At 36.6% G+C, this 72,089-nt stretch overlaps 2 protein-coding genes and 3 long non-coding RNA genes across 5 annotated transcripts; 2 read left to right on the top strand and 3 right to left on the bottom strand.

The window, feature by feature from the left end:
- Window positions 1–1,314: 1,314 nt before the first annotated feature.
- Window positions 1,315–2,882, bottom strand: LOC113327786. The gene is made up of 3 exons (XR_003349213.1): window positions 2,750–2,882; window positions 1,742–1,847; window positions 1,315–1,628 (listed from the first exon to the last, which is right to left on the bottom strand). It is a non-coding gene; the product is annotated as an uncharacterized LOC113327786 (long non-coding RNA).
- Window positions 2,883–26,499: 23,617 nt separating this feature from the next.
- Window positions 26,500–28,082, bottom strand: LOC113327770 (wall-associated receptor kinase 1-like). The gene is made up of 3 exons (XM_026574903.1): window positions 27,162–28,082; window positions 26,988–27,065; window positions 26,500–26,903 (listed from the first exon to the last, which is right to left on the bottom strand). The coding sequence occupies exons 1-3, from the start codon at window positions 28,027–28,029 to the stop codon at window positions 26,836–26,838; spliced, it is 1,014 nt and encodes a 337-aa protein (XP_026430688.1). The 5' UTR covers window positions 28,030–28,082; the 3' UTR covers window positions 26,500–26,835.
- A 9,719-nt stretch (window positions 28,083–37,801) lies between these two features.
- Window positions 37,802–40,724, top strand: LOC113328387 (wall-associated receptor kinase 2-like). The gene is made up of 3 exons (XM_026575504.1): window positions 37,802–38,713; window positions 38,814–38,996; window positions 39,199–40,724. Exons 1-3 carry the CDS (start codon window positions 37,813–37,815, stop codon window positions 40,488–40,490), a joined length of 2,376 nt encoding a protein of 791 aa, XP_026431289.1. The 5' UTR covers window positions 37,802–37,812; the 3' UTR covers window positions 40,491–40,724.
- Window positions 40,725–44,075: 3,351 nt separating this feature from the next.
- LOC113327838 lies at window positions 44,076–45,685 on the top strand. The gene is made up of 3 exons (XR_003349245.1): window positions 44,076–44,357; window positions 44,467–44,515; window positions 45,129–45,685. It is a non-coding gene; the product is annotated as an uncharacterized LOC113327838 (long non-coding RNA).
- Window positions 45,686–46,243: 558 nt separating this feature from the next.
- On the bottom strand, window positions 46,244–47,889 carry LOC113327647. Its single transcript, XR_003349116.1, has 3 exons — window positions 47,454–47,889; window positions 46,858–47,375; window positions 46,244–46,776 (listed from the first exon to the last, which is right to left on the bottom strand). It is a non-coding gene; the product is annotated as an uncharacterized LOC113327647 (long non-coding RNA).
- Between the last annotated feature and the right edge of the window lie 24,200 nt (window positions 47,890–72,089).

The raw sequence follows: 72,089 nt of genomic DNA, 5'->3' as shown, positions 1-72,089 counted from the left end.
ATCATACAAGCATCATACTCGCATCATAAAAGCATTGCACAAGCATTTCATGGCATACACATTTCATAACATAATCATCACATAAGCATTAGATTCTCAGAGTTATTCAGAATTTCGCAGAATTATTCAGAATTTCGCAGAATGGTTCAAAATTTCGTCAAATGTGTCAGAATTTCGCAGAATGTGATTATTCCGAACGATATGACTATTTCGCTCAATTATTTCACACAATTATAAGCAACTTGAAGAGATTATACTATCGCATGAGCACAACACATGAGACAGAGGCAAGATAAGAATGAGGAAACAATTCGCACATTCAACATTTTCTCAAAGATTGTACCCTCATAGATAAAGAACAGAGGCAACTATGGATTACCAAGAAAACATTTTATGTTCTTTATCTTCTCGGAGAGAATCACCAAAAATGGAGTAATAATTTCGCATGATAGAGGCAATACTTATTATTCTCATTCAAGGACGGATACTTCTTATTTTTTGAGAATTGAATATTTCTTATACTTCATCGAGGATACTTCATGCTTCTTATACTTCTTCAAGGATACTTCATACTTCACATACTTCAAGAGATGATACTTCTTATTTACTTCGCAACGTTCCAGAACTTCACAAAAGAATAGAAGCAAGTACGTACTTTTCAAGTCCAGTATTCTTTCGCTCGTTCCTTCATCAATAAAGATTAAAGACTACTCCAACAACTTCAACAAGACGGATTTTTCCTTAAAGATTGCTCTTCAAGCAATATTCAAGAAAAAAGAGGCAAGATGTAGGATCCAAATATCGCACAATAATAAGATCTCGCGAGAATGTAGGGAAGCTTGCGAGAGAACGTAGCATGTGTGCAAATTAAGATCCAACGTGAGCCTGGGAGAACATCGCACAGTGATTCCGAAATTAGGGGAAATGTTAGCTGTATCCCACCACATATGAGCTGTCATCCACTATGTAAATATCTATATAAAGAGAAAGGTAGGAGAGAGAAAAGGAACGGGTATTATTATCTTCTTATTCTTCCCCAAAAACCAGAGAGAGAGAGAGCTCCAAATACTCATTAATGGAGTCTCAAAGTAATTCATATGTAATTCAATGATCATAGTGAAACCTAACCCCGTGGATGTAGATCAAATTGATCGAACCACGTAAATCTTGTGTCTTATTTTCTATTTTCATTATCTTTATCTTTATTTTCATATCAAATAAGTTTAGATCTAGAAATCATAGTCATGATAATACAAGGGGTGTGTTGTAGGATTTCCTGCAACTACAATTGTTCTTCTTTGGTACAATTACCACTGGTATAGACGCATGCGCGATGCGCCTGCCTATTCGTTCCAGAGCATATCATTCAATAATTTTTCAATTACATATACTAATTTTACACACCCAAAAGAGTGTAATCACATATCATAGTAAGCAAAACGATATCAGTAATTCTGCCTTACAACAACCGGTGGCCGCTTCTTGGTTGCTGATTCTAAGGCTAAGTAAAACACTATCAGCAACGAACACTTATAACAACTCATGGCCGCTTCTTGCTCTATGATTCTAGGGCTGCGACGGGTGAAAAAAAGACTTCCTTGCCTTCCATCGCTACAAAGAGGTATATCCTGGATCAAAAAACATAAAAGAGAACTTCTATAACCGGTGCTTTGCATGCTAATTCTAATGATTCAAAAACGAATAGTGGAGAATTTGTTGGCCTATCAACTTCGCAAATCACCTTAATAATATCTTGCCACAACTGCTAAAGCATTAGACCCTGTTTTGTATGCACGGCTTAATGGAAACCACCATCAGTAGCTAATTTTTGTACCTCTCCGATGCACCTGCACGAAAAGGAGAACGTACTTGGTTCACACCTGATATGAGGTCTAATTGAAATACACGACAAATTTATTAGGTGATTTAAGAGCATTTGTAGAACCATGGTATTTTCAGTTAGACATGGCCAGAAATCAAGAACGAAGTTCGGCTTGGAACACCTTTGTTATGACAGATAACAACCTGACGTGTACTGCACATCTCAACTTCGGTATTACACAGCCATTAATTGAGGTATAGAGAGACATACCAACCTCTAATAGTTTGATTTCTCAACTTTACCTTTCTTAAATAAAAAACATCAGTAGCTTAAGAGTTTTGGTTGGAACCAAATTGAAGTGGTGTTCCGGCAATTTTGGGCTAGGAAGATACCGTACTCGCCTAACCTTAGATTATTTCGATGTTGGCTAAACAAACAAAAAGTTGTGAGATAATTCGAAAAGTATGATGCAGAGGTCTAATAGAATCACATTCTTCACTTTTTTCCTATAGCGCTCTTACAGTAAACATACACAAAATCGTCAATCCGTAGTCACTATTAGTAATGCATATGATGCATGGTGTATGTTATAGATTCATGTTATAACCCCACCCACGAATCGCACCCTCTTTTGTACAAACGTATGAGAATAAGTTGAAAGTCAAATTTGAACATGTCTTTTCTCCCAGGAAAATCAACAAACAACTGAACTTCACAAAATTTTAAAACAAAATTCACAAATTTAATGGGTACTTTGAAAGTGAACACAGGTATAAAACATGCATTTTCCGAAATTATAAGATAAAGAATCAAAAAAAATGGCAACTGCAATTGGGAAACAAAACTCAAAATATAGGTCAACTAAGAGTAGAAAATTGGTAAAAAATATTCATGAATTTGAATGAATTAGATTTGGGCTTGACGAACCTTGATAGATGAAGACAAAAATTCGAGGATAGAATGAATCAGATTGTAATCTGCCTCGTAGCCGTTGTTGTACTGCAGCTGTTTTCACGGTTGGGGCGTGTTCAAAGAGTAGAGAGCACCGCAGAGAAGACGAAGATGAAAAGAAGCGGTTTAGTAAAATGCAAAGATTAGCGAGGATAGTTTAGTAAAAAAGGGGTCCCCGGTCGAAAAGTCTCCATTTTCTTTATTATAGTAAGATATTCGCGATCCAATCTGGATATTTCACGGGCTTTATGATGCCTGCCTTCATCATCTTCTGAAGTTCCTTGTCAATTTGCTCATGATAGGTCCTCGCTATCTTCCTTATCCGTTGTCTTACTGGCTTGATTGATGGGTCTAGTTTCAACCGATGACACACAACACGCGGATCAATGCCTGGCATTTCCTCCATGCTCCACGCAAATATGTCACCATATTTTGTTAATAGTTCCACCAACCTCCTCACTTCTTCCTCCTCCATCTTCGTCCCAATTTTTATGATTTTTGGTTCGTCTTCCGTTCCTAGATTTACATCTTTCGTCGGTTCGACTGCGGCGAAATTCAAGGTTGGATCTCCCAACGGGGTTGGTTCTTTTATGGGCTTCGCGGGTTCTCCCTCCTTTTCTGATACCTCGCTAGGTATTGCCCACCCTTCTTTATCCTTTGCGAGGTATACCCGTAATTCGCCATCCTTCTTCAGCTCCAGTACCTTCCTCTTTTGTTCCTTCTTCCTTTTTACTTTACTCTCGTAAATATCAACATCTTTTTCGTTGCAGTTCTCGGCTTCTCCGCTGCTTCCTCGTATTTCGCCGATTCCACTTGGCATTGGGAACCGTATCATTTGGTGATAAGTGGACGCAACTCCTTTTACTCCATGCACCCATGGTCTACCTATAAGAGCGTTATATGGAGATTCCACATCTACCACACATAGAGTAACCTTCGTTTCCAACTCCCCTGCCAATATTTTCATGCATATCTCGCCTTTTGGCCTTGTCACCACTCCGTTGAATCCATACAGCGTATACGCAGAAGGTAACAAATCAGAATCCTCATACCCCAGAGCTCTGAAGGTATGATAAAAGAGGACGTCTACTGAGCTACCCATGTCTATCAAGACTTTGTCCACCGCCCAAGTCATCTCCTTATTTTGCTGACCCCCTTCCTGGGATGCAATCCTGGCCACAACTAGGCTAACGACTAGTGAATTCATATGCTGAATTTCTCCTTCTGGCATGTCCTTCGCCGAAAAGGATATTTTCCTCTTTTTCCATCCTTCTAGTGATTCTTCCTTCGGGGAATTCATTATATCATTACCTTCGCAATCCACCCTATACACTCTTGAGAGTACGTTATCTTAAAAATCTTGGAAACTTCCCCTAGAATGTGCTATGAAATTACAGCCTAATCGTCTCCTTTCTCGGCTTAGCTTCGCCTGCTTGTTGTGACAAGTAATCATCGATGCCTCCTTTTGGTCAATGTGGTGCGCGAGTTTCCCTTGTCCGATAAGCCGGTGTATGATCTTCCTAGCACTTCTGCAGTTGTTGGTATGGTACCCGTGAAAACGATGATATCTGCAAAATTCATGACTCCTGCTTCCCGGGACTGGTTCTCTCCCCAGATTCGGTGGTGCTGGTATCTCTTCGGTCAATATCACCTCCTCCGATACCTTCTCCAAAGTTATGTTAAGTTCTGGAAGTTTTAACTCCGTCCAGGCCATCGACTTTTGTCCGATCTGCCATTTGTTTTTCAGCATATGCCTCTCTCCCCCATCTCCTCGTGGATCTTTTCGCCCGGATCCTCCCTTTTCCTCGTCGCATTTTTGTGAACTTCCCACCTGCATCTTTAAGCTTCGTAGCTCGCATAATATCTCATGATCTATGGTTCTCCTTCTTATTTCATCAATGTCCGCTTCTGTTTTGACGCGTCTGCTTTCTTCCTCAGGTTTCCTCTCTTCCTCATACCTTGGCTCCCGATTTTCCCCTCTCGTCTCATCTAACAGCCTCCTTAATTCTCTTTCTCTATGGTACCCTTCTAACAACTCCATCTCCCCTTGTTCATATATCTTTTGATTTCGTTCGTACCTGATATGCCTTTGACATGACGCTGTGATTTCCACTGCTTCATTGTTTCCTTTCCCAATGACCTCATCAGTCATTTCTCATTCACGTTCCTCATGCATCATCTGGTCATCTTCCTCCTGATTAGGGGTTTGACCTAGTTCTTCCGATACCTCATCCTCCTCGTCATCGTTTTATTCCACCTTTTCCCGGTTCATTTCCTTCTCCATGATAGTCCCGACTTTCACAATCCGACCAGGTTTCTCCACAGTCCCAGCTTTCACTTTAAATCTGCGTTTCCCTTGTATCATGGTCCTTCGTCTTTCTTCCTTTACCAATATATCGTTCTTCACCTCCTGATCCCGAGCCTCCAATCGTTTACTCCTTCTAAACACCATTTGTGATTTCGTTTGCCTCACCTTTCTCTTCATCGTTTACCTCGTTCCCAAATCCGTCCTTTTATCCACCTCTTTGCTAGTATTTCAGCTTAATCCTCAGATCTCGGACCAACCTTCTCAGATCTCTGGTTTCCGCCTCTTTGGTGCAACCACAGGTTCAATCCCTGTTTCTAGCGCCAAAATGTGATTACTGGAAATCCAGCAACACACCCAAATGTAGAATAAGCAAGCTCTAAAACATAATAAACACTAGAACTTAAATTTATTTATTAATCTCAAGCAAAATACAAGTTACACTCGTGGGTTACTAGGAAACCCTAATCCCTTCCCCAAGTCTATGAATTACAAGGAAACCCTAACTCTTTCTTTCTTGTCCTAGATCTTTTCCTCTCCAAAAATCTCTCCCTTTACATTGTTCAAAGGTCTCTATTTATAGGCCTAAGCAACCTTAGTGGCATGTAGCTCATATCATCTCGCCGAGGTTACTTTATGCTTCGCCTGGAGCATATTCCATAAAGTTTTCCCCCACCTTTCGCTGACTTCACGTGGTCTTGTCGAGACACCTGTCCTTTTTCTTTCCCGATAATTTATCTACTTCGTGAGGGTAGCTTTTCTTCCAATCCAAGTCTCGTTATTTCGTGGTTACTTCGTAATGGACATCTGATTCTTCTCGCGCTCTACTCCCCCTTTTGGCGAGTTACCTCGTCTCAAACTTTACTTCGCTATCGTGCGGATAAGGATAATTCTGACTTGATTTGACAAGTCCCTGACGACGAATCTCGGGGCTTGAAGTAAGATCTTTTTACCAGATTCCCGCGCCTTCCTATGACCACGTGTTGGCTTATTCTTTGGTAACTACAGTTCAAGAAAAATTTATTTTCATTTAAAGATTTTTTTCATCATTGGAAAGTGGATACCGTCATACTAAATTAAATTATGGATTTATCAATGCACCGGTGCATTTGTCATGCAGCTGATCGATAACAACATTTCTTGCATGCCGCTTAATTACGAAACATGTACATGTAGAGGAGGACTATCAAATCTAGGAAGGCACGGCCAAGTTGACGATCAACCCGATTGGCGGTAGTCGACGTTGCAGACGTTTGGTGCCAGCGAAATAATTACCAACGACCTTTCTGCATGCATATTTTGCCTATAATTTGTACCAGTAAAACAGGAAGTGTCGACCATTGAGATCACAAAGTAGCTCTATGTAGAATTATAAGCAAGTGTGCCGAATCTTGGTAGCCAAATTATGGTGTGTCCAGCTTCTTCGCACGGGGCTTTGCTCCGTCCCATGACAATGCATTTTTGATTTGGTGTGTGCAGCTTCTTCGCACCGCCCCATGACGATGTATTTTTGATTTAGTGTGGCAGGGAAAATATATTAAATAGGTGGAAAATATGTGTATACTTTATTTTATTTTTTTCTTTTAACTTGGCATGTGAGGGACTAAAACAACTATATGAACATAAGGATGCCTCAAAATTGGATGCCATAAAACATGAGTGTTTAGAAATGTACCGTAGCTTAGAAACAGTGAGCACATAAAATCCGTTTTCAGCTTGAACCCGTTATGGGTTTCATGACTATCATCCGCGGGTCAAAAAATAAGTGAACATTAACCTCATGAAGAGGTGAGTAATATTTCACACAAACCTTAAGGCAAGTGCCACTTGGTGGCTAGGAAAAGTAGATGACCTAATCCATCTCGCAAAGATCCACCAGATATCTTACAAAAATCACTTTTTGACCAACACATATATCAGTTAATTTAGAAGATGTAGATTAAAGTAAAACTTTAGTTCTATCTTGCATGCATCATAGACTTTGAGCAGAAGTGATGCCACCTCCTTTCTTAACCCAACAGTTTCCGGCAGCAAAATTAAATTCTACTTCTCTTTGCAAAAATGCACACCTGACTGTATCTTCTTCTTAACACAGAAGGCACATTGCAAATCACGAAGGGGAACATCCTTCAGGTGTGATCAAGATATTTGAGACGATAGTTCTTTTTGCAATTCAACATGAAAAATAATTCTGCTTTATGCTAACCGCAAAAATAACATTTGCAGACCAACCGAAAATAGAAAGAGAAGCTAAATGGACCCTTCAAATAAACTGAAGTTATAGTCAAAACATCAAGTCGTGCTTCTAGACAAACTGAAGTTGTACAAACAATTCAAGTCTTGCAATGTGCCTTCCGTGTTAAGTAGTAACACTTAATATGAACGAAATAATTGCAAAGAAGCCTGATTTACCGGAAAAGGTTGAAAAAAAATATATATAAGTAATAACTTAACAGGAACGAAATAATTGAAGAAAACAACTACTGATTTACCGGAAGAGATTGAGACACAAAATATAAGACTTTAAAATTACTTTAAAATTAATTGGTTAAGGCAACGGATATGGAACCCCAGATCTTGCTTTAAGATACCATGCAAATTGGAATTCCCGATATACGAAATTCCAATAATATGATTTCCTCTTGTACCTCTGCATAAAACAACTTGTTTTTGTTGTTTTTATGACCTCAAGCGAGATAATTCAAAGACCGGAAAAAGAAAACCAACCTTGCAAAGCTGTCCTAGGGTTAGGCCAAAACCATCTTCGGACGAACCGTTGGATACTATAGGAAAAAAGAAAGACGTACAAAGCAATTGTATATAAAAGGGATGAATGCACCTTGAGTCTTGAGACATCAGAGATGACACCAAGAAAATCACCAAATACACACACATAAGCGATGAAAAAAAAAGAAAAAAAAAGGATGGATTCTAAGTTTAGGGTTCGTACCGAGAGCCAAGAGAGAACACACTGGCTTAATCAGGGAAACAACTGATTTTAAGATAACATACATCTTGGTGTTAAGATTGGGAAACATATTATTAATGGAATCATAGATATATATCAGGAAACCCAAGGAACGGATGGCCGGATATATCTCTAGCAAAAGAGCGAAAGTAAAGATAACGTTTGTCGGTATTTTTGGTTCATTGCCTGAGGGAACGAAGTTTTGGTGCCATCACGGTTCATGAAACTATAAAATTGGTCGCGGTAGAATTTGGTTTCCCTTTTTTAATATTTTTTCTCTTGTTTTTAAACTAATCATACATTGCCAAGTGTCCTCACCAAAACGCTCATTTCACAAAACTCAAAAAGGCCTATTTCGACTAATAGGAAGCGAGGGTTTCCTCACCGTTCAACGCGGGAGGTTTATTTGTCCAGGCCTTTAAGTCTTTAGATTAGATGTTTCTGAGGGCACCTAAACCATAAAATAATTGTTCTCAACCACCTTTTTTCGTATGAGGACTGAAACTTGACTAGCGGTCTTTTTGTTTGGACCTTTCTGTTTGGGCCTTTTATTTGAGCGGGGAGTCCTTAGAAAATTCATAAAAAATGATAGCTAAATTAAGAACCCCGTTTTAGGGAATACCTGAAAATTTCATGGTACAAATTAATTATCATGGGTGATTTTATAAGGGGTATTTATTGGGTACTTCAATTACCTATATACCCTTGAACCTAAAATCTAAAAATCAAAATATGTTTCTATCCAAAACATCTCTTCTTCTTCCTCCAGCCGAACCATCACCCTCTTCTCTTAAATTTTTTTCCGTCTCCGTAATTAATTGTCGGCTCGTGAAAATTCGATTGTCGATTAAATTGAAATATACAATGGATCATATAAAGAAAAAAACAGAAGACAGGCTTTCTAAATCCTCTTCTAATCCATCAATTGAAGAAGAAAGACCAATTGAAGATAAAGGTGTAAAAATTGTAATTATTGAACCAAAAATTGAATTGGAAATTCAACCGTTTGAAGCTCCCACTCCTGAAATGAGGTTAAGAAGGTATTTTCTACAAACCCAATCGCTTATTTGTTGCTTTTCAACTATTGAATGGGTTAAATTGCTAAAAATTTAAGGTTTTTCAAGATTACAGTAGCAGGTTCGGCTGATAATTTAGTTGAGTTTTGAGCCGAGCTGTTCTTGAAATTTCACCCTGAAAGTGTATATCAACCTTGAACAGATAGGAGGTTGTATTGTCGTTCGGCCTATTCGATGATTTTAATTTTGATGCAAACTTGGTTCGTCTAGTTTACTATTCATTTAGGAAATTTAATGACAAAGTTCGACACATATACTAATTGATGAGCAAGCCGAACCTAGCATTTTTGAAGATTCGGCTATTAGGATATTCACCGCAAAAGCCGAACAATTAAAAAATTTGTTTACCAACAAATCTCGGAAATAGGTGTTAAGGAACAAACAGAAAGTCGTCCTGAAGAATATCCAAGTGAGTCGGTCATATGAAGACTGAAACTTCACAGCATTACTGGCGTATAACTCGTTTTCTTTGTTAGCTATTATTATGTTGTTTAAGCTTATCTTTGTAACGAATCTGTAACAAGATGAGTGTATCTCATTCATATAAATAATACTTCTATCTCCGCATGTTGAGTATGGAAGATATTCAATCAAAAACCATGTTCTAACTTGGTATCAGCTTTTGATCCAAGCCACCTTCCGCAAATCAAAAACAAAACACAACAAAAAAAATCTGATCCATCAAAAATGGCAGATACTGCAAACACCCTCCGACAAGTACAAATTCACCATCTAGTAACCTTGAAGCATACAGAGACAAATCATCTGCTCTGGAAGGCTCAATTTAAACCTATCCTGAAAGGTCGTGATCTCACAGGCTTTATAGATGGAACAAAACAGAAACCAGCAAGAACACTTCCAGATAGTGAAGAAATAAATCCAACTTTCACTGCATACGAATCTCAGGATTCATTGATAGTTGGATGGTTGAATTCAACCCTAACACCTGAAGTATTGAGCACGGTAGCAAGGCTTGACACATCTAAAGAAATCTGGGACAAGTTGGAGTCTGAATATGCACCCAAAACCTTGGTTCATCAGATGAACCTAAAGAAGCAGCTTCATAGCCTAACCAAAGGTAATAAGACCCTGAAATCTTATTTGACTGATGTTAAATCTTTGTTTGCTCAATTAGCAGAATTGGGATACACAGTATCAGCTGATGAACCGAAGCAAGCCATCTGCAATGGCTTAAATCAAAGCTATGATCCGATTGTAACTGCACTCACAATTGTTGAAGGAATGGATATCGACACCTTCTACTCTCATCTTCTAACTTTTGAAATGAGGCAAGAGCACCAGCTAAATTTTCCGCAACAACCAGTAGCCAATGTGGCCATGTCTATTACTGCAGCATCTGGAAGTAGGCCTGATCAACAGAGGTTTAATGGTCAGGGTTCTCAGTACCAGCAAAACACCAACCAGCAATACAGGAGAAACAACAACAATTCTTACCAGCGCAACAATCAACAACAATCTCAGAGTGAGAATAGTGGAGCACCTAAGTGCCAGATTTGCAAGAAGCGAAATCACCAAGTAGATAGATGTTGGTTTGGTTATGAGAAACCTAATAACAATCAGCAGCGCCAACCAGCAGCCTACATATCTCTACCAGGTGGACAACCTGACAATCAATGGGTTACAGATACCGGAGCCACACATCATTTGACAACAGATATGAGGAATTTAACCATTCCTCATGAGTACGATGGCACTGAACAAGTGCAAGTGGGTAATGGTAATGCATTGAACATTGCTCATATTGGTAATAGTTCTTTTACAAAAAATTCAAGATAATTTTGCTTAAATAATGTATACCATGTACATGAGATTAAGTTTAATTTGCTGTTAGTGTCTCAATTCTATAAAGACAATGCAGTATTCTTCGAATTTCACAATTATTTCTTTTTTGTGAAGGACAAGGACACGGGGCTGTCACTGCTGATAGGACTTGAAAATAATGGATTGTACGTTATTGATGGAGTTGATGTCCTAGTCATCTAAAAAGCCACAGGCCCATGTTGGTTCTAGTTTACCACTTTGGCACCAACAATTAGGCCATCCCATGTTGCGTACAGTTTCTAGAATTTGTCATCATTTTCCCCTTCCTGTTGCAAATAAAAACTTTGATTATTGTCACTCTTGCCACATCAGTAAGAGCAAGAAGTTGTCTTTCTCTCTTAGTACTACTGTTTATGACAAGACACTAAGCTTGGTTGTATCTGATATTTGGGTCTCACCACATTTATCAAGATCTGGTTTTCGTTGTTACCTTTTGATAATGGATGTCTTTTCGCATTATACTTGGGTTTTTCCGCTTGTTCAATGGTCAGATACTCTGAAAACTTTCATTTTATTTCACAAACAAGTTGAGAATATAACAGATCATAAAATCAAAGTTTTTAAGTCAGATAATGCCTTAGAATATAAGAAGTTCACATGTTATCTCAATGAAACAAGGATACAACATAGATTTTCTTGTCCACACACATCACCTCAAAATGGCCTGACAGAACGTAGAATTCGTCATGCAACCGAGTCTGGTTTAGCCTTATTGTTTCATGCTAACATGCCACGCTCTTTTTGGGCCGATGCTTTTACTAAAGCCTGTTACTTGATAAACATGCTTCACAAATCCAACACAGATTCAAAAACACCGCTTGAGCTTCTTTTTCAGAAATCTCCAAATTACGTTTTTTTACGAGTTTTTGGCTGCCTAGCTTATCCATGTCTTAGGCCATATAATGCAAATAAGCTTGAACCTAGATCTCTTCCCTGTGTCTTCATAGGGTACAGTAGTGCACACAAGGGATATATGTGTTTGCACCAAGAAACAAATAGGTTATATATTTCGCGTCATGTACGGTTTGAAGAGACATCATTCCCATTCCAGTCTTCTCGGAAGCTACAGTCTCCTACGTCTTGTTCAGGTAATGTACCATCGAGTACAAGTATTTTATCTTCGTCTCCGTTTCTACGCTGTAACTCACAATTACATCAGGACCATGCTCAACTGTCTTCTCCAGCACAGAGTCAAAGAGAAGAGATAACATCACCCATAGTGCAAACTACTCCAACTTCTCCAAAACTTAGTGCATCTCCTGTACCAATGTTAGTAGCACCGGAAATTGATATAGATATTGTGTCAGCTTCTTCTAGCACTACAACAGCATCAGAAGGTCATGCAACTGAGCAACCAGTACATGCACAACCAGTGGTTCATTCTATGAGGACTCGTGCAAAATCTGGCATTACAAAACGCATCCAAAAGTTGTGTTTAACTGCCATAAATCATCCACTAGCAGAGGAAGATTTCATGGAACCAACTTGCTTCTCGATGGCCAGTAAAAATCCTAAATGGAGAAGATCTATGGATGTGAAGATTAACGCACTCATTCGAAATGGTACTTACTCCTTGGTGTCGTATGAGGAAGAAATGAATGTCGTCGGTTCAAAGTGGGTCTACCGTGTCAATCAGAATCCAGATGGCAGCATCAAGGAATTCAAATCGCGCTTGGTTGCCAAGGGTTTCAACCAGCAAGAAGGTGTGGATTATGGTGAGACATTTAGTCATGTGATAAAACCGTGCATTATTCGTCTTGTGTTATCTATTGCAGTCATGAACAATTGGCCATTAAAGCATTTAGATGTTTAAAATGCATTCTTGCATGGAAACTTGGAGGAGGATGTGTACATGAAGCAACATGCAGGATATGTTTATCCCAACTATACAAATCATGTCTGCAAGCTGCATAAATCGTTGTATGGTCTCAAGCAGGCTCCGCGTGCTTGGTTTTCGAGGTTAAGTACTTACCTGTTTAAGCTTGGCTTCATTGGTTCTATAGCTGATAGCTCTTTGTTTATCCTAAAACCCAAAGATTCTATTACATATGTCCTAGTATATGTTGATGACATTATTGTCACCGGATCTGATTCTGTAATGATACAACAGCTAATTACATCTCTCGGTGCTGAGTTTGCTTTAAAGGATATGGGTGATTTGTCATTATTTTTGGGTGTTGAAGTTCTCCGGCAAGGAAAGGAACTAGTGCTTACACAACGTAAGTATGTGACGGATCTATTGAAGCGTACAAAAATGGATGGGGTGAATACAGTATGCACTCCAATAGCTGCTAATGAAAAGATAAAGAAAGAAGCACGAAAATATTTAAAGATCCATCTTTGTATCGTAGTGTTGTTGGTGCTTTACAATACCTGCATTTAACTCGACCGGACATTTCTATTGCTGTCAATAAAGTCTGCCGGTATATGCATGACCCATATATAGAGCATTGGGAACTTTTCAAAAGGATAATCAGATATCTTAAGACCACTGTGGATTATGGTCTTCATCTTAGGAGTTCTCAAGATTTCTCTCTACAAGCATATTCGGATGCTGACTGGGCTGGCAGTCTTGATGATCGTTGTTCAACGAGTGGTTACTGTATTTATTTCGGTGGGAATCTGATATCTTGGAGTGCCAGGAAATAGAAGACGGTGTCAAAATCAAGTATAGAAGTAGAATATCGGGGTGTCGCAATTACAACTTCTGAGTTGATGTGGATTCAGTCGTTACTACAAGAACTAGGTATAACCATATCTATACGAGTACTGTAATGTGATAATCTAGGGGAAACATATCTTACGGCTAATCCGGTTTTTCATGCTCGGATGAAGCATATAGAAATCGACTATCACTTTGTACGTGAAAGGGTTGCTAACAAGAAGTTGCAGGTTCGTTTCATCAGCTCCAGAGACCAATTAGCTGACGTATTTACCAAGGGCTTATCTGCACCAAGATTCCAGTTTCAAAGATCCAAGTTGCACCTTCGAAAACTCACGTACAACTTGAGGGGAGGTATTAAGTAACAAACAGAAAGTCGTCCTGAAGAATAGCCAAGTGAGTCAGTCAGATGAAGACTGAAACTTCACAACTTTACTGGCGTATTACTCGTTTTCTTTGTTAGCTATTATTATGTTGTTTAAGCTTATCTTTGTAACGAATCTGTAACAAGATGAGTGTATCTCATTCATATAAATAATACTTCTATCTCCGCATGTTGAGTGTGGAAGATATTCAAACAAAAATCTTGTTCTAACTATAGGTTTGGCTTGTTATGAAATTTTCAAATAAGCCGAACTAATAACAAAATACAAGTTCGGCCGAAAACTTCCAACATTCCAGTGAGCCGAACTGTTCATCGTTTGTAATGAACTAGGTGGGTTCGACTGATAATTATAAGTCGAAGCTATACCTGGATTGCCGAACCAGCGATCTCAAAAGTATTTTTTTCGATGATTTCAACCTACAAACATGAAATTAAACATAAAATAGATGTATACTTGTGCATTAAAAGCATCGGGTTCCTCATAGATGTTTGAATCAAAATACAAGTTTTTCCTGAATTCCCCTTCTTCTTCTCTAAGAAAAAACCTAACTTTTGTTTTCTTCCCCAAAAATTATCATCAACACAAACTTTATAACTTAGTTATCTTAATCACTAATTATTTACATTAAACACTGATCAAATTATTAAGAGCTAATCATATTATTAACACTAATGCAAAAAGGATAAATTTGCCATTGTTTAAAATATTTGGTTAAGTGGCTTTTGGATCTACTATTTACAATCCATCTTTGGCAGTGAAATTTTCCCATAACCCCTAAAATATGGTTCTAAATTTACAAGTTCTGCACCTTGCCAGGAATTCAATTCTAAACACACGTTACTGCCTTGCTTCCATTGTTAGGGAAAGCGAGTCTGATCTCCGACCTATGTGGAAATGTTGTTCATTAGTCTATTGAAATATATGAATTTAACTTACTTTGAAAATTCATGTGTAATATTGATAGGGTTATCCAGGACTAATTAACTGCAGAAGCCTACATGAACCTAATGACAACTGCAAGATGAAACTTAGCTTGTATAAAGACTACTCTCTTTATTGATGTTTAGAAAATCTCTCAGAACTAAACACAAGCTCTAATCTTGCTCATATGATCAACCACAACTTTGGTGAGCATATATATATAGAACTATGAATTCCTTTTCCTAGTCCTATTACCTCATTACATGTCTTTCCTTTTCTTAGAACTAGATGACTTCTAATTCCCTTAGGATTACATCAATTTCCTAATCTTGTCCTAACCAGCTTGTTAGTGACTTCTACGTTGAAGTTTAACCAACATTCTCCCCGTTAATCTTCAACCTTACCCGTGACATATCTTGTACTCCAATCAGTTGTCTCATTTCTTCAAACTTGATCCGAGCCAATGCCTTTGTCAATATATCTGCTTTCTGCTCAGTTCCTGGTATGTGTTCAACGTTGATGATCTCCTTCTCGATACATTCCCTTATAAAATGATATCTTTTGTGAATATGTTTCGTCTTCCCATGAAACACTGGATTTTTAGTGAGTGCAATTGCAGACTTATTATCAATCTTGATGAGAACTTTTTCAGGTTCTCTTCCTTTGATTTCACCCAACAGTTCTTGAATCCATATTGATTGTTTAGCTGCTTCTGTTGCGGCCATGAACTCAGCTTCGCATGATGACAGAGCTATTGTGTCTTGCTTCTGTGAACACCATGTAATAGGTGCTTCTCCTAGATAAAATATATGACCAGTTGTACCTTTTCCATCATCTTGGTCAATATTATGACTGCTGTCACTATACCCAACAATTCCTTTTGATCCTCCTCGACCATACTTCAATCCACAGCTGATTGTTCCTCTTAGATATCTCAATATCTTCTTTACTACATCACCATGAGACTTGCATGGACTCTACATATAACGGCTAGCTACTCCCACAGAGAAAGCCAAATCTGGTCTTTTGTGTAATAAGTATCTTAGGCATCCAACATTTCTTCTATGACTCGTTGGATCAATCTCAGCTTCTTCTTGTGCCTTTGAAACTTTAAGTCCAAACTGCATTGGTATCTTAGTTGGATTACAAGTTTCAAGTCCTGCTTCTTTCAGAATTCTCATTGCATAAGCTTCTTGTTTAATCTGAATCCCATCTACTCCTTGATGGACTTCTATGCCAAAGTAATAAGTGAGTTTTCCGAGGTCTGACATCTCTAACTTTGATCACATTTCTCTCTTGAACTCATTGATCACCTTAAGGGAGTTTCCAGTCAAAAAAAGATCATCTACATAGACTGCAATCACAAGAAGCGTTCCCTTTTCATCTCTTCTGTATAATGATGTTTCTTTAGAGCACTTAACAAATCTGATTTCTCTTAAGATTTGATCTAACTTTGTATTCCAGGCTCGAGGAGCTTGTCTTAGACCATAGAGATCTTTTGACAACTTGTAAACTCTATGTTCTTGTCCCTTTACTTCGAAACCTTCTGGTTGTTCAACATACACATCTTCACTTAGTTCGCCATGCAAGAATGCCGTCTTTACGTCCAAATGATGTATTTCCCAAGAGTTTGATGCAGCTTCTGCTATTAAGAGACGAATTATCTCTAGTCTAGCAACTGGTGCGAAAGCTTCATCAAAGTCTATGCCTGATTCTTGAACGTATCCCTTAGCTACAAGCCTTACCTTATATTTTTTAATAGTTCCATCAGCATTTCTTTTAACCTTGAAGATCCACTTGAGGCCAATCACTTTTACCACACCTGGCTTATCAACTAGAAACCAAGTCTTGTTTCTGTTGATTGAAATAATTTCTTCTCTACATGCTTGTGTCCATTTAGTCGAGACCTTTGCTTCCTGAAAATTCCTTGGTTCATCATTAACAGAAAGTAGTATAATCTCACATTCTTCTGCAGCTTGAAGAACATAATCCTCCAGATACTGTGGATTTTGTATCTGTCTTGTTGATTTTCGCAGTGGAATGGGTTGAGTTATTTCATCGATCTCCTCTTCTTCTTCTTCTTATTCTTCGTAATTCTCAATGTTTTCATTATTCTCTTCTTCTTCTTGATTAACATCATTATTTCCATTGGTAGTGATGATTATGGGTCCTTCGCCTTCATCAATTACTTGACCCAATCTCATGTGAAACATTCCTGGATCCCTACTTGGTCCATCATTAGTTTCTTTCCAGTTCCAGTTTGCTTTTTCATCGAATACCACATCTCGACTCACTATTACTCTTTTCGTTGTTGGATTGAATAATCTATAAGCATTGGATCCAAGCTCAATTCCTAGATGCACAAGAGTCTGATATCGATCATCCAGTTTCTTAAGAGTTGCAGAATCAACTTTTGCGTATGCTTTGCAACCAAACACTCTTAGATGATCTATATTTGGTTTCTTCTTTCGAAAACTTTCATATGGAGTCATGTCTTTCAGAGCTTTCCCAACTAAACATGATTCACAGATCCTTGATTCATCGTTTATCTGTGGTAGCCCTCGAACCATCTTGTTCTGAGACATAGTTTTTAAGGTTCTGAAATTTATGTGTCCTAACCTTGCGTGCCACTTCCATGTATGATCTTCCAGTCTTATATTCAGACACATTAGCCTTCCAATCATGAGACTTATCTTGTAGAGTCTATTCTGTGAGCGTGAGACTCTAACTAAAAGTCTTCCACTTGGGTCATGAACTGTTAGATAATCTTGTCGCATTCTAACATCACATCCAACTTCTGTAGCTTGTCCTAAACTTAGAATGTTTCTTTGTAAGTTTGGGATGAAGTAGATGTTTGTGACAAGCTTCTGTTCTCCGGTCTTGCTCTGAAATAGAATTGATCCTTTCCCTTCAATTTCTACAGAAGATCCATCCCCAAACTTCACTTGTCCTTTGATTTTCTCATTGAGTTCAGAAAAGTAGTGTGTCTTACCAGTCATGTGATTGCTGGCTCCATTATCTAAATACCAGATTCCTTCTTCTCCATACTTTGATTCGTAGTTCTTTGGTATTAGTTTCCCTTCGTTTAAGAATACAACTTCGTGCATGAAAAGAGTTGTATCTTCTTCCCTTGTTTCATTCTTGTTTGCTTCTTCCATCTTTTGTATTCTTTCAGGGCATACAGAGGAGAAGTGTCCTGGTTTATCACATCTGTAACAAATAATGTTTGATCTATCCTTCTTTTCTTTCCCTTGGTTTTGATCATTCTGACTTGTTGTTCTATCTTGTGAGTTAAACCTTCCTCCCCTTCCTTAACCTCTGTTTACTCTACCAATTCTTCCACGACCTCTTCCTCTTGTCGCAGAGTTTTGTTGGTAAGAGTCCGTGTACAAGAGTTTTCCTTGAGTTTCTCCATTGTTTTCTTCATCAAGGATTCTCTCTTCATATTCTTTCAATCTTCCAATTATATCTTCATAGCTAGTCTTCTTTAAATCTAAGACTTGTTCGAGAGAGGCTATGATATGAATATACTTGGATCTTTCTAAACTATTGAGAAACTTCTTGATAAGCTTGTTCTCTTCAATAGTTTGTCCAAGTGATGCAGCTTTTGAGACATTAAGGTTTGCAGACGGGCTTCTTTAACTCGATCAGCTCCGAGATTACGTGCCTTTATTGCATCCCAAATTTTCTTTGAAGTTTCCTGTTCACCAACTTGTAGAACAAGACATTCTGGTATTGCTTGAAAGAGTAATCCAATGGCAACATTGTTTTTGTCTGGGTCCAATGTACCAGGATCAATTGTTTCCCACACCTTGTAGATTTTCATCAGTATCTTCATTCTCATGGCCCATACTGTGTAGTTTGTGGCGTTGAGGATTGGAACTTGTATTGATGGTGGAGTGAACTGTTTTGCACCCACAATGGTGGTTTCGTTTTCCATGGCTCAGAAACAAGCTATGATACCAATTAATGGCAACTGCAAGATGAAACTTAGCTTGTATAAAGACTACTCTCTTTATTGATGTTTAGAAAATCTCTCAAAACTAAACCCAAGCTCTAATCTTGCTCATATGATCAACCACAACTTTGGTGAGCATATATATATAGAACTATGAATTCCTTTTCCTAGTCCTATTACCTTATTACATGTCTTTCCTTTTCTTAGAACTAGATGACTTCTAATTCCCTTAGGATTACATCAATTTCCTAATCTTGTCCTAACCAGCTTGTTAGTGACTTCTATGTTGAAGTTTAACCAACAAAACCAATCATGCTGGGACAAATCACAAGCGAACGATATTATTGACTACTTTTCCTCCCAAGTCCTAAGTCGCGCAAATAAGATAAAATGAGACAATTGCGAGAGGAATTTATATATGCATAGAAATGAAGGAAGGCAAGCTTAATCACTTTCACTCGATAAGTCCTTAAGAATTTATAAGTCTTTTACAAGAAGTTAGGATTATTTTGGATTTGGAAAGTTACATTGTTTTTGGATCTTCGGAATTTCCAATTTTTTATACTCATATTTTTAAGATCCATAGACCAGTTTGTAGCCTAGTTAGTAATTCGGGATTCGGCAAACGTACGGAACGGCAAACGTACGAGTATTATACGGTTTTGCAAAATTCAGATTCGGTCCAAAATTCGGTCAATGGGACGTGATTCGTCAGTAATTCGGAACGGCATACGTACGTGTATGATTCGATTTATAAATGTGAGTTCGGCTCTGAAAATTCGGTATCTATATATAACAAATAATTTGTATTTATAAGGTCATAGACCAATTTTTATGCATATGTGTGAGTTATTTAAAGAAAAAATAAACTTAATATGATGATATTAATAATATATACAACATTAGTTATCCAAGAGGACGTCGTATGGTGGTTTAGATGCTTGGTTAGTGAGTTTGAGATCTCTCTCACCTTCACCTTCAAATCTCTTCAGTCGTTTTTGTTTCATAAAAATCACAACACGTCTAATATTCGGTCGTGTATGCTCAGGAGGCAGTAAAGCCCAAAAAATGGAGTCTTTGAAAAGTAAAAGCTAAAGAATTTATGGCGAATTAAACGGACGTATCATTCGGGATACGTAAAATTCGTGAACGGTTCGCGAATAATTCGGAAATGTCACATAATACGCGACTTGGGTTCGGAGTTGCAAACGTACGCGAATAAGACGGTAAAATTCGTGATACGGAAAAATTCGCGAATGATTCGCGAATCATTCGCGAACTTACTAACTAGGGTTTGTAGTATTGCTTGAACGTTGCGTGTGCAACACTTAGGTTTTCTCTTTTCTCCGGAGAGAGAACGTTGCGTGTGCAACACTTGTTCAGAGACTACATTTCGTCTTCCGAACTAGTTGTCAGAATGAGACAAATCTACTGAGAAGTTTATGGACTGAAATTAATCGAGACAACTCCCAAAAATAAAAAAATGATAGACAAAACCTCCAGGTCCAGATAAGGGACCATCTTTAAGTAGTCTAATATAATACGAAAACTTTGGAATGTTCTGGACGTGGAGAAGCCACAAACACCCGGTGCTGTCGTCTCAGTTTAGACTATATAGTCTTGCAAATAAGTTGATATTATTTTGGATTTTATTAAGACAACTTCTTTTTATTATAGCTAGCTATCTGTCTCTTCTTATCATTTACATGCCTCCACTTGAGCTCCTACTGAAGATTGTTAATCTAGCAATGTTTCTATGAGAACCCCTCATGATCCTTTAATAAAACCTACCAATATGGGATAGAATTTAATTCTGCTAAATCAAAAAGTCATCCAAACCATAAGGGTTCACAACATATGAGATCGAATATCAAGGTTAGAAAACCGAAATCAAACATCCCATACACATACATATCAATAATATAAAGCATTCAAGCACAGGCTATGTAAATCAAAAACTATCACAAGGAAAATTATAAATCAAATAATTTTACTCAAAATAAACCTAATACAATGATTGAAAGAAATCAAAAATTGATGTCTATTTTTCTCTTTCTCAGTTCTTGTGAATATTGCTTTCAAAAACTGGATTCAAATTCTTCTGAACACTTTCCTTTTCAGTAGTAGATTTGTTCATCTCAAACAGTTGAGAATGAAGATTAGATAGTACTTCTTTTGAATCCTTTATCATCAACTCATGATTATCTAATATTTTTCACTTAAGGAACAGTCATGAACAACCTGCCCAGATTTATGCTTCTTCACAGTCAGAATTTTGGGCAACAAGTGAGGATGCATTCTTCAACACAATCAGTTTGTGTTGAGGTGAGATTTACTCTCACCATAGGAAACAAAGACATCATTTGGATGACTTATAAACACAATAGAGTGTGTTCCCTTCCGTTCTTTCTTTCTCTTCTCATTGCAAGAGTTTGCAATTTCCTTTTAAGATGTAATAGACTTATCAGCCTTCAAAATCTTTATCCCCTTAAGAAGAGCTTTGATAAATTTATTTTGATGGAGGTTTCCACGAGAGATTGCAGTGTGGTTATTTCCTCTACATGAAAAACATTTTGTCTTATTATCAGAAGAACTAGTTTCTGATTCTTTTGGTTTTTCACCCAATTTTTCTTGTTCAGATTTTATCATACAGGTTTTATCTGATAGGAACTTCAAAAGGTTTTCAAGTACCAGGCTTAACCTTTCATTTTTCTTAATTCCCAACTCAAGTTTTTCTAGGAGTTGATTAGACTTACTGGATTCATCACAGTTAGAGTTGGCAAGAAGTGCATTGCAATTAGATATTTATTCATTGGATTCTTCCTTTTTTATGGCGAATCGATATTGTATCAGGAACACGTTTATCAATAGATAAAATTTCCTTAATTCATTGCGCTAGAAGCATAATAGTTGAGTCAAGCTCTTTTTAACGGGTGCCTTAACCTCTTGGCGATGTTTCCCAGTTTGATTCTTTAACGGAATTTCTCTATCAAAGATCTTTAACTTTCCTACAAGACAGCTTCGAGAAAGTATAGAAAGATCATTTCCTTCTATTATGACATGTTTCTTAGACTCGTATCTGTATGGTAACGATCTGAGAGATTTGCATAATATTCCTTTTCAAGTATGTCCTTTCCAAGGAAAAAAATTAACAATCTCAGAAAGTTTAGAGTTAAACTCCTCGAAAGTATCGTTATCATCCATACTGAGATGTTCACATTCAGATGAAAGAGAAAGAATTCTTTCTTCTTTTTCAGATTCATCTCCCTCGAATACAGTTTCAAGAATATCCCGTGCTTATTTAAGAGTTCTACAAGTTAGTACATGATGTAGAAGATTATGACTAACTGCGTGTATGATGGCATTCAAACCATCAGAATTCTGCTTTGCAAGAACTCTTTCTTCAAGAGTATAAGACGCTAAGTGTTTAAAATCTCACTCCGAATAATCCATCGGACGTTAGTATCCGTATTTTATTAATAACCACGTATTAAAATCTCAGGATTGAAGAAAAGCTTCCATAGCCGATTTCCATAATGGATAGTTTGTCCCATTAAATCTTGGTGGTACGTTAACTGAATCAGTCATTAGATTCATTCTTATAGTGTGGATCGTACCAAACAAATATTGTTAGATCTTTTCGTGTTTGTCTGCTCTGATACCAATTGAAAAGACAAGGGTACCCAAATATACCTCAATCTAAAACTTTTCATACCTATAAGTCCTTTCTCCGAAAGTGACTCTCTATGGACTGAGTCGAGACAATACAACTAACTGATTCACACTTCGTGTGATCGTCTATGGATACGAGATCGAGACAATATAATAACGAAGTATGTTTACTTGACAAAAAGGTTCGGACTTAACCAAACACAATAGGATTACTTATCAAGTAAATAGGAATTAATGTTTGTATAATTTACTTTAAATTATAATAACAACAATTATAATTGCGGAAAATAAAAGTAAATGACACAACAAAGTTTTGTTAACGAGAAAACCGCAAATGCAGAAAAACCTCAGCACCTTGTCCAGAATTGAATACTCTCAGGATTAAAACGCTATACAAAATAAACCAACTTCGTATAGTTGAGACCAAGCAACTAAACCTATATTTCACCTAGTTCCGTCTGTATTCCCACGCCTCCAACTTATGAATAAGTCACGTACTTGGAACAATTCCTTTTGTTCGTATTCCAAACAGTAATGGAACAAAAAATCCGTGTGGTAGCAACTCTCTTCAACCAAGTAATATGAATTCGACAAAGGCTCTTTTGTTTATCTCGATAAATTCATTCGTCAGGTCCGTAGATCTATCTTATTCTCAACTACCGAAGTAATTTTTTATTGCAATCAATACTTTTAATCACACATAATTGTATTGATGCCGATCTACACTACTAATCAATCTGATCACAAGGATAAACCGATTATAGTTGGATCCTCTTTACCGAAACAATCATTGTGGATACCAAAGATTATGAACCCAAATCAGAAATCTTCAAAGTCTTCTCTTCTTCAAATCTTCTTTGATCTTCAATAAACACCTGCACACAATCAACTTGAATCTCTTGTGATCAATCACGGACAGAACGAAGTCTGTTAACAATGGATTATCACAAAACGTCTTTAGATCTACAAACAGTCTAATCCTGTCGAAACTTCGATCTATTTTGAGTGAAGCTTATATCATAAGAGAAGATTCTTAAGCATAAACAAACTAGGTGCAATCAAAGTTCAACCACCGTTAGTCAACCAAATCAATCGAAAACAAAAGATAAACTGCAATTATCTAGTTTCCTACCAACGGTACTAATAGAGCTTCTCAATCCTAAAGACGACTTTAAACTGAGAGGCCGTAATAGATTCCTCCTAATTAGGTTACTCTCTTCTCCGAATAGGCGACTCCACCAGTAGTAGCACAACAGAGGTAGTTATTGATGTACGAAGGATTGGTTTGCTCGAAATGCAAGGAATTTCCAAAACCGAAAATATTCTCAAGATATGCATTAAAACCCGTATTCGGTTTCCATAATTCCTGGAAATGCTTTGTTCAAAATATTGATCAAAAATCTCATGGAAAATCTCGAACTAGTAAATGCACATTACTAATTTTTCATTTTACAGAAATAAAATTAGAAACCGTAAATAAAAGATTCTTAACTTATATTTTACCCGATCCGGGATTTTCTTCCTTTAGCTATTAAGGAATAACTTTGAGCAATTAACGATTAGCGTTTACTGCACATGTTCAAAGTATGTCGACATCCTTACTTTGTAACTCCTCTTTCATACTTACAACCTTGAAACCGATTTGCCACACTTCCAAACAAGTTTATAGTTGGTTCATCAGACTTTCAAGAACTATGTGATTGATCAAGAACACTCAATCACAAATCATGGGTTTAACGGTTCTACCAAAACAAGTTTCGGTTCTACCTTCATGTGAGTATTGTGCATAGTCACACTAGCTTTCCAAAATTCGGTTGTACTAGGATCGGCTCCCCACATATATATGGTATCGAACTTGTACTTGCTGCACATGTCCATAGGATCGGTTCCCCTTTGCCTAAAAACGTGTTGCACAAGTCCATAGGATCGGTTTCCATTTCTTCTATAAACTTGTTGCACCTCATACAAGGATCGATTCCCATTTGTGATATGTTGCACCACTTATTAGAATCGGTTCCCTTTATCCAAAGTTGGTCATACACAAATCACAAAATCGATCATACCATCTCAGGTGATTACTTAAGATCAGTTTCACTAATAAAAGTCATACAAATACAAAATTCAGGCCTTTATGAATAGTTTTACCAAGAACATAAACAAGTCATGAGCGGTTATACTAATCATACATATTGGTTGTTCAAAAGATATGCAATGAATAACAATACCAATAATGCCTGGCGATTTCCTTTTCAATTCACAAAACAAGTTCATGAATTTACATCCTTAAAATACATGTAAACCATTGTTTCCTAGGATGAAATCTTCACCTTATACCCATATAATCACAATAAAATTCAAACGATTATGTCGATGTCTTATCTACACAGTTTAATGGTTAAGCAATAAACCTCGTATTGTATTCCTTAATACCATGTCTATCTAGAGTTCAATCATGTTTTGCAGTTTTGTTTTCAATATGCACGACTTGAAAGATACTTCAGGGAATGAAACAGTTCAAGTCAAATATCACTAACCTCAAGTGGAAGGATGATGTTGTCGTAGTAGCTCCTTGGTTCTTCACTTCTCCAAGTCTTCACAATACTTGTAATGTCTCATATCCTAATACTTTCAAGCTAACCTATACGAAGTTGACTCTAGTACATAATCAAGTGACTCTTTAAATGTGTTTTGATTCACTAAAATAAAACAACCAAACTTGACATACCAACGCTTGGTTAGTTCAACCGAGCTATGCTTTAACAACATATATACATGGTATCCAATGAATTGATTGCAAAAGCTCCTACGGAAAAAGATAGTTAGGTAGATGATTCCAACGAACTGATTGCAGAAGATCCAGAAGATGACATTGAATTAGCATTGTCATTGATCACAAGACAATTTCAGGATCTCTTAAATAAAATAAATAAGAAACTCATAAAATATAATCATTGCACTTCTCGCCCTCGTGATCATGTTCCGGTCAAGAACTGAAAAGATCAAAAAGAAGATGATGAATATCAACCACGGTGCTTCAAGTGTAACGGTTTTGGTTATTTGGCTTAAAACTGTCATAATCTACGGAAATACACTGGAAGTAAGGCACTAGCTGTAACTCTTGATGAGATGTTAGATTCATACAACTCTGAAGAACAGGAAACCACTAATATTGCACTAGTTGTTGATTTTATTCCATCTTGTTCCATTAAAGATTTAACCATTTTGAAAATGGATACATCTTAAGATGTTGAAAATCCTATTAATATACAAGGGAAAATAAATAATGAAAATCCTATTAATATACAAGGGAAAATAAATAAAGTGCACGACCAATGAAAATCCTATTAATATACAAGGGAAAATAAATAAAGTGCACGACCGTCTGAATCCAAGAATTGCTAAAAATTCTTTATGCAATTCAAAGAATCATCAATCTCCAAGAATTCCGGTATATCAAGGCAACAAGAGAAGATCTAAGTATCACACTTCACTAGATCAAAAATATTCTGCATATTTTAAGACCTACAATGGGAGAAAATTTCATGCTAATGCCACTTAGTCGGTATTATGTTGCATCCTCACCTTTATGTGCCTATTGTTTATGAGAAAAAAAAATAATCAAGGCACTTGCATAGATAATGGGAATAAAATCTAATAATTGAAAAAGTATCTTAGAATACATTCTTACTTGTAAGAATATCATGTCTTTGGTAATATGGTGTTTTTGAAATATTTTTCGAAGTTTATAAAAGATTCCTCTCATTTTCTGGTCATAGGTTAGGATGATAGTCATGATCGGATATCTTATCTTGTAAAGGTGCTTGATTTAAAAGAATTCTTTGAGAATAAGTCTACACCACCCTCGATCAGCATGATTATCAAGTGTGTATAACACATGAAGCAGACAAAGATTGAATATTTTTCACCCCTGATTGCGGTACCCTGTCGGGACAACAACGTCTCCATACTCGTGGAAACGATCAAAAGTGGTATTGGATCAAGTAACTTGAAGCAAAGTTATACCATATGTTACCCACTTCATAAAACTCGAAAATAACAAAAACAGACATCCAGTAAAGTCCGAAAAAAAAAAGTTTTAAACCCAAATAAATAGTGTATCAACACGTACACAGATGCTACTGACACTTAACACCAACATCACTTTACATTACAGAATACAGGCTACAACCAGGGGCAATGGAAGCCAACGTGCAGTTCCGCATTTGGGTAATTATGGCCTTTTCTTGTCCCCTGGCCTTTTCATTCATTTATTTAGTTTTTCAAATATCCCCCCAGTGTGAAACTGGTCACTAGTAGAAGAGATAAGCTTAGGTAGGTACCTGCATGATACATATGTAAAGTTAACTTAGAAGAATCATCCCCATCCGCATTCATAGTTTTTTCTTAATCAACTAACTACTTACCAGCAATAATCTTTCCAACTTTACTCCGAGGAGGAGGACTGCAACCCAAGATGGAATTATCATTGCATTTAGAGATTTCTACCACAGAGAAAAATTAATGTCAGTTGTGATTATTTCAGGTTAAATCTGACAAGTAATTAAAACATAAATGGCGAAAGTACTAAAACAGATTACCTTGGCAATGACCACCAGTGCTAATGTTAAGATAAGGGTTTCCTGCAAAGCCAGGTTTACAATCACAGAGATAACCTGGAGCAATATTATTTCCTGGTTTACAGACAGTATTAGGCCCACAGGCATAGCTCGTTGCGTTTCTTGAAGCTGCGTCGCATGTCTCAACACCAATAGTCCAATCAGCAACCACCGGAACACTTCCACTACCATTATTTTTGAAATCTTGAAGATATGATGAAGAAAACCTAAACGAACTTTTATCAATTATAAAACCATAAATGCATGGATTAAAACTCAAATACGGATTCACCTTAGAGGACTGTCTTTCAATTGTCACATTATATTTCTTCACTCCAGCTGAGATGGAAGTCTCACAACAACCAATACCGCAAGACCCATTAGTGGCAGCTTCCTTTACAGTACAGTCTGAACACCCCTTACCAATATATGGATCACCATTTATGCGTGCCCAGGTGTCACAACCGATGGATATCAATTTGTTTTTCGTAGTAGACAATGTGAAAATACCCAAACCGAAGATGATTGTAGACACATCTTCATAGGAACAAGTTCTGGCTATACCGCTTTCGAATGTCATCTGACCGTCGAGCACGGATATACTTGTGACATTTAAGACGCCTTGATATCGTGGCAAATTGTCTTGGCATTCTATTATGAACTCTTTACTTCTGAAACAACCCACACCGATACCGAATGGGTAGGGTATGCTGACCTTCCCACACCGATCTCGGCAACCAGGTATTGCTATTACTTCGGAAGCGGTGCTTGGAATTTCCGCAAATGCTAATTCCAGCCATAGTAACAAGACGAAACACTGAAACTTGAGCAGAACAGGTAATAAAGCCATAAATGATAAGTTTGGTTTTTTATTCTCTTATTTTTCTTTTTGATCGAAAGGAAAGATATGCTAATTAATTTGCCGGTTCTTTAAACAGCTTAGTCTTATTTATACCCATGCGTATACGCGTTATTAACTTTGTTTTGTTATTTACCAGCACCACAAACTTCCCGATCACTCTTATCTTTAACATTTTAACTGTTTCTTTCTTTTATGCTAGAAACATTTTGCTAGCCTTCCACTACATCATACAAGATTGGAATTTGATCACGGTTCTTCACACGTCCACTAATATGTAGCTTTTCTTGAATCAATTGGAAGTGTTGGACCTAATTAACTTTGAGTATCGGCATTTGATGGTGGGGTCGGAGACTAAATAACTGCAGAAGCTTACGTTGTCCTATCTCCATGTGACTATTCACATGTCAGAGTTGGTACTAGCTACTTTTCCGCCCGACTTCCAAAACTCCAAGTCATTGGAGCAAGATAAAACCAGTCATTTTCAAGAAGAATATATATGGATAGAAACGAAGGGAGAAAAGTCAAGTATAGCAAATCTTCTACAACTCCAAGTTGTAGGATTTTGGATTTCACTTGTCCGCCAAGATATGCTCAAAATTTGTTTTAGGACTAGCAAATAATAAATTTACGGTTATTTGATAAACATAATTATGTGTTTAATTTATCTTAATTTTATATGTTGGTGTTTATTTTTGTGTTTATTATGGTGTTTTACGTGTGTGGGTATCTTGGGAAAATAAGCAATTTTGGAGAAATCGGCTCGTAAATTACTAAAGGTACCCATGAATGTGTTAAAGACATCCCAACTTTGGATAATGACACTCTCAAGAAAAGTGTTAAAAACGCCCAGGAAAATTCGCTAAAGGCAGCAAAGAGATTTTCTAAGAGGCGCTCCTATTACTAAGGAGTACCCAATTACTATCGGCACCCCAAGGGTTAACCTTTTCTTTTCGAGCTTTTGAAAATCAAAATTTGGCGGGAAAATTGATTTTGAAAGAAACCAATTAGGGTTTGCGTTTTGGATGTGTTTAAATGATATTTAAGCTCTAATATTGATTGGGGTTGTTAATTAAGGAAAAATAGGGCTTGTATGGGTGTTATATTCGATTAACTTGGGCTGTATTGTTCTGAAATTTGACGGGAAAATGGGTTGTTAGTGGCAGAAACTAGGGTTCGATGATTGAAGGTGTTATAATGAGATTAAAATGTTGAAATCAATTATGTTTGCTCCAGCGGGCTAAACAAAGATGTTATCATTTTTAAATTCGAAATAGTTTGGAAGGTTAGTCGGATTTAAAGAAAATATAAGACACGGGTTTTTCGCCTTCTTTCACGAGTTTCATTATGGTCGGCATGAGTCTTCACCGAGTTGAACTGCTTATGGAACGTGAACTCATTGTGTTGGAGTGTGTAGCTGCGAGAATAACACGTGAAAAACTTAAAAAAGGAAATAATTCCTGTAAAAATGGAAAAAAAATATATTTGAAGTTAATGAGGATTTCTTGTTGTAATAACCGAGATTTCATGGTCTAGATATATAAAAATGTTGTTGGGGAGCAAGAGAGGGGGAACAGAGAGTTTGTAGAAGAAATGGAGAGCTCAGGATCGAAATAATCGAAATTGCAGGAAGTTGTCCAGCTGCTGCTCAACCGAGAACACGAAGAACAATCTTGTCAGAAGTCGCAGAAGTTATCGCAGTTTAACCAGACACGTCTTGTATCGTTATCTACTCAGTTTCGGAAGACCGTCGGCAACTTAATCCTGTAGTGGTTGTTATCTTTATTCCAGAGTTGTTTTGGTCGCTAAATACATTTAGCGACTAAAATCTTTGTAAGCATATTTATATTTTTTTTGAATACAATGATCAAGCAATTTATCTCCAATTTTCGATTCATGACTAGCTAAGGTTTTTTTTTAGAGTTTTAGATGAAGCTATTTTCGACGAGTAAATTTTAGTAATTATTTTCTTTGGCATAAATACTCCATTTTTGTACTTTTAATTTGTCTAAAAATTTTCTCCTCTTTTTATGCTTCATAATAATTATTTTAGGTAGTTTTTAGATGCATTCTTTTATAAGCGGAGGAAAATTAAGCCTTAGAATAGCAAAGAGAGTCATAATAAGAGCTTTTAATGTCATATCTTCCAAATCATTATATTGGCTTCGAAATTGTTTTGAGTAAAGTAGGAGTACTTTGTCAAATAAATTGTTATTGAGTTTGAAAATATTGGAAGTAGTGGAATCGAAAATCCTAGATTCATTTCCCCTTGGTAAACAAAAATCAAAGTTTATTAGTTTTTCTTTTATTTTTCTTGAACCAAACCTTTAAAAATAGTCTCAGAATTGAATCTTTACTTCCACATTGTTAAAACTGCATCATTCACCTCCCTAAGAATTGTATACCTCTATATCCATTTTATGTGAAACAAGTTAATAAAAGTTGAGAACTTTGAGCGGAACTGCCAATCTAATCTTTGAACCGAAAAAATTTCTATTTGTTAACTTTAGAAATTTTCCTTCCGTAAACGCAGTGGGAGATATCAGGACAAGAACGTTTAAGGACAAGAACTAGAAGTTACCGCCATGCTACACATGGTATTATAGTAAGTTTTTCACGTATCATGTTTTTAGATGCTTAACCAAGACGACCAAGTTACTTACTATTAATTTTTTTATGTAATGTATTGTAGCGCCCTAAAAGCTAGCAGCTTCCTAATCCAAGAAATCAACTGCATAATGAGGCACTAAGGATCTAAATCCTTTACTTAAACAATCAATTTAAAAATCAGTTATAAAATATAACCCCAAACCATCCCATACACTCTAATATAAAATAAAATCTTTCAGGTGATATGAATACAATAATGTGGTGTTTACATAAGGGAAAAAAAATTAAAAAAACATATATAAAGATAAGTACAACGTCTCAAAATTCGGTAACTGTGAGGACCCTCGAGCACATCAACGGCTCAACGCTTTTTGACTAGTCTAGCGACGACTAAGCTGCTAATGACTCGATTAATGAGATAAAGACGTCAATTAATAGAACGAAACTAGTACCACTAGATAGATATCAAAAAGTTGTGTGATATGGACTACTCGAATGTATCATTCGGATACCAAACAAAGATAAACACAATATCATTTAGGTCGGGTGCCTCTAGCAATCTTGGTCGGCCTTATCCCAATCGAGAAGATAAACTCGATATTTTCCTTTCTTCTTCTTTCATATTCTTATTTCTTCTTCTCTTCTTTCTTTCTTTTTCTTGTTCTTCGCCTTTGGCGACTTTGAGAAAGGTTTTCGAGGTGAGATTTTAATAAAAAATGTTAAGAATACCAAATATATCGATCCCAAAGACTCTCAACAGAGTCAGTCGCCTGACTTAGTTATTAGACAAAGTCTTTAGCCTATGTTTACGACATGATAAGTCTTTTAAGTTTTCTAAACTCTGAAACAAATATGTAACAATCTTTGAATATCTTTGAGTATAAATAAATCATCAATCTCCACTTTTGAAGCGTGGAAGATATTCTACCCCAATTATCATTTTCTAAGTTGGTATCATCTTTCGATCCAACCCGCTCTTCCATTCAAAACCAAAAACAAAACCAACAATGTCAACCAATACAAATAACCTCCGCAATATTCAGATTCATCATCTGGTTTCATTAAAACTTACAGAAACAAATCACTCTCTTTGGAAGACATAATTTAATCCAATCCTCAAAGGATATGGTCTTACAGGTCATAGATGGAACCCAAGAAAAACCATCTAGAACTCTCCCTGAATCAGATGCTATTAATCCACTATTCTTTGATTATGAAGATCAAGACTCTCTCATTGTAGGGTGGTTGAATTCAACTTTAACCCCTGAAGTTCTCTGTCAAGTGAGAGGCTTGGATACTGCCAAACAAGTTTAGGACAAACTCGAGAGTTATTTCGAACGAAAGACAAGGACTCATCAAATGAATCTTAAGAAAGAGCTCCACAACATGAGCAAAGGTAACAAATCTCATATGCCGAAACATTTTTGGTCCGATGTTTTTACAACTGCTTGTTATTTAATCAATAGGTTACCAAAATCATCATCTGTAACCGAAACACCCTTAGAACTACTGTTCCACAAAAAGCCAGATTATTCATTTTTACGAGTTTTTGGATGTTTGGGTTTTCCATGTCTTTGTCAATACAACTCCACAAAACTGGAACCTAGGTCCCCCTACCTTGTGTTTTTATCGGCTGTATCAATGCACATAAAGGATATGTGCTCTTACATAGGGAAACAAACCACATATTTACATATCTCGCCATGTTCGGTTCGAAGAGAGCTCATTTCCTTTTCAGTCTCTCAAGAAGAAAAGACCGGTGCCTTGTTCAGGTAATGTTCCATCTAGCACCGGTGTTTTTCTTTCACCTCCTTTTGGTCGCAGTACATTACCAGATAGGAAGAATGATGCTGTCCTTTCACCAATTGTATCTTCATCGAATTCATCAGTACTCAGTCAGTGAGTTGAAGTTTCTTCATCAGTTGTATCTCATGTTCAAACCTCACCTTCCATCACTGAAAGTTCAACCTCAGATGTTGCAGGTGGGCAATCTCAAGATGTTATCTCATCCAACACACATACAACAATTGTCTCTGGTGAACTGGAGTCGAATCCAATTGCTACCCAATCTGCACAATGTGACACTGTAACTCATCCTATGAGGACAACAAAGATGGTATATCAAAACCCATACAAAAATTGTGTCTGAAAGCTACCAAACAACCCCTGCTTGATGCTGATTTCATGGAACCAACTTCTTTTACAACTGCTTCCAAAATTCCGAAATGGAAATGAAATGGACGTACAAATCAATGCACTCATCCGCAATGACACATATTCTCTGGTGAAATATGAAAAAGGGATGAATGTAGTAGGCTCAAAATGGGTTTTCCGAGTAAAGAAAAATTCGGATGGTATTGTGGAACGATGCAAATCTCGATTGGTGGCCAATGGATATAATCAGAAAGAAGGAATCGATTTTGGCGAAACTTTATCACCTGTTATCAAGACTTGCACCATACGGTTGGTATTATCTATAACTGTGATGAATCAGTGGTCGATTAAGAAACTCGATGTGGACAATGCATTCTTTAACGGTCAGTTGGATGAAGATGTATACATGCAGCAGCCACCAGGATATGTGGATAAGAACTTTCCAAACCATGTGTGCAAACTGCACAAGTCCTTGTATGGCCTAAAACAGGCGCCTAGGGCATGGTTCTCTAAGCTGAATAGCTATTTAATTCAGCTGGGTTTCAAAGGTTCCATATCGGATAGTTCTCTTTTTATACGGAAATCTTCTGACTCAATCTTATATGTCTTGGTGTACTCAATCTTATATGTCTTGGAGCTTCTTTTGCCTTGAATGAGTTAGGTGATTTGTCGTTCTTCTTGTAGGTTGAAGTTATCATGCAAGGTAAGGAACTTGTTCTCTCAGCGAAAGTATATTGCAGACCTTTTGAAGAGAACCAAATTGGATGGTGTCAAGCCAGTGAATACACCGTTAGCTGCTAATGCTAATCTATATCGAAGTGTGGTGGGGGCACTTCAGTATCTGCATCTTACCAGGCTTGATATTTCCGTAGAAGTGAATAAGGTCTGCCAATATATGCATGACCCTTATGATGAGCACTAGGAGCTTGTGAAGAGAATAATAAGGCGTCTCAAAAGCACAATAGATTTTGGTCTTCATCTACGTCCCTCTAAAGATTTTTCTCTGCAAGCCTACTCGGATGCGGACTGGGCTGGATGTTTGGATGATCATCGTTCGACAAGTGGGTACTGCATCTATTTTGGTGCTAACTTAGTGTCTTGGAGTGCAAGGAAACAAAATACGGTTTCGAAGTCTAGTATGGAGGTAGAATACAGGGGTAGCAATTGCAACTTCGGAAATTATCTGGATTCAATCACTGCTTAATGATCTTGGCGTTGCTGCTACTACACCCATCCTGCTTCTACATTGATGTTATTGTAAGTTGTTAATTTCTGGTGGAGATTTACTACGATTTCTTATTTGCTTATCACAAGTACTTGATCCTAACCAGTTGCGTAGATCGAAAGTGAGGCATGGATTTGCAGGAGAATACTTCATAGATACACTCAATTGGATATCTTTCAGTGCTTGGCTTATTTGGGATAAATGAAAATATTGGTTTTACACTCAATTATAAACAAATTCTACTCCTTTTTGTTATCATTTAACTTACTTGTTCAAGGATCAAGGAACTATCGAATTTAATAATAAGAAACTCCATAGAATTTATGTGAGTAATTAATATATTAGTGAATCTGAAGTTAATACTCCCTGCAATGAGTCTCATTCACGAAGGAAATGTGGTGTAGATATGAAGGTGTTAATGATGCCAACAAGGAACTTGACGAAGTTGGTGAAGGCATGAATTATGATGTTGTTTATTTATAGAGCTAAGGTGAAATTTCGTAGTTGTTACATGACCAAAAACTTAGAAAATAGTAAAATATTAGGTTGAACTACCATAAACTTCATATGTATACAAATTAGAGGAAGGATTCATTCACATTATTATTATCACACTATCTCACACATTGGACGTAATTTTTATTAATAAAAATCAAACCGTAACGGATTTGAAGCTCATATTTTGAGGGTATGTTCCTCTTACGAACTTTTACATGCCTACCAAAAATGAGCATATTCCGAAATATAAAACCTCACAATCTACCGGGCTTAATTTCGATGGACAGAAATCCGTTAAATTTTAATAGATCATTTTCAAAGTAGTAGATGGTGGTGTTATACGTCTCGGAATGCACTCATTTTTGGTAGAAATGTAGAACTTGGTAAGAGGAACATATCCTCAAAATACGAGCTTCAAATCAGTTACGGTTTGGTTTATTCATAAAAATGGCGTTTAACGTGTGAGATAGTGTGATAATAAAAATGTGAGGGGATTCCTCCTCTACGGATCATAAGTTAACAAATATTTTTTTTGTGTTTGATGATTGCAACTTCATTTTAACATTCATCAATAAAACTTTTGTACGGTGTTTGGATGCCAATTATGAGATATTGCAGTTAAATATATGTATGTGGGCAAGTTGAATATATGAGTTATTAGATCGAATCATAAGAAATGGATAAATCATGAGTGTTGCGTGGAAATATTCGGGGGGAAATCTCTTTAACTTGGTCAACGAAAACTTGACCATATTTTGGTCAAAATCAAGTTAACGAAAAATGTGTTGATAAATTTTGGTGAAAATCAAGTTGACGAAACTTGACTTGAAATTCGCAATAGAATACGAAAATTCGTAGTATCTATACTCTGCTGCTAAAATTTTATTTCCGGAATTGCTCATGCAGTTGCTGACTGGATTTTGCATCAGGTCTGGAGTTGTTGCAAGAAATTGCAGCATGGTGTTTCGCAACAGCTGGCTGCTGTTGCAACCTCGGCCAGCAGCAAATTTAGTTTGTTGCTAAACCCTTAATTTTTTGTAGTGTTTTTTCTTTGTTCAACGGTATAAATTTGAGACTATTCAAACGTGGACTAGCTCCCGAGGTTTTTCTGCATTTACGATTTCCTCGTTAACAAAATCTTGTTTTGTGATTTACTTTTATTTTCCCGATTATAGTTATTTCATTATAATTAAAAGTAAATACACTTTTACGTTAATACAAAACACTTAGTACTTTACTTATAGTACATCGGTCTAGTACGGTGACTATTATCAAGTGATTGTCTTGTTATTATATTATAGCAACTTCTTGCATAGGCGATTAAGGTATCAGACTTACAAGTTGATATCGAAAACATTGTGGTGTATCGCGGAACCCTCGTCATTTTATCATCAAGATTAGAACGGTCTTCAGTTAAAGAATCGTCTCTTCCTTGGTTCACATTGGTACGAGATTGATTTGCACCACACTCATGAGATTGGTGACCTGGTTGCCACCTGTTACACCAGCCAATAGTCGTACAACTTAAGGTGCATGATCAGTAGTAGGTGTCTGAGAATCTTTTCCGTAACGGATAATTCTGGAATTTTAGTGTTTTGGAAGGTAGGGGTATACTTGTTGTGAAGAGTTTTGAAAGGCCAAAAAAAATTAGAACTATTTATGTAATTTCCGCTCAAAAAAATACATATAGATTAGTCTTAATTAGTGAGTTGATTACGATTTTTATTCTCCCACAACGTAATTTTCTCTAGCAAGTTTTTTCTTTCATTACCACCTATTATTTGGACAATTAAATTTTTCCAACATTCTGATCGCCATAGCTGATGATTCAGAAAAGTCTATATTAGCCGATAAGAAGCGAGAGTTCCAAATTGGACCAATGCAACACGCTATGATTCAATGTGATGAGATCACTGAGTTTGTGACTTCTTTAATCTTCAAGTTCCGAGCATAATATTGCACTACTTTTTAAGGATCGCTTACCCACATTGGGAGCTTTTGTCCATGGATTATTTTTTATGGACTTGTCTCTATTAATTTCTGTCCACCAAATTCTTAGTATAGACTTGTCTCGTTTTGTCCCATTCCGACGACTTGTGTGGGAGACGAAAAAGCAGTTTCCGGTAAGTGTTGTATACGCCACGTCCATTTTTGTGGAGAAATTCAATTTGGACGTGCACTGTGTGGTGCGGACAAAACCCACTTGTTTTGCAATTTTGGACGATCATGCAACATCGTGAATTGGTCCATAGATATAGAAATTTCATAGTTTGGACTTTACAAAGGTCTGAAAACAAGATTTAAACAAGTTGCTTTCCAAATACAAAATCATTTAAATTCTATCGAAAGACTTGTAAATTCTTGAAGACTTACTGACTCAAAATAATTGAACCTTGACGTGTGAACTCTTCCACGTCCGAATAGGTTCCCAAGTGACCGCAAGTTTAACTGTCTATGATCAAAAATTTGACAACTTAGAAGCATATGCTCATTGTGTTGTTACGCATTGGTGCGTAGTATGTATCATGGCTCTTAATGAATTTAAAAATAAATACTCATGCAAAGATTGCACTAATGCTATATGAGGAGCAAACGACCACCAAACCGGTGATATTGTGTGGTCTAATCTATATATATCCAATTCATTATAACTCCTATGCTATGCTAATTTTAATTCGTATGCCATGCTATCAAGCATATTATTTGAAATTTTCGGCAGCGGACTTTGTGGCTCATGTGTCCCAGATACTGCCATTGACCTTGTCAATTAGGTTACACAAAATTGGTTAAAAAGACCAAAATCAATAATTCCTAGATGAAAAAGGACATTTAGATTTTGATACTATTTAAATGAACGAAAATGTAAAAATAGCCGGATGTAAACAGGTTCATCCTACACATTTTCAAATGCTTTTCCTTATTTTTAGTTTATATCAGGATGCATCCAGTTTCATCCTCCATCTTTTTTTTTTAAGTTTAAGCCAGGATGAATCCAGTTTCATTCTTCCTATTTTTATCGTGCCCATTTCACCCATAATAATTTTTACTTGTCCATTTAAACCATGTTTTAAAAATATTTGGACTAATGACCCATTTTCCGATTAAGTTATTAGTTCAATTTAGGAATAATCAAAGGATGCTTCACCGAAACAAGATAAAAAAATCTAAAGATGAGTGATTGCGAAGTTTGAGGTGGCCATAGAATGGTGCGTAAGCATACAAATGAGTATAAGTAACATTAAGATGCGTTTAATATGTAGTAAGAAAATACCCAGGCAATAAAAACCATGGTGGCTTCACATGTTCTCGTGAAGTTTCAGTGTTTCATCTTCTTATTACAATGGCTCCAAGTAACATCTGCAGAAACACCGCCAAATGCTTACCGGCCAATAACCAAACCTGGTTGTCAAGATCGTTGTGGGAACGTCAGCATACCTTACCCATTCGGTATTGGTGAAGGTTGTTTCATAGGCGACTACTTCGGTTTAACATGCAGCAATGATACTTTCTATTTCAGCAAGCCCATGACTGGTACCTTTACTATCTCAGACATATCAATAAGTGATGGTGAATTCACAACCGGTGTCATCTTAGCCACGGATTGTTCCGATAAGAAAATCAAAACCTATACTGCAAGTGCCCATTTAAACAAATTCACCTTTTCTAATACAAAAAACAAGTTCATAGCTATCGGTTGCGACACCTGGGCATATCTAGGACGAGGCGATAAAGGAAATATCGGTACAGGATGTATGTCAGTCTGTAAAACGATGAATGATATCACTACTGATGGGTCCTGCTCTGGTATTGGTTGTTGTAAGGCCTCCATTCCATCTGGACTAAGTCTGTATAACGCCTCGGTTAGAAGCATGGACGAAACCCGTATGAATTTGACTTTCAACCCATGTAGTTATGCATTTTTAGTTAAAGAAAGTTGGTTTCAGTTTAATTCGTCATATCTAAAAGATTTCCAAGATAATGGGGCCATACAGGTTCCGGTGGTGGTCGATTGGACTATTGGTTATGCTGCAACATGTAACGAAGCTAAAAGAAATCAGACTAGCTATGCATGTGGTCTGAATAGTGACTGCATAACTAGTACAAATGCTCCAGGTTATCGTTGTATATGTAAAAAAGGATATGAAGGGAATCCTTATCTCAACAGTAGTACCGGTGGTGAATGCCAAGGTAATATTTAGTGATTACTAATGCTTGAAATAGTGATTACTAATATCTTAACATTGCGTTCTTAATGTATTTGTTTTTTGTGGTTTCTTCTGAGGAATAGATATTGATGAATGCAATGCGAAACGAGATCTTGACGAACGATGTGAAAGTGAAAGAAATATATGCATTAATACGGAAGGAGGGTACCGCTGTCCTTGCAAACAAGGATTTGTTTCTCAAAACGAAAAAAATGGCATCTCGGAATGCATTCCTCGGCAGCGCAACTCTAACAAAACTGTAGTCGGTAAATAGTCGAGAAAATTTCGTTTGAATATTTGAAATTGTGAGCCTTTCATTTCATTTTGTCTTTATATAATTTATGCAAAGCCGCCCAATTAGTGGTCAAGCTAGGAAACCCGAGAAAGATTTTAGGTACCATAAATTTCGATAACAGATGCGAAATTCTTTTAAACTTCCTTTAACATATCATTATATCCATGCTGCAGATGTGTGCATAGGTTTAATATTTCTGGTGGTGATTCTTGTGGCTAGCTTTTGGTTGTCTTGGGGATATCGGAAAAGAAAGCACATGCAAATTAAGGAGGAGTTCTTCAAGCAAAATGGCGGTTTGATTTTAAATCGGCTCCTAGATGAACGAGAAGAAGATATCGAGTCTAGTAGAAATGGAAGAGGAGGAAAAAAGCATCGATCAATTGCTACAATATATACCGAGAAGGAGCTAAGCAAGGCGACTAATAACTATCACGATAGTAACATTCTTGGACGAGGAGGGTTTGGCACGGTGTATAAAGGAGTCTTATCTAACGGAACAGTGGTTGCAATTAAGAAGACAAAAATTGTCGATAGGAACCAAAATGAGCAATTCATAAACGAAATCGCCGTTTTGTCACAAATTAATCACAAAAATGTGGTGCAGCTCTTGGGTTGTTGCCTGGAGAGCGAGGTTCCTCTGCTCGTTTATGAATTTGTTACTAACGGGACGCTTCACCAACATTTACACGAAGGTCCTGAGAACCAAACTGGTTCTGCTACTCTCTCATGGGAAAATCGTTTAAGGATAGCCTTAGAAGTTGCAGGATCATTAGCTTACTTGCACGCTGAAGCTTCCATACCCATAATCCACAGAGACATCAAGTCAAGTAATGTACTTTTGGATGAGGATTACAAAGCAAAAGTTGCAGATTTCGGTGCTTCAAGGCTAAATCCTACGGATCAAGCGCAGCTAAGCACGGTAGTTCAAGGTACATTTGGGTATTTAGACCCAGAATACATGCTGTCAAACCAACTAACAGTGAAAAGCGATGTGTACAGCTTCGGTGTTTTACTAGTGGAATTGCTTACAAGTAAAGCTGTATTTTCTCCGGACAGAGCCGAAGAGGAAAGAAATTTGGCAAATTATTTTCTTTCCTCTATGAAAACCAACAGGTTGTTTGTGATTCTCGATGGTAATTTGGCTAGGTATGATAATGAACGGGTCAGTAGTGTAGATGTGCACCAACAGATCCAACAAATGGCTGAACTCGCGCAAAAGTGCTTAAGAATGAAGGGAGAGAATAGACCTACAATGAAAGAAGTAGCCATGGCATTACACGGATTGATGATGATATCTTCTAGTCAACCTGGTGTCTTGGATGATGACTATATGTTTACAAACACAACCAAAGAAGAACGCATGCTCTTGGCAGAATCAGCAAAATTGTTGTCTTACACTGATAGCATTACAACAATAGGTGATAGCAGCATGGGGGTGTTGGCTTCACAAAATGAGGGACGTTAATGGATAATTCTGCTGCACATTGAGTAGTACTGTATCTTTTATATATTTTTTTTTTTGCCGTGTTTAGCTTTCTAAAAGTTATTTAGAGTTCTAGATTGGATGATTTGAATAAAGTTTTTGCTTTAATTAATAAACCCTCCTGGAGGTTTTGGTTCATGTCCCCTCCATGGAATTTCCCTGTTAATTTTCTACCAGTTCAATAAATTGGCTCCGTCAGCTGGAGTTTCAAATTTATCCGTGTTTAAGCAATATAAACTATATACGCAGATTTGTTTATTAATTCAAAAGCATATATAGTGATCTATTTCAGAAAACCAAAATTTATTGTGTGACTTAGAATGTTCAATCCGGACTTAAAATCTACTGTTTAATTCTTCAGAAAAGTGAGATTGATAGATACGATTTAATTTGGTTTTCGTCAAGCTGAAGATTAATTTGTACACCACGTGTTGGACGTCATAGTTGTCGTATAAGAGTGTATATAACTTGTGGTGCAAGATCTCATTTTCACGATAAGATAACATAGTTTGTGTCTGACTCGCCTAAGTCTTCATCTCCCCGTTATCATGGACCCTTCGAGCTAGACTTGGAACTCGAAACTTTTGTCCATATCATCTACTAAATTTTGACTTGTCTCCCTTCATTTCTATCCATCAAAATTCCTCTTGCAGCTGTCTCGTTTTGTCTTGTTTGCGTGAATTTGGAGGAAGTAGAGACGTAGTATGAGATCAACGATTTATACTGACATGTTAGACGAGTTAGCTGTTTACCTTCATATGTACTTATATTAACCCTCCCAACAATGTTCGGTGAGAATTCCATAGTGATGCATCTGACAGAAAAAGCTGGGTTCAGAGGCAACTTACCGAAGGGTTCTTATAGGAAAAAACTCAGGATTTCTCTCAGAGGCAACCATGCCTTCCAAATTGGGGCATTTTGGCTATTTTTCCGAATCTAATAGACATACCAGCGTGTAATGCATTGCTGGATTTACAAGTACAGCTTCAATAGCTTTTATGTTCCAGGGGAGGCTTGTAAATGAGAAGAAGAGACAGATAGGCAGTTATAATAAAAAGCATCTGTCTTTATCAAGCCCAAAATTATCGCAACTTATTTGCAAGACTTTATAGTCTAAATGAAGACGACAGCACCGGGTGTTTGTGGACTCCTCCAGTCCAGACCATTTCAAACTCATCGTATTAGACTACTTATGATGGTCCATAAAATTCTCAGTGGACCTGTCTCATTCTGACAACTTGTAAGGAAGACGAAAAGTAGTCTCCGATCAAGTGTTGCCCACCCCAAGTTATTTTCTTCGGGGAAATTGAATTAGGACGTTCGCTATAGTGCAGACAAGACCCACTTGATTTGAAATTCTGGACGCTCAAGCAACATTGTGAATCGGTCCATGATTTGCAATCCAAAGACATTTAACTGAATTTCCACATCCCAAATATCCTAACTTCTGTGGAAAGACTTTTAAATTTATGGATCGCGTATTGAGTGGAAGTGATTACTACTGGGCGTATCCTCCTTCATTTCTATGCATATAAAATTCCTCTTGGAGTCGTCTCATTTCATCTCTTTTGCGCCACTTGGGACTTGGGAGGAAAAGGAGCATCAATAATATCGTTCACTTGTTGTTGAGATTATTAGTCTCATATGGTTGGGTTATTTAAGATCCTGTAGTTTATAATCTATTAGGACCTCTTCACTCATTGCCAATTGGTTTTGAGTTGGATGTCCGAAGACTTTAATATGGTATTAGAGCAGGCTATTTGCGTCGAGTCAGTTGACCGCACCTTTATTCCGCGTTATCCGATTTAATCGTCCACGTGTTTGCAAGACCCACCGAGGCTACACGTGAGGAGGCGTGTTGAGATTATTAGTCCCACATGATTGGGTTATTTAAGATCTTGCAGTTTATAATCTATTAGGACCTCTTTACTCATTGTCAATTGGGATTTTGAGTTTGATGACGGCAGACTATAATACTTGTGACTAACCTCACGATGATAACCCTATGTCCCTATCAACATTACAAATGAATTTTCAAAGTTAGTTAAATTCATATTTTTCAATAGAATAATGAACAACATGTTCCCACATGTACTCATTATAACCATGTAGTCCGATATCAGAGTCGCTTTTTGTAACAATGGCACGAAGGTACCGACATGTTTTTAGCATTGACTTCTTTGCAAGTTGCAGAACTTGTTAATTTAGCTAGGCTGTCATTTCTTTATGAAATTTCGGAGGATTCCCAACCGTTTCCTGTTAACTCGATTCTTTCACATTTTAATACAAACTTATTATAGGAGCGGCATGGTTTATTAGAGGAGCGGTATTGTGATAGTAATCTCCCTTTAGTTGATTAGTGGATGTCCTAAAAGGAATGTAATTAACTAGATTACCCTTTTCACCTTAAATCAATCAAAATCAAATCAATTTTTTTAAACCTAATGAATCAGAAAATATCAAATCAGTTTTTTTTTTCATCTTCTTCTTCATCTTCTCTTATCCTCCATCAACTGTAACCTCCATTAAAACTGGAAATTTTATCGTCTACGATTAATCAGCGATTCGAAAATTAATCAAGTGTAATGACTTATATGAGGTATATTATGAAAAACCCAGTTAGGGTTTAGTTTATTTTGTTCGATTTAAGTTTAATTTCTATCAGAAATTAGGGTTTTAGGTGAAAATTGAAATTGAAATTTCTGGGTTTATGTGAGCTACGATAGATTTAACTCCATTACGAACCGTAACTGGAGAATTTGATGTTGTTATGGTTGGTATAATTCAATTACCAACCGTATATTCTTATATCTGAAAATTTTCTTCAGTTACGGTTGGTATCAAGCATTTGGTTACCAACCGTAACTGAGTTACGGTTCGTATCAAGCATTTAGTTACCAACCGTAACTGGTTTTACAATTAGGTTTTCTCCAAATTTAACCAGTTACGGTTGGTAGTTTATCTTTTACGAACCGTAACTATGCATTACGGTTAGTTACGAGCGAAATGCCAACCGTAATTAGCTCTGAAAATGTAAGAAATTGAATTTTTTTTAACGTATTTGAGCAAAAAAAAGCTAGTTGTGACTAATTTAAAAGTATATCTGGTCATTTTCATGCATTGGGTTTTCACTTTGTTGGTTAATTTCTTCAATTGATTGAGATTGACCTTCATTTTGGGTTAAAACTTCTCTACCATCTCCAAAAAAAAATTTTAAACTCTAAAATCTGATTTTTTTTTTGATTTTGAGTTAATATAAGTTAATTTAATCATTAACATTAAACTGGATTATCATCACTAAACTAGGTTATCAATTATGAGGGTTAATTTGTCATTTCCAATTTTTTTGATAAGGGATACCTTGAATGATCATGTAATGACCCTTTTTGTCCTATTAGAATGCCGCCCCTCCAATAAACCATGCTGCCCCTATAATAAGCTTGTTTTAATATTTTTAGGTCCAAATTTTCGACTTTTGGGCCAGATTTTTAATTCTCCCGGGATGTTGATGTCATCAATTTTTTTAATAAATTTTAAAATATTAAAAATAACCTTCACCATTTATAGTTGTTTTATACAGTAACATAAATCGAAAATCAAATCAGATTTTCTCTTTACTCTCTCTTCTCTCTACTCTCCGGCGACAACAGAAAATCAATCAGATCTGAAACTGTTTCTTCACAAAATTTTTGCATTGAAGAACAAGAAACAGGTGCATTAAGTTTTACTTCGGTGTATTGAAGTTGAGAGGAAGAATAACGCATTCGTTATTTCTCAATTCGTTGAAATTGATTCAATAGTTTTCAGATCTGACGAGAGGAAGACAATGTATTGAAGAATAAAAAATATGTGTGTTTCAATTTATATCTTTTGTAGTCGTTCTTTGTGTTGAGCTTCCATTTTTTATTTCGATCTTTACTGATTTTCGTTTTTATTTATTTATTTGGATTCTATTAAGCGTGAGAAGAGGAATAAGACGGGTTTGGAAAATAAAGAAATCAACATAGGTGTGTTTCGATCTAGTTATGAATGCTATTGATTTCGAATTTTATGATTTGGATCTTACTGATTTCGATTTTTGTATTTCGATGTTGTTACTGAGAATAGGAAGAAGAAATAACAATGTTTCAGAGGAAGAAAAACAACAAATCTATGTAGGATTTCGTTTTTTTTTCGATTTCAACTTTGTTTTCATCTTTTTTTTCTTTTTGATTGTTGTTGTTCTATTTTCTTGCATGTCAGATATGGAAATTTGTTGTTTATTTTTTGTCGATCATGAGAAGAGGATGAAACAATATTGTTGCAGAAAAATAATTACACATACTTGTATTTTTAGGTCGACGTGCTGTTTTTTATAAATTGTGTAAATTAAGGTTACATATATTTGTATTTTCGCAAGTTACACATACATGTCCTGTAGGATTTCTATTTGTAAACAATTATATCATTTGTATCTTTAAGACACATTTTTTATATTTTTTTCCTTTGTTGAGTATGTTGATTGCTCATTTTATGTTTAGCTTGCCGCATATAATATATTTCTCACAGGGGTGACGCCCCTGAGTGAAATGTGTTAGTTTTTTTCTGATATTTTGTTGTGTGTTTTATATTGTTTTTCAGGTTTTCGTGGCTTCTGTGAGTGGCATTATCGTTGTCCGCTACCTTTCAGATTTCATTACCACTCGTGTTGATGTTGAAACTACACTTGGTGAATTTAAGGTTGAAGTTCGCAGGCAATGGAAGCAATGTGCTACACTTAGTATTTGTTTCTTTTTCGGGGAAGGTGGGAAAGATCTTCCGGTTGACTGTGATTATTGGCTTCAAGATCTTACATCGCTCACACCTAGTAAAACCAAGACTACTTTTGATATTTTCTTGTGTTACTCATGTAGCCTCCTCATCTAGCTCTAAGGAAGATTCTTCTATTTCTAATGGTTCTAGTACGTCGTCGAGAAACAATCATTCAGTTGGAATGTATTTGGAAGATAAGAGCAAGCCCGCAAAATCTTTGTTATCGGATGGTTGGCCTAAGCTCCTTTGTCAGCCTAGTCATGTGTTTGTTGAAGGAGGCAAGGAAGTCAGGTTTGCTTGCACCAACTATCATCTTCGCACTGGTTTCAACATGATTGTAACATAGAATGAACGTTCTAGGTTCACGGGTAAGTGTGTAGTAAAAAAATGCGTCTGGAAATTTCATGCAACTTATGTTTATGAAATGAACGAAATGTTGCAGGCTGGTTTATGTGTTCTGTTTAATAGGTATGTGTAACTTTGGTTTACAGATGCTGTTTTTTGCACCAGATTGCTTTTTGGTTGATTTTTTTATATTTTTGTATGGACTTTTTCAGTTATGGCTTATAACCCTAAGCACAATTGTGGTGACGACGGTCACAATTTGAATCCAAAATACTCAACCATTTTCACGTCTAGTTTGATAGAGGAAGAAGTTCAAAAAAATCACCATAAGAATCCAATGAAAATTGTTGATGATTTCCAAAGCAATTATGGAATAAATGTGGAGTATTATCAGGCCTATAATGGTAGGGAAAAGGTTTATGAGTCCATTTATGGTGACAATATGAAGTCATGCACAGACTTGTTATGGTATATTGATGCCATAAGGGAAACAAACCCATGTAGTGTGATATTAAATATGATCCTGCAAAGAAACGGTTCTAACGAATTTTCATTTTTCTTGGTGCATCCATCAAAGGGTGCCGGTTTTGTCGGGTAATGATATACTTGGATGCTACTTTCCCTACTGGTAGATTCGGAGGTTGCTTGATAGCAGCTACTAAGATCCATGGTGATAAAGGTAAGTTACTTTTCTGAACTATTATAACTGACAAATAACTGGGAGTTACACATATTTAAATATCAGTTACACATGGGTTTCCTTGGTGTATAACTCTTGGTTACACATCTATTCATTTCTACACATTTGTAGGATTTTTCCCACGTGATATGGCACTATTTGATTCCGATAATAGCAAAAATATATGGGAGAGGTTTTTAAGGAGTTTGACTCAAGTTGTTGGTGATGGAAAGCCAACCACCATCCTTTCGGATTGCTATGAAAGACTCTTGCGTGGTGTTCCACTTTTCTTTCCCAGGTCATACCATAACTTCTGCTACTATCGATTGAAGAATAATCTTCCTATCACTAGCTCAAATCCTAGCTACTCGCTTGTGCTTAATCATTAATATCCTTGATAATGCGACCAAGTTCATAAAAATCCTCCATTTCAATTATGCGGCGACGAGACTCCTAATGACATTCGAAAATATAAGATAAAAAACGCTACATGCGAAGAAAATAAGATATTGGAGACGAATAGGAAAAACTCACCAAACGATCAAGGGAGATATGAATCCTCCGATCTAGGGCAGTAGAAATTTTGCGCTTGGTTCATTCATTAGGCGAAGAATTGCAGCTTAACTTCAAACGAAAACCAAAATTTAGGAAAGATAAGGATCGTACGCTAAGCCAAAGTTATGGATCTTCAGAAGTGACTCGATCCCAAAATCATCAATTTCGGAAGACACCAGCATCAAAAGGAATAATAAAAGGAAGTTCCCTTGAAACGAGAGAAGAATAAGAGCGAGAGTTGCAAGAAAGGTCTATTTTCGAATAGTCCGAGAGAGTAAGCAAGAAATTTTTCCGTGGTCAACAGTTGAAGCGATGTTGGTAGAAAAGACTATGGGCGATGAACAAATAGTTGAAGGAACAACTGAAGACTGAGGAAATAGAACATCATAAGGGAAAAGAACCCCAGTCGCGGGGAATTGAAAATTCGTATCAACTTTTGCGCTACGACAAGATTTCTTGACTTTATGCTTAGCGCGAGCACCATTGCCCTCGTCACCCTTCATAAAATAAAACGGATAAGAAACAGAAGCAATAATATTGTTTTTCAGATAGATTAAAAAAAAAAAAATTCTTACTCTTTTATCGTGTGAAGATTTCCTCTTACGAAGGCCCTTATCCTTCTGGCCCATCGAAACAAATGAATATGTTTGAGGAACCCTAACTACAATTTTCTTACCACCTGGAAATCCCTTAGTATCCGAAGCGGGTTTATTGACCATAGTTGAAAACGAGAAAAAAATCCCGCAAGAATAAACAGTAGCAGGAGCAGTGAACATCAGCAGAAGAAATTTCAAATCAAAAATAAGTGAAAACAAGGCAGAGGCTAAAATAGCGTAACAAGATCAACCCACGCAAAATCCACTAACCTAGAAGGTGAATCGATTGATTAGAATTGAGATTAATACTGACACGAGCCTTGAAACGATGAAGAAAGTTCGCAGAGAAGATTCAGAGAAAGATAAAAGGGAAAAGTTGGTGAAGAAAAGTCTCTCTCTCGTGTAGTCACGAAGGTAAGAAAACCGAGATAAACAATCACCGATCAAAAGGAGAGAAGATTAAAAGACATGTCGGTCGAAGAGAATGGCTGACAACACGTATAGAAAGTTGCGTGGAAAACACGGAATAATGTCGGTGGAATTGAGGAATACCAAAGGATAGAGTTCATCCGAAAGATCCTGGATTTCTCTCTCCATTCTTTTTTTTTTTTGAAAGATCAGAACGAGAAAAGACAAAATATGGATAAGGAGTATCGCTCAACCAACAAGAACGCGATAAAATCATTTAACAACGTGATATTAAAGGCGAAGACCATAAGTCCATCATGTAAATATTGTCGTACTTGATGATGTCACAAGTGCAACTGAAAATATGTGACGGCAAGCACGATGATTATAAGATGGTGCGGTACGATCGTCCTACTAGATCTGAAATAAGAGACTTTATTAGTTGTATCCCATTTTATGTATTAATTTTGGTCCATTATGTAACCCATATATGACATATATAAGGGGGAATAAGCCATTGTACAGAGAGATATCTTTTGAGAGCCTGTTTAAGAAACTAAAGAGAAACAAAGTTGTTTGTTCTCCAAGTTATGATTTACTTGCATTTATATTCGTACTAGCTCATCTTTTTAATAATAATACTAAGAATTTCTTCCATCATCTGTTTCATATTATTACTTGGGTGTGACTATAAGATTTTTGTAGTTACACCAAGAGGAATTTTTGTGGACATAATGAAGTGAGACGAGTCCAATATCAATACGGAGAAAAGTTCCAAAGTTTCAAGTCTATAGCTCTCATAAGGGTCGATAGTAATGGGGACGGGAAGACTTGCATTCCTAGGTAAGACATAAAAACTGTGTTATCTTATTGCAAAAATGAGAATCTTCTACCTATTTTACTGGCTTATATATCGAAATTATGACGTCCAGCACCTGATGTTCAAATTAACTCTTTGTAAATTATCTATCTTTCTAACTCTTTGTAAATTACAGATGAATTACAGGTCATGTGAAAAAAATTTGGTTACGGTACAGATATTAAGTCACATGACAGATTGCAAGGTTCACTCAAATAGTATATGCATTTGGGGCTGACAATAAGTGACAACACAGATAGAAATTTAAATCTCCAGAAGTGGGAGCAAATTTATTCGAACTGGTTGAAAATTTTAGAGTGAACTTCCATGGAGGGGGACATGAACCAAAACCTCAAGGAAGGTTTACTTCAAAGTGGGGAAGGGGAAGACCCGCCTTTCAGTTGTCCAAGCGCGATAGGCATACATGTCGCGCCCCATGTTCTTCTAGAATCCTCTCTTCATTTAACGTAGTAGCGGGAGATGAATCCTCCGGAGCAGTAACCTTAAAACCCTTCTCCTTCAGTTCTGCTTGAAAACTCTGCAGATATTCTACCGATTTCTTGGCAGCTGTAGGGTTCGAACTACATGGTACGGGAATGAGCATGGGAATGTTAAAAAAATAAATAGAAACTTGAAAAATAGCATCAATTACAGAGATTATGATCGTATCACAAAAGTACAAAATGAAAAAGGTTAAGGAAAAAGTAACATACCGTGAAGATGATGTAGCAACAGTAGCAGGAACAGGCACACCTTGATCTTCCATGAAATAAAATCAAAACTGAAGAACTTGAAAGAAAGAGAGAAGATTCTGAAAGAAGAAGAAGATGAACATAAGGAGAGAACGGTAGAAATATAAAATAAAAACTATTTTTTACCTCTCTTAGGTATTTATCCGAAGAAAAACAGTAAAGACGTTCCGGTTGAAAAGAAAAAACCGTCAACACATGTGGTAGTGACGCGTAAAATAGGGAGATGTGTCGGGTAAGATAGTGAATATGAAAAAACAAGACCGACACGTAGTTCGACCGGGGATTCTCGCATTATTCCACTTGCAGAAGAACTATGCGAGAAGAGGAAAAATGTAGGGGAGAAATATCGCACAAAGAAAACACATAACTTCGCTTCATATAAAATAGCTCCAAACATGAAGACATATCAATAAACAGAAAACGGAGCGAAGAGCAATAGTGCGGTAACAAGAAAAGAACGCGAATGGATAATCATACGATAAAGACAGCACGAAGACCAGCTTTAAAGGAACAATGCAAAAGACACAACAAAGAGCGCGAAGGACAGTGACATCTTCTCCAAAAGCCTGGCGAGTAAGAAAAACTGAAATAGAATCAATCAACTATGATCTTGCACGTGAATCATGATTGTCCTCTACTGATGTATTTTCCTATATAAGGACCCAACAATGAGAGAGAGATAGAAAGAGAGATAAGCCAAGGAAGTTATCAAAAAGAAAAGAAATAAGCCATTTGAACTTTACCTTCATCTTGTATGTCTCCATTATAGTATAACAATCTCAGCTTGAATTCACTGTACGAACATTATACATTTGATATAAGGTTTTGAGAAGATCGTATTAGTGTCAAAGCTTTGAATAATATCATTAATGTTTGAGTTGATCAATATAACTTAAGATTTGTATTATTATCATTATAAAGGGTGTAGTGATGGGATTTTCCACAACTACAAAGTCAAGGGTTAAACCTGAAAGAGGAGCCAAGAAGTTGGGTGCCGAAGAATTGTCAAATATTGAGTTTGACAAGAAAAACATTACAACTACTTGGAGGTGCACATATAAGGGTCAGAATGAACGAACCCGTTGAAGATATCCGAGTTAAAAGCACAATTAAACAAAGTATGTTTCATAGTAACGATGACCTACCTGTTTAATGCATCTTGGGTTGTTGTTTCTAAGTTCATTTATTTCTTCTGCAGGCAAACTAGCAAATGGCACTAATCCCCAAATTTTGTTAATCTTGATAGCAACTTGGCACTCTTCTTCATTCCGAAGTTTCGTTTTATCTAATTATATTTTTTAGGCCAATTTCAATAATAATCGTATTATCACGTGCACAAGTGCATAACAACATAATGAGTATATACACTTTCTGTTGGGTGCAATAATCAAAGACAAGGAAAAAATCAAATAAACAAAAGTTATTGATACTTAGCTTCTTTATGATAGAAGTGATTGATTTGATGAAGCAGACAAGCTCCCTAGATCTCCGCAACAGTAACAAAGCAAAATTTTGGAGAAACTGAGTGAGTCACGTGTTCAACACGTTGCCCTTAAGACATTAGCTCCCGGCTACACTCAAGAATGATGTTATAGCCCTCACATGACGGATATCCAGGATAAAACACCCTACTACACCTACTACTAGCATATGTAGTAGATGCTCAACTTGAGCTTGGCAACTCCGAAAAAACCCTTAAGAAAAATCGCGAACGCTTAAGAAAACAATATAAATATGTTTTCATTTGGGGTTCCTCTAAGATATAGAGCAACCCCTTTCTCATAAATTTTACAAAATTAGTGAATTTCTTTATATAATTGACAAATACAACTTAAGAAGAAAAATTTTCTAATATGGGACTAAAAGATTTATATAGTCTCTTAAAACTACTAAAAATTGGAAACTCCGCAATGTGAGGCTAATAAGTTTCATTCATAAAAGAAAAAAAATTATATAATTTATATTAAAACTTTAAAAATCACTTTTTATTAATCGTTTTCCAACACTTTAATCGATCAGAGTCCCCATGATCGGGTACTTTCCTATCAATACTAATCACTTTCACTGTCATCTAGAGATTCAATATTTTACAGTCACTCGGTAAGTCCTTAAGAATTTACATGTGTTTCGATAGAGGTTAAGATTATTTTGGTTTTTGAAAGTTAAATGTTGGAATTTAAATCTTTGTAATATCGAACATTTGAAATTTCTGTTTTCATGGACTGATGGACCAATTCACAATGTTTGAACGTCCGAAATTGCAAAGCAAGTGGATTTTTCCGCACCATAGTGCACGGTCCTAACTCAATTTCTCCGTAGAAATCGACATGGCATAGACAACACGGGATCAGAAACTGGTTTTCAGCTTGTACACAAACTGTCGTCCAAAAAACACAAAACGAGACAAGTCTACTCTGAATGTGATGGACATGGATTGATCAATTAATCGAGACAAGTCCCCCACCCCACAAAAAACAGAAAAAATATTGGTGACTAATAGCAACACAGGTGTACCATGACATCTTCTCTTCTTCCAGCCTGTCAATCCAGCCTGTCAGTACGCCTGTCATACATCACACGTGTCTATCTCTCACTGGTGTTTTCATTGACTTTCTCATCGGTCATTCGTTTCACCTGTAATAAATAGTTTCCTTCTCTTTCTTCGTAATCAAGAACCGAAAGTGTTCTTTGTCTGTTCTTGATTCTGTAAAACATTTTCTTGTTAATGGAGTTCATTTCATTTCACTTAACTATGGTATCAGACCGAGAGATCTCTACATCTCTCAGGTTTTTCGATCCTTGCTTCCGCTTTTCTCCTTCTTTTTCATTACAAATCTTTACAAACCTTTATGATTCACGAATTCTCTGATTCTACATTCATGGAAAACCCTACAGCAAACTCAATTTCAAAAATTCCCATTCATCAACTCACAAGATTTATCAATCTCAAACTTACAGCTAGAACAAAATTTCATTACTTGGAAAAATCTTATGTTACCTGTAATTAGAAAATTTAAGATCCAAAAATACCTTGATGGCTCTTATCCATGTCCTCCTCAATATACATCTCCTCGTAATCAGACAAATGGAATTGAGAACCAACTATATCTTGATTGGATTGATGATGATACATCAATCATCTTGTGGATTCATTCTACTCTTTCCGAATCAGTAATGGCTTATTTTTCTAGATCTGAAACCTCTCATGATCTCTGGAGAAGCATTGAAGAAATATTCTCTCGCTCATTATCAACGCACTCAATTCAACTCCCGCACTAAACTGTTATCTCTAAAGCAAGGTGACAAATCTATTCCAGTTTTGATTAATGAGATTAAGTTTATTTCTGATCAGTTAGCCGCCGCTGGAGAGATTGTTTCTGATCAAGAGTTAGTAGTTGTCACTCTTGCTGCTCTTAATTCTGATTATATACCATTTGCAACTACTATGCGTCATCGAAATCCTCCTATCTCTTGTATTGAGTTGCATAATAATCTTTTGAGTGAAGAAGTCGTCATAAGTGAACGCAATCAAGCTTTTCTGAATGATTCTACAAATAAAGCCTTTGCTGATCAAATGCATTCTTTTCGATCATCTGGTCGTGGTAATCCTGGTGGATTTAATCCTTATTTTGGACGATCAACTGGAGGCAAGCCTTCCTCTGGCAGAGGTCACCCTAATTTCTTCTCTTCTGGTAGAGGTTCAGGTGCAAGTACTTATTCTATGACATCGTCAGTTAAACCACCTGCAGGTTTGCAATCCTCTTCTTCCACTATTGATTCTCCAATCATATGTCAAATTTGTGGAAAGGCTGGCCACAATGCTCTAGAATGCAGAAACATATTAAATTTTTATTATCACAATGATTACATTCCCCATCATTTGAGTGCTATGTTGTCTTCTGCTAATCTTATGGGAGAGAATCCTTGGTTTGCTGATACTGGTGCAAACAGCCTTATTACTTCTGATCCATCTGAGTTACAAGTTGTTACTCCTTATGAAGGTGTAGAACAAATTCAGGCTGCAAATGGAGAAGGTATGCACATTACTCACACTGGTTTCTCTTTAAAATCTTCTCCAAATCATACTTTTAATCTCAATAATGTACTTCTAGTTCCACAAGCATCACAAAAGTTATTATCAGTACACAAATTTACCTCAGATAATAATTTCTCTATAACTTTTGATGCCTCTGGATTTTCTGTGAAGGATTTATCAACTGGGAGGATACTTTTACAAGGCCCTCATCATAATGGTCTATATCCACTGCATTTCATCCATCAACCAACTAAACAATCTCTCACTGGAGTTACCACTACCATTTCAGCTGATGTTTGGCATAAAAGGCAAGCTCACCCTTCTTTTCAAACCATGAAGTTTGTTTGTAGTTCATTGCAACTATCTAATGTACTCAAATCCCCACTTTTTTTTATTGATTGTCAATTAGGGAGGAGTCATAAGTTGCCATTTAGTCTTTCTAGTCATTTTATTAATAAACCTTTGGAGTTACTTCATCTTGATCTTTTGGGTCCATGTCCTATTTAATCCATTTCTGGACACAAGTATTATGTTAATATCATTGATGATTTCTCCAAATTTTGTTGGATATTCCCTTTATTTGAAAAAAAAGTGATTTTAAGAAGATCTTTTTTCACTTCAAATCTCGAATTGAGAATCTCTACAATGTCATATTATTACTACTAGGACTGATGGTGGTGGAAAATTTGTTAACAAAGAGTTATCTACATTCCTATCTACTACTGGAATTCAACATGAACTCTTTTGTCCACACACACCTGAGCAAAATGGTGTTGCAGAATCCAATCATAGACACTTAGTAGATGTTGGGAGAACTTTTCTTATCCAGTCAGGTATGTGTGCTTCCTTTTGTGTTGAAGCCTATACAACTGCCAACTACACCATTAACAGACTTCCTACAAAATCCATAGGCTACAATTCTCCATTTGATTTCGTATTTTACAGAGTCCCATATTACCATTTTCTTAGAGATTTTGGTTGCTTGTGCTTCCCTTGGTTAAGACCCTATGCTGCTCACAAGTTAGCTTCAAGAAGTACTTACTGCATATTTATTGGCTACAACAATAACCAAAAAGGTTATAGATGTCTTGAGCTATCCGCTGGTAAAGTTTTTACCTCCAGGAATGTCATTTTCCAAGAATATGTATTTCCTCTCAGGGTCACTAATGTCTCTTCTACATTATCTGACAACTCAATTTATGACAAGTCTATTGTTGTCTCTACATTTAGTTCTGATGTCATTACTGCTTCACCAACTGCCACTACTACAGCTACACTTATAGCTCCTGACATATTACATTCAACACCTACTTCTGCAGTTATATATTGATGCTTCACCAGATATTCCTCTTTCTAATCAGCTGCAAGTATCTACATCTGTTGTTGCTAATAATCATTCCATGATTACAAGAGGGAAAGACGGTATTTTTAAACCTAAATTTTATTCAACTATTCACTCATTATCTGCTACTTTACAGCCTAAACAACCTCCATCTATTCCAACATGTTACCGCCAAGCAATCAAGCATCCAAAATGGGGCGTAGCTTTACATGATGAACATACTGCTCTCCAAACTGCAGTTATATATTCTCTTGTTCCTCCACATCCATCTCAGAATATTGTTGGATGCAAATGGATGTTTAGAATCAAATATAAACTTGATGGCACTATAGATAAATTTAAAGCTAGACTTGTACCAAAAGGCTATTATCAGCAGGAAGGTTTAGATTATACTGAAACCTTTAGTCCAGTTGTCAAGCCAACTACTATTAGGATCATTCTTTCTCTTGATGTCAACTTCAACTGGTCTGTCACCCAATTAGATGTCAGCAATGCTTTTCTTCATGGAGATCTTGCTGAAGAAGTTTATATGTCACAACCTCCTGGTTTTGTTGATCCAGATTATCCCACATATGTTTGTAAACTTCATAAATCTTTATATGGTCTTAAGCAATCTCCAAGGGCTTGGTATGACAAGCTTCTTAGTGTTCTTCTCTCTATGGGTTTCACTACATCAACAGCTGACTCTTCACTCTTTATTCAAAAGCATAACTCCATACTTACTCTCATTTTGATTTATGTTGATGGCATTCTAGTAACTGGAAGTTCACAGTCTTACTGCACTGAGCTTATTTCTCAATTACAATCCCACTTTCCAATCAAAGATCTTGAACCCATTCACTGTTTTTTGGGTCTAGAGGTTAAGAGAAACGAGAACTTCTTATTCTTGTCTCAAGCAAAGTATGCACTGGATTTATTGGATAAATTTGATATGAGTGGAGCTAAGCCATGCAGTTCACATGTTCCTCCTAAGTGCAAACTCACTGCAAATTCTGGTTTTATTCACGATGATCCATCCTCTTACAAATCTTTAGTTGGAGCTCTTCAATACTTAACTTGGACAAGGCCTGAAATCTGCTTTGCATTCAACCATGTTTGTCAATTTATGAAAAATCCAACCTCTGATCATCTCACTACAGCAAAGAGAATTTTGAGGTACATCAAAGGCACCCTTGAGTATGGCATTTGGTTCACCAAGGGTCTTTGTTCAGTACATGGATTTAGTGATGCAGATTGGGTTGGAGATCCTGACACAAGAAAAAGTACTGGAGGGTATTGTATTTTCTTTGGCTCAAATCCTATATCCTGGTCTAGTAAGAAACAATCCTCAGTTGACATATCTTCCACAGAAGCTTAGCCAATTCAGCTGCTGAAATTTTGTGGATTTGCAAACTTCTTATAGATTTGCATGTCTTTCTTCCTACTGCTCCTTCTCTTCTATGTGATAATCTAAGTGTTATATCTTATTCTTCAAATCCTCTATTTCATTCAAGGATGAAACATCTTTCCATTGACTATCATTTTGTGAGGGAGCTAGTTCAGTCTAAGGATCTACAGGTTTCATATATCTCCACCATTTCCCAAGCTGCTGACATTTTCACTAAAGGGTTATCTGGACCAAGATTTGCAATGCTCAGAGACAAATAGAAAGTGCTTCCTTTGTCAGCCCACTTCAATTTGATGGGGTCTAATAGCAACACAGGTGTACCATGACATCTTCTCTTTCTTCATAATCAAGAATTGAAAGTGTTCTGTGTCTGTTCTTGATTCTGTAAAACATTTTCTTGTTAATGTAGTTCATTTGATTTCACTTAACTAGTGAACAAAAACTAGTCTCCTATATATGATCGGAATATTCGGAATCTAGCATTAGCAAATAAGAATATCCGACATTAGTCCGCTAGTAATAAATACTTGACTCGAACTCTTGACTTTGAATCTTGACTTTGACTAATTAATGCTTACACCCACCTTATCCTGATCACCAATAATACATGTACCCCTAAAAAATTCAAGCAGTGGTAATTGTTTCATTCATGGCTTCATCACATGTTCTGCTAATGTTTCACTGTTTCGTCTTGTTAATAATACGTCTGCAATTAGCATCTGCAAAAATTCCAAGCAATGCATCTGGAGTAGCAAATCCTGGTTGCCAAAGTTACTGTGGACGCGTTATCATATCCTACCCATTCGGTATCAGTGATAGACGTATTTTTGTGTCTAATTTGTCCTCAATGTCCGTATTGTTGGAACTCTATTTTTGTACTAATATTGTGTTTTTATGTATTTTTAGGAAATAAACATTTTTGGAAAATTCGGCTCGAAAAGTTGATTTTGGCACCCTTGAAGGGCAATTGTTATTCGGACTCTGACTGTCGGTTAAGGGGCACCTCAGTGGACACCTGCTATTCGCACCCCAGTTCAGGATAGGGGGACACCCTTTCTTCTTCGTTTGAATACTGTTTTTTGGCGGGAAATGAAATTCTCAACTGGCAGAAGTTTGATCACAAAAATGAAGGGGTTACGGGTCGATTCAATGGCTGAAATTTGATAGAGAGATGTGATATAGGTTAAGGAACACATTTTGGGCAGTGGGTTCGATTGGAATTGGCTGGAAAACGCGTGATGATTCACACACCCAAAACAGAGCACGTGTACTGTAACACGAGAAAAATTGAAGTTCTTCTGTGCATGGAGGAGTTCTGCTGGCGTTGGAAGAGTGTTGAGGCGTGAATAAATCGAATGGGAGCGTGCAGGAAGCAAGTTGGCGTGAGAAAATTCTTTAAATGGCAATTATTCTCTATTTTTGGCAGCAAGGAATAATTGAATTAAAGAGAGTATATACGCAATCAATGGTCGGATTTTTGGCCTCGATTCACTATAAATACACGTATAATTGAAGCTAGCAATTTTGGCAAGTCATTGGGAGAGAGTTAGAGCCAAGAGAATTAAAAGAAGAGGTCGACAGGCGAAGAAGTTCTGCTGTTGCTCAACCAAGAACACGAAGAACATTGTACAGTCCAGGAGAGTCGTTGACTAGTGTCGCATATTTGCGACAATTCTCAGTTCCTTTCCCGCGACTTCGGTGTTGTGCTTACAGCACTTCTAAAGTGTCGTTGTTCCCTGACACTTTCAGTGGGTCGCAAAGAACGGTCTTAAAACGATTTTCTTCTTATTTCATCATTTGTAATCAACTTTTGAGCATTAATAAAATCTTTTGAGTATATTTCCAACACGATGAGAGGCTAAATTCTTGGTGATTGAGGCAATGGAGGATCTATTCACTCATGTTTGATTGGTAATATTTTTATTTATAATTTCTTTAATTATTTACTTTATTTAATTCACTTGGATAAATATAAAAAAAAATGATAAAATGGTTTTCTTAATTAGTTGTGAATCAGTTTGATGTTTTATGCTTAGAATAATTCTTTGATAAATCATGCTTAAGGATTACAACTTAATATTTGGACACCTTTTAAATTAAAAAGTGATTTAATAAGAAAAAGAGCTTAATAATAATTTCTGAAATATTATTTATAACCAATCAACTTGAAGTGGTAGTGAATCCTGAGCCTTAATCCTTCTAAAATCTTGACATTACTATTAATTTCCTTCATTTATTTATTTGTTTAAATCTTTAAAAAAAAAAGAGTTACCTTCACAAGTTCGAAAAGAACCCCTTTGAACCTCATTACTACAATCCCACGAAAAATCAATAATCATTTTGGCGCCGCCGACGCGGAATTGTGTTTAGGTAGAATTTTTTTTTTTAGATTTATTTTTCTTTGTTCTTTTTTACGTTCTTTAGGTATTTGTCTATGTGATACAGGTTTTGAGGCTTGGATCGAAAAGAAAAAAAAAAAAAGAAGTTGTCAAAGATTCTTTTTATTATTATTATTTTTAAAGCAAAAAGAACGGAAAGAAGACGAAGGACTTTTTTTTATTATTATTATTTTTTTAGATATTTTTTTTTATTAATTTTTTTTTAGAAACTGTAATTAAGGTTTTATTTTTGGACATTTTTTTTTCCGGACATTAAACACTGGACATTTTTTTAAACCCAACGAAAGGGTTATACAATTAAAAAAAAAATTAAATACAAACTGTTTGCAGAGAAGGACGACGATTACTATATCGTCTCGGCCCCTCGGGTTCGCACACTGCATAGGAGTCGTGGCCCGAGTCGACGACAACGGTTCATCGCTCGTCTGGTACGGGAGGTAAGTCCAATCGAAACACCCGCGAATCTCCTGCAAGCGGGTTACTGTATGCCTTAAGGTGATAATTGTTTGAGGACGAACCAGACTGTCTTTATTTTCCTAGTAAAGGGCAAGGCCTGGCCTAAACAAGATAAGGGTTCGGATTTCATCACCGATCCCTTCTTGCCTGTTTTAGGAAAACAAAACCTAACGCGAACCCAAGCTTTAAAATCAGATTAGAAAGAGACCTATAGGGTATCGAGCTTGTTAGGAAAAATTTTCGAAAAATATTGGTTGCTCTTTAAGCAAACTTCAAAGTTCATGATGGTTTCTGTGAGTTGAATGTGTGACTGCGCCGCCTTCTAATGCGGTGAGGCCTTGGGTATCAAAGATCTACTAAGCTTCCCTCGCCTCTATTCAACTTACTTTGACTCGGATTGATTCCAGAGGGGTTTGCTCAAATTGCAAAGAATTCCCTTTCGAAAGATAGAAGCTGGTCTAGAAACAATATAAGTGGAGGCATCATGCTTTTATAGGTTTGATTTGGTCGAGTCAACCTTTTTTGTGATTGTGTAGAATTCCTCTGTAGTTTGCGTTTCTTCGGTGATGAATCCTTTTCAGGAGACGCCACCTGAAATGACGTTACGAGAATATATGAGTAGAAATTCCCGTTATCAAGAGACGTCTTCGAAAATGACTCTTGGTGAATATATGCAAGGGAAACGACATTGGGATGTTCTAAAGGTTAGCGATGAATCACCTCTAACGATCTACGAGAAGTATTATAAAAATAGACCGCCTAGTTTGGAACAAAGATTGAGAATTATTAGATATCAAAAATTATATTTTGATGAAGAATCGGAAATGTGTGGGAATAGTGATCAGAAATTTGTTACCCTAGTTGAGCCTTATAATGATTATATTATTTCTGGTTCAGATACTAATAATTTTAAAAATTATTCACCTATTCAAAAGGACGAGGATTTGACTAGAGATACCCCCGTTTCATACGATGTAGTATGTCATGTTTACGAAACCAAGAAAGGTTTAGAGGAACCGGTTTATCCTGAGAATACTGTTTTAGAGTCATACGATTTAGAAACAATAGTCTTAGATGAACTCGTAGAGGTGAGTGAGGATGCACCACAATGTTACAACTTAGAAGAATCAATTTCCCATTTTGAAGAATCTGATGACCTACAAATTAAGGAAGTTGTGACTAGTCTATCTAGACACACTGAAAACTCTAAGTTTGGGGGTGAGTATCATCCTCCATGTGCTTTAACTCTTAGTAAGGTCCCTCACTTGGGACTTGACATCAATGCCTCAACCATCTTACAAGATTATCTTCATACTCGTTTTCCAGAACCTAATGATATCCAACAAGAGTCTGAACTGTTAGAAACCCATCCTCTGGTTGATGTGGTTAACCCAGGCAATAATACCAAGATTGATTTTGTTTTCCCACCAAATAGTTTTCTTCCAAATGTGGGAACATATATATTTCAAATGTGTCGAATATTAAGTTTTGAGACTAAACCTAAATGCCTTAGGAAATTAGAATCGACACATTTGCTTAAGAATGACCACTACTCTCACTGTGGTCAATTATTTAAGTCAAACCTGATTGACTTAGAGGATCCTCAGTTATTTAGGATATTATTATTTTGTGATTCTAAGTTCTTATTTGAGTTTTTCCAGACTCTAGGACCTAATAATTTGGATCCAACCTATGAGGAAATGCATCCGAGGAAAATATTTTATTTAGACCCTTTCATAGAACCTGAACCTGAACCACAATTAGATATAAATATCTTAATCAGGAAACTAGATAAGGGCATGCTATCCTTGTTCACTTTCTTAGGTTATTGTAGTTTCCTTTGGTCAGCTCTATTTCGTTTCGAAGACCCACAGTTATTTCGGCTGTTATTTTATGGTTCGAGTTGACTAATCCTTTCCTAAGTCTGGCTGAAGACTTTAAACTTAGCACTTCTTGGGAGGTATCCCATGCTCATGCGACACGGTAATATCTTTCCTTCTCTCTTTTGCTTCATTGGTAACAATTTCTCCTTGTTCATGCTTTTAATTTCATCTTTAGAACATTGAGGACAATGTTAGATTTAAGTTTGGGGGTGGGGAAGAACTTTTAGTTGCACTTTTAAAACTTCTAGAGTCACATGGTATTCGGTTAGCTAAGTTTACATACTGTTTCTCACCGAAAAGATAGAAATTGGAATGCTAGGTATAACAACCTTTTGAGACATTAGAGAAAAAGACATTGAGATCCTTGAAATTCAGGAGAGAACTTGTTCCTTTTAGAGGGTAACCGTGATGGACCTAACCATCCATGATGGAAAGGCAAGTAGGTCAGGAAATGCCAGAAAGACAAAGAAACCTCACAATGTAATCATAGTTACTGGATTACGACTCTCTCTCAGTAGAAACTTATCATCATCAACAAGCGGAGCGACATCAAAATCTATGAAGAAAGTTGAAGACGTTTTAGGTTTAGAAGCAACAATAGAAGAGAATAATTAAAAAATCAAAGTTGAAGTTATAATAGCAAATGATATAAGTTGTTAGAATCCATGATACCAAGACATCACAAGTTGCGAAGATCCAAGTTTGAAAGTCCTTCTCTCATGGCCATGTAAATTTTTGTCTTGTAATTTTATGTTTTTGTAGATGTTTATGGAAAAATAAGTCCTTGTGGCGAAATTGGCTCGAAAAGTAGTGTTTTACACCCCATGACAAAGTACTAAAGGCACCGCAGAAATGCACCGGAAGCACCTCAGAAATACACTTGAGGAACCCAGGAAAATTACTATTTCCACCCCAATTGCTATTCGCACCGCAGCTCTGGTTTAGGGGCACCCTTCTTCTCAAATTCAAAAATAAATTTTGGCGGGAAATTTTCTTTATACACTGGTAGATTTTCCAACCGTTTTTTGAAGGTGTTATAAGGAGATTAAATCGCTGAAACTTAATGGGTATATGTGATATGGATATAAGAAGATATTGTGGTGGTTGGGATCGATCAAATTTTCCCAGATAATCGATTCTCGATTAAAGCAGGAAAGAAGAGATATCAGTTAAACTTGGAAAGAAAATTACATAAAGATGCTGCATGGGTTTTGGAATTTAAGTGCAGATATTCTCCTAGATTGCATATCAACAGATTGTGGAAATTATCAAGACAATTAACGCATGAAGAGAAAGAAAATAAGAAATTATTCCCAAGAATAATTTTCCTTTACTGTGAAGATTTTGAGGAATTAACGGCGAGATTTGATGCGCCTGGAATGTATAAATAGGAGATACATGAGTCCTAGAAGGGGTGTCGAGAGTTTGGGGTCGAGAGGAGAGATCAGGAGGCGTGAATCAAGAGTTTTCAGAACTCTGTTGCTGCTGCTCCTGCTGCTCGTGAAGAACAGGGAAACGGCGACGGTTTATTCATCCGTCGTAACAGTTTCTTCAACTGGATTGCAACGTTTATCTCCATTGTAACAGTTTCTTCATCCTTGTTTGCAACATTTATATTCAGATTTGTAACGATTATCTTCAGCATAACAGTTGAGACTTGAAACAGTCGGTCTGTAACGCATATGCGTTGTTGCAGATTTCCTGTTTCATTGTTCTCTCTTCTTGTAAATACCAATTGAGCTTAATAAAATATTTTGAGAGGTATTTCACCATGATGAGCTAAACCCAACATTGGGACAACGGAGGAGGCGATTTTCATCATTCTGGTAAATTTAATTTATTCTTTTTATGACTCTTGCATTGATTTAAAATTGAAAAAATGATTTTGATTAATTAGTTATCATTTTATTTGATGTGGCATGCTTGCTTAAATGTTTGATGTCCCATGCTTACGATTTATAACTAATATTCTGAGAATCTATATCGGCAAAATAAGAGTCCGTACATTTTATGTTTTGAGGGATAATTGTTAAGGATAAATAAAATGTACCATATGCATGAGAATTGGTCAAGTCCTTAGTCCCAGTAACTCTCTACCAATTTGTTAATATTTTTGTATATATATTTTTATCAAATCTAAAAAATTATCCTTCACAAGTCCGAGAGTTTGAACCTCATTATTACAACCCCACGAAAAATCAATAATCATTTTGGCGCCGCTGCCGGGAAGAAGAATAAAAAATGAAAAAAAAAATGAACAAAAAAAAAATGAAACATCATTACGTTCTTTTTGATTCAATAAGGCCATAGGGAAGAAGAAATTTATAAGTCAAGCAAGAAATCGAAGAGAAGAGTTAATTGTCAAAGTTCTATGAGGTTCGAGAGTTTATCATCAACAGTTGAAGACCGAAGAAGGCCTTGTTTCTACTGAGGACTGTGAGAGAGTCGAAGAAAGATGCATTTTGGTTGCTTTGTTAGTCTGCTTTCAATCTGGCACAAGATCTTTCTAGCACTGGTTTAACTCATCACACGTAATTAGTCCAGCTATGTAGCAGATGTCCCTCTCATTTTTATCTCTCTCCTAATCTTATCCAGCTGTAAAGCATCGGACGCATCTTACAATGTTTATCTAGCTGTGTAGCGGATATCTCTTTATCTAGCAGTTGTGTGGATGTGTCTCCCCTTTTCTTCAATTAGCTTTAGAGCTGACACCTTTAATATCTCTGGCATTCTAGTTACTTGGAGATAGGTTGAGAATATGTATGTCCTCATAGCTCTTTGGATACTTGTGACCAATTAGAAGTCATGGTTTTTGTGGGTACACCTCTGTTAAACCCACTCGAGATTAACTCGGTTTTATTTTTTAGTTTTGCTCGAGGACTAGCAAATAATAAGTTTGGGGGTATTTGATAGACGCATTTTTGTGTCTAATTTGTCCTCAATGTCCGTATTGTTGGAACTCTTTTTTTGTACTAATATTGTGTTTTTATGTATTTTTAGGAAATAAACATTTTTGGAAAATTCGGCTCGAAAAGTTGATTTTGGCACCCTTGAAGGACAATTGTTATTCGGACTCTTGATTGTATATTTTTCGTGGTTGTAGTAGTGAGGTTCAAACTCTCGGATTTGTGAAGGATAATTTTTTTTTGACTTAATAAAAAAATATAAATATATACAATAAAATATTAACAATGGTGAGAGTTACTGGGGCTTAGGATTCGACCAAATTCATTTCTTAAATGGTTCAGAAATTAATTCTAGGCAATTATAATTCAAAACAAAATGAATATTAACTTTATTCTTTTCCAAAGTAGATTTTATAAAATATTACTTGTATTTCTTAAGCATGGCATATCAAAAATCCCTAGGACTAAGCATAAACCATCAAATGAAATCACAAATAATTAATTAAAATCTTAATTCAATTAAAATTGGTGCAAAAAGTAAATATATAATTAAATAAAATTACCACATAGATGAATTAAGGCTTCCTCCATCGCCCCAGTGTTGGGGTTTAGCTCCTCATATTAATCATAATCTCAAAATACATGTATAAAGCTCAAAAGTTGATTAAAGGGAGTAAAACAATTGAGCAGAAAAATTGCAACAGAAATAACTGTTGCAAAGGCGCTGTTCAACTATTACAAGAAGAACGATACAAATGTTATGTTGTTGCAAGACCCAAACTACGACCCACAGCTCTGCGTCGTAAACACTGTTGGAGAACGACTGTATATGCAAGTCCGTTCTTCGTGTTCTTGGCCTTCATCAATGGCAGCAGCAGCAGAAACTCAACTCGTGATTTTTGCTTCCTGCGCTCTCCTATCTTCTCCCAACTCTCGACAGCCCCTCTACTCGACCCAAATAACCTTTATATACTCACATGCATCATCAAATCCCCCGCAATAACTCGTGAAAATCCTTTTTTATTCGGAATATTTTTTTTCTTATTTCGGAGAATAATTTCCAAAAATAACTTCTTCACGCTCCAAATCTCTTCCAACACGCTCCAAATCATGTTGTAATCACCCAGAGTGTTTATGGAGCCATCAAACTCGATCGAAACACGTCCATAACTCTCCAAAACTCGTGTTTTTCTCCTCCCTGCACGTGTGTCTCTGTTTTGAGTTCGTGGCTTCCCTAGCCAATTCTAGCCAAATTCGATCGGACCTGACACCCAAAATATCTTTCTTAGGCTTAATCACATCTTCCACCCAAGTCTCAGCCATTTAATCTCCCTATAACACGTTAAAAAAAATTCGATCAAACTTCTGCCAGTTCTCATGCATGTTTTCCCGCCAAAATTCAGTTTTTTGAAATGAAGAAGATGGTGCCCCCTATCCAAACTGGGGGTGCGAATAACAATTGGGGTGGAAATAGTAATTTTGGGGTGGAAATAGTAATTTTTCTGGATTCCTCCGGCACATTTCTGGGACGCTTCCGGTGCATTTCTGGGGTGCTTTAGTAATTTTCTATGGGGTGTAAAACACTGCTTTTTGAGCCCATTTCGCCGCAAGGGCTTATTTCTCTAAAAACATCTACAAAAACACAAAATAACACAATAAGTACTTAATCGAGTCTAACAATACAGAATATTGAGAACAAAATAGACACATAAATGTGTCTATCAACTCTCACTGTCGGTTAAGGGGCACCTCAGTGGACACCTGCTATTCGCACCCCAGTTCAGGATAGGGGGACACCCTTTCTTCTTCGTTTGAAAACTGTTTTTTGGCGGGAAATGAAATTCTCAACTGGCAGAAGTTTGATCACAAAAATGAAGGGGTTGCGGGTCGATTCAATGGCTGAAATTTGATAGAGAGATGTGATATAGGTTAAGGAACACATTTTGGGCAGTGGGTTCGATCAGAATTGGCTGGAAAACGCGTGATGATTCACACACCCAAAACAGAGCACGTGTACCGTAACACGAGAAAAATTGAAGTTCTTGTGTGCATGGTGGAGTTCTGCTGGCGTTGGAAGAGTGTTGAGGCGTGAATAAGTCGAATGGGAGCGTGCAGGAAGCAAGTTGGCGTGAGAAAATTCTTTAAATGGCAATTATTCTCTATTTTTGGCAGCAAGGAATAATCGAATTAAAGAGAGTACATACGCAATCAATGGTCGGATTTTTGGCCTCAATTCACTATAAATACACGTACAATTGAAGCTAGCAAGTTTGGCAAGTCATTGGGAGAGAGTTAGAGCCGAGAGAATCAAAAGAAGAGGTCGACAGGCGAAGAAGTTCTGCTGCTGCTCAGCCAAGAACACGAAGAACATTGTACAGTCCAGGAGAGTCGTTGACTAGTGTCGCATATTTGCGACAATTCTCAGTTCCTTTCCCGTGACTTCGTTATTGTGCTTACAGCACTTCTAAAGTGTCGTTGTTCCCTGACGCTTTCAGTGGGTCGCAAAGAACGGTCTTAAAACGATTTTCTTCTTATTTCATCATTTGTAATCAACTTTTGAGCATTAATAAAATCTTTTGAGTATATTTCCAACACGATGAGAGGCTAAATTCTTGGTGATTGAGGCAATGGAGGATCTATTCACTCATGTTTGATTGGTAATATTTTTATTTATAATTTCTTTAATTAGTTACTTTATTTAATTCACTTGGATAAATATAAAAAAAAAATGATAAAATGGTTTTCTTAATTAGTTGTGAATCAGTTTGATGTTTTATGCTTAGAATAATTCTTTGATAAATCATGCTTAAGGATTACAACTTAATATTTGGACACCTTTTAAATTAAAAAGTGATTTAATAAGAAAAAGAGCTTAATAATAATTTCTGAAATATTATTTATAACCAATCAACTTGAAGTGGTAGTGAATCCTGAGCCTTAATCCTTCTAAAATCTTGACATTACTATTAATTTCCTTCATTTATTTATTTGTTTAGATCTTTAAAAAAAAAAGAGTTACCTTCACAAGTTCGAAAAGAACCCCTTTTACCACTATCTACAACAACATTTGAAAAAAACATCAATCAGTGATGGTTGTTTCATACAAAAAGATTTTGAAATAAAATGTATCAACAGTGAGCCTATGTATGGGAACACACCTGTCACAAGCATATCGTTACTCGATGGTTAGATGACAATCGAAACCTTAATAGAAAAAACTTGTTCCGAGGAGTTAAATGGAACTTCTCTCACTCTGTCGAAATTCACCGTGTCTAATACAAAGAACAAAATGATATCTATCGGTTGGGATACCTTGGCATCTATAAATGGGAATACGCCTATTGGTGAGGGGTGTTCAGACTGTACTAAAAACGAGGATTCAATTAACGATGGGTCTTGCAATGGTGCGGGTTGTTGCAAGACCTCCATTCCGGCAGTGTAACTACTGGAAATCCAGTAGTACACTTAAAAGTAAAGTAACCAAGATCTAAGACATGTTTTATAATATGAACCCTAAAATATTATTGATGATTCATACAAACTAATGAAAATACAAGTTCTTGAACACAACAAAACCCTAATCTCACCTTATAGGCTAAGCTCTCCCACCCTTACAAAATTCGATCCCTTTTACATTGCCCAAGGACTTCTATTTATAGGCCATGTAACCCTAATGGAGCACAACTGATTGTATCTCGTCACGTTCTCACGGAGACGCTTCACACTTCGCTCAGACCATTTTCCATAAAGTTTTTCCCCTTCTTTCGCTATCTTCACATGGGCTTGTCGGGACACCTGTCTCTTTTCTTACCCAATAATTCGTCTACTTCGTGGATTTTATTTTCGGCCAAGTTAGCTTACTTCATCCATCTCTACTTCGTGGATGATTCCTTGTGGGGTAATCCATTGATCCTTTGTAGTCCATATTTTCTTATGAGGTTACTTCGTCATGAGTTACTATCTCACACGTAGTTTATATCTCGTCAAATAAGTCAATTATGGTGATTCTGACTTGATTTGACAAGTCACTGACGAAGATTTTCGGGGCATGGTACAAGATCTTTTTGGCAGGATTCTCGCATCTTCCCTATGTCCACGTGGTGGTCTGTATTTTGGTATCCACATTTTGCCTTTTCTTATTCTACTCGATCTTGGAGAGAGGGGAATAAGAACCGTATGAAATTACATAACCGCCACTTCTTCCCCTAAATGCTATCCACGTGGTTCTTTTCTTCGGGTAACCGCTAATCACCGGGTCATTATCTCTCAATCGTGGGTATCCAGTTTTAACCAGTCATCCTTATAAATACCCCCTGCTCTCAGACCTTCTAATTTTTACCTTCTTCTCTCCTCTTTTCTGTCCTCTGTAACTTTAGGTTTTGTTTCATTTTTTTTCAATGGATCCCAAGAAAATTTCCGGTCCTACTACATCTACAACTTTTGAGGAATTTAAAGTAGATCTTGAGAAGTTAGGCATTTCTCTATCTCCTGCAGTCGATTCCTCCGTTTTTCCTCTGATTATTTCCACCAAATTCATGGAGTTAAATCACCGATGGATCCTGGCGGGAACTTGGACTTCCACAAAGATGTTGATCACCGTTGGCCAACTGAAGGAGGGTCTTTCTTTTCCCTTATATAATCCAGAGAACCCTTTTTTTTTACGAAATCCTAGTTAATCTTCAGCGAGGTGTTTATCAATTATGTGGGAACACCATCCGTATTGCTAATGAGTTTGTAAATAGATCTAACGGCGAACCTTCCCAGATTCCTCTCTTGGTACAAGACTTCGTCCCCGCAGATTATAACATTGGTTCTTTCTCCGCGAATTACAACGCCATGGATATGACCACAAGAGCCTATCATGAGTGGGGTGTCAAGATTTCTCACAAGTCTTTGGCTGACCAATCTAAGGACCTTCTTTTGGATGTATATCCTCCTGGAAAGAAACGAAAAAAAATATCTGCGTCTTTATAATGACGAGGATTGGATGATATTCCCTTTGGTGGTTGAGGGTCCTCTGTGAAAAAGCGGGGGTCTAACAACACCACCCAATATTTCGATTAGCAATCTGTATGGACTAACTCTGAAACACTTAATAGATAATCAACTAGACATTCAGACTCAATCTAGATAAAAGTATCTCAAGGAGTCAATATCTCTTTCTTGTTTTGATTCACTCAAGCTAATAGAAATCAACGAGTCTACAATCAAACACAAGGAACAACTTGGACGGTACCAAAGACCAATGTCCAAGGATAAATGAACATAAATCAACAACCAAAGGTCGGATTTCTAATTGATTGATTTAAACGCACAACCTTTATTATTTCAATTATATAAACAAATATAATGCGGAAATAGAAATAACACAGACACCAGAATTTTGTTAACGAGGAAACCGCAAATGCAGAAAAACCCTGGGACCTAGTCCAGATTGAATACACACTGTATTAAGACGCTACAGACACTAGACTACTCCAAGCTAACTTCGGAATGGACTATAGTTGAACCCAAATCAGTTTCTCACTGATCCAAGATACAGTTGTACTCCCTACGCCTCTGATCCCAGCAGGATACTGCGCACTTGATTCCCTTAGCTGATCTCACCCACAACTAAGAGTTGCTACTACCCAAAATCGCAGGCTTTAACAATAAACAAATCTGTCTCACACAGTCAAGTCTATCAAAGGATCAATCTGTCTACCACAGAAAAACCCTAAAAGTTTTTGTTCCTTCTTTTGATAATAATCAAGGTGAACGAGAACCAATTGATAATCCGGTCTTCTATTCCCGAAGTACAACCTAGATTAATCAATCACCTCACAACAATCTTAATCTTATGGTAGCGAAACAAGATGTTGCAGAATCACAAACAATGAGACGAAGGTGTTTGTGATTACTTTTATATCTTGCCTATCGGAGAAATCAAATAATCTCAAGACAATCAATATGATTGTACTGTTACGATGGAAGATGGAAGATCATATCACACAAATACGATAAAAGTAGTATCAGTCTGGCTTCACAATCCTAATGAATCCTTTAAGTCGTTAACCTGGTTTGAGAAGAAGAAAAAAAAAGTTTAAAGGAGAACCGAATCTAGCACGCAAACTAATATCACAGGTAAGGTGTGGGGATTAGTTTTGCAGAGTTGCTAGATGTCTCCTTATATAGCCTTTCAAATCAGGGTTTTGCCTTAGTTACAAAGCAATCAATATCCACCGTAAGATGAAAATTCACTAGTACAAAAAATCCATCTAGCCCCAGTATATTACCGTGACCAAAGGTCTATGGCCATGGTATTTCATTTTTGGAAAACCGTGACCAAAGCCTGCGAGGCCAAAAGTATGTTTATATAGTCTCGTTAATTCACCGTGACCAAAATTTCGTTAGTCACGGAGTTTTATATGAAAACCGTGTCCAAATTTGATCATTGGTCACGGGATACATCTCACACCGTGTCCAAATTTTCTCACTGGTCTCGTTTTACATTTTACCCCGTGACGAGTTTGCATGTTGGTCAACCATTTGATATACATTAAAAACGAAGATAGACAAAGAAGTAGCTAACATCAAATATAACATATATTTTGGGTGCAATACATCAATACATCCACAACGTGAAATTTTCCCGTCTCAAGTCACAGAGTACATAGATTTTGGGTGCAATTTAGGAGCTGTTAGTTCCTGAATATTCCATAAATCATTAAATACATACAACACTATTAACTTGAACGAACAAAAAATGGATGAAGATATCTCTATATGCTGAAAGTACTTGGAATGATAAGATATCCAGAAATTACCGTTTGTCGTCAGAAACTTTTGAATTCAAGTTTGTTATACTGTCTTGTGTGTAATGCATGGAGATTGGAAGACATCAAAAGATGTAAACTCTTCACGTCTGCAACCTGAAATTTACAGATGTATGCCATCAAGCTATAGAAAAACAACGAGAACTCCTGATGAAAGATGAACTGACATGATTGAGAATGCAAATATAACTTCACTAGCAGGGAACTACCATTCATGGCATCCACAAAGAACCAAATTAGGTAAAAACAGAAAATTCTAAAACTTGACTGTCAAATAAATACATCATGGATGTATAAATATGCCCTGCGTTTTGTAAAACAACAACTTTGTTATTGCGCCTGCTCAATTCAAAATTATAACAGTATCATTAAGGAAACTAGAAGGTAATTAGATGAATGACCTACTTACCACTTAGTGTCACTGAGGATGGATCAATTGGTAATGCAATGTGACAAACTGACTAATATTCCCGAGGATATTATATCCTCATATTGCAACGTGGAAAAAATGTACTAAGTTTATTGCTAAAAGTACCGGATGGAATATTGAAAAAGGAGTGGCTAATGATGATTGAGAGTGATCCAAAATTTCTAAAATGAACACCAAACTTGATTAGCAAATGAAATGAGAAAACAATCAATCAGGATATACCTGTGAGCCTGTCGCACTCCTACTAGGTACTTCACAAGCGTCTTGTAGACACCAGTTGCACTGCCAATCAGGGATAGTTATCTTCATCTTCTTCAGTTTTGCCAGAACACCATTCTTCATGTCCTGGTAGTTACAATTACAAGATTAATTAGATTACATAATATCCATAATTAAGTACATAAAATGGTAATATATAATAAGTAGATGGAACTTGACAAGACTTTAAAAAAGATTACGCCTAGATGCATTACATTTAGTAACATTTTCTGAGAAATGATGTTCAACAACTAGATCTGTCTCTTATGTGTCCTATCAAAATTGAAGGAATTTTTTTCTAGTTAAGCAATCATAGTATAGATCGACCAAATAGTTTTCTAAAATTTATAAGCAAAAATGCACCCAATGAGCTTCATATGCTTATTCTTCAACTATATCAGAATGATGAAAGAGGAAAGGGTAAGTTAACACGTAAAAAAATGTTCAAATAGCCGAAACGTTTTAATAAAAATTGGAGAATTGTATTCACCTCTGCAAAGAATAGTCTTATTTAGTCTATTCCCCGAAGCACTAAGACTATAATATATAAAGAAGTGTCAACCACTAACTTCCTTCGAGAAATAACAATAACCACTGAAGAGTGCTAATTCTGATATTATATCAGAAAGAAGGTCCATAATCCGTATCGACTACTGACAACAAAAGAATATCTCATCCCAAGTA

The sequence above is a fragment of the Papaver somniferum genome, unplaced genomic scaffold (assembly GCF_003573695.1).
Source record: "Papaver somniferum cultivar HN1 unplaced genomic scaffold, ASM357369v1 unplaced-scaffold_107, whole genome shotgun sequence".
NCBI classification, from domain to species: domain Eukaryota; kingdom Viridiplantae; phylum Streptophyta; class Magnoliopsida; order Ranunculales; family Papaveraceae; genus Papaver; species Papaver somniferum.
The sequence above is the reverse complement of the archived record's forward strand: the minus strand, read 5'-3'. Positions and strand labels throughout refer to the sequence as shown.

Bases quoted from the DNA above. Each gene is read 5' to 3' on its own strand.
- LOC113327770 (XM_026574903.1), bottom strand. From the start codon at position 28,029: ATGGCTTTATTACCTGTTCTGCTCAAGTTTCAGTGTTTCGTCTTGTTA. The intron at 27,066-27,161 runs GTAATCTGTTTT...TCTCTGTGGTAG, and splicing joins CACTGGTGGTCATTGCCAAG to AAATCTCTAAATGCAATGAT. The intron at 26,904-26,987 runs GTAAGTAGTTAG...TGTATCATGCAG, and splicing joins AGTTGGAAAGATTATTGCTG to GTACCTACCTAAGCTTATCT.
- LOC113328387 (XM_026575504.1), top strand. From the start codon at position 37,813: ATGGTGGCTTCACATGTTCTCGTGAAGTTTCAGTGTTTCATCTTCTTA. The intron at 38,714-38,813 runs GTAATATTTAGT...TCTGAGGAATAG, and splicing joins TACCGGTGGTGAATGCCAAG to ATATTGATGAATGCAATGCG. The intron at 38,997-39,198 runs GTAAATAGTCGA...TCCATGCTGCAG, and splicing joins CTCTAACAAAACTGTAGTCG to ATGTGTGCATAGGTTTAATA.